This window comes from Centropristis striata, chromosome 13 (genome assembly GCF_030273125.1).
Source record: "Centropristis striata isolate RG_2023a ecotype Rhode Island chromosome 13, C.striata_1.0, whole genome shotgun sequence".
Lineage (NCBI taxonomy): Eukaryota > Metazoa > Chordata > Actinopteri > Perciformes > Serranidae > Centropristis > Centropristis striata.
This window is the reverse complement of record NC_081529.1, coordinates 1,020,032-1,090,177: the sequence shown is the minus strand read 5'-3', so window position 1 is coordinate 1,090,177 and position 70,146 is coordinate 1,020,032. Positions and strand designations below refer to the sequence as shown.

The following is a 70,146-nucleotide window of genomic DNA, read 5'->3' as shown; positions in this document are numbered from 1 at the left end:
AAACTTTTGACCAGTAGTGTATATATATATATACATATATTGGCTTTTCACAAACAAACATGTGATTTCTCTGTGTTTTACCTTTTACCTGAGCCATAAAGCCAGAAAATATTTAATATTTCACCGGGCCTGTGGTAAAGGTCGTGGCACATTGTCAACAGGATTTATAAATGTTTTTCATAATTTGTTTTATGACATCACCAGTCTATAAAGCTTGTTTTATAAGGCAGCAGAGAGCGGAGTGTGTTTGCTGTGTGACAATACGTGAGTAATTTCATGTGTCAGAGGAATGTTGTTGACCTGCTGCAGCACCAACAACACACTCAGCTCCTCATAATAAACCGGGTTATACAGCAACGCTTTCATTAAAACGCAGCATGTATACAGGAAAAATCAGCTGCCCTTTATGACTGAAATGTAATATCCTTATATGCAAATTCCTGCACTTTCCAATGTGCAAGTGACTCAGATATTAACAGAATTGAATGTAGTGTGCAGAGGTAATGGGCAAATGAATCGGAAGTCATTCCTCTTTGTGGATTGATAAAATATACTAGAGGTGGGAAAAAAAGAAAAAAATGGGCAATATTTAGCACCATCGGGCCGTCGGAGGAGAAGGAGAAGGAGAAGGAGAAGGAGAAGGAGAAGGAGAAGGAGAAGAAGAAGAAGAAGAAGAAGAAGAAGAAGAAGAAGAAGAAGAAGAAGAAGAAGAAGTTCATTCTGTGTGTAATGGGATCTATACAGTATATATATATATATATATATATATATATATATGTTACAATATGTGGGGAATCCAGGTTATTCTCAGCAGCACATGGTTCTACCTCTTTTATTTTCTAGTACGGCTTCAGGAAGTCAGATATCTGGTATTGTCTCTGTCACGTTGCTTTGATTTAGCTCCTTTATTTCCTGTAAGTCACTGAAACTCATTTAGAATCAGAAAGTCTTTGATCCATTGATCCCTTTTACTGGATAAACAGACAACAGCTGCTCAAAGGGAAAAAGGAAAAGATCCACAAGCTCAAATGCTAAGCTAAAGGTTTTGAGAGACGTCCACTGTGTGTGTGTCCACTGTGTGTGTGTGTGTGTATGTGTGTGTGTGTGTGTGGTTAGGTGTGTGTGTGTGTTAGTTGGAGAGATGCCAGAGAGCATCCTGTACTGTATAATTCACAGCTGTTGCATATAAACAAGGTCTCTGGTAGATTATATGACGACATATATACAGTTACAGTCACACAACCTATAGAAAGTAGGTCAACATATAATCTGTCAGGTTATTATATAACCTATATTTCTCGCTTCCCACAGCTTTATTCTCACAACTGCTTGTGCATGATTGTGTGTGTGTGTGTGTGTATTACTGAATGAAAGAGGACTGAAAAAGACAGAGATGTACATGTCTAATGACTAACTAAACTAATGAAGTTCTTCTCCGGGACACCACCAGGATAACGGGGACATTTGCATGTGTGTTTATAACTCACAACAACGGAGTAAATCTTCTCATCCTGTGTAAGGTATGTATATATATATAATATATATATATATATCACACACACACACACACACACACACACACACACACACACACACACAGGTGCTGGTCATATAATTACAATATCATGAAAAAGTTGATTTATTTCAGTAATTCCATTCAAAAAGTGAAACTTGTATAATGTATACATTCATTCCACACCGACTGATACATTTCAAGTGTTTATTTCTTTTAATTTGGATTATTTGATTATTATTATAACTGACAACTAATGAAAATCCCAAATTCAGAATCTCAGAAAATTAGAATAGTACTTAAGACCAATACAAAAAAAGGATTTTTAGAAATGTTGGCCAACTGAAAAGTATGAACATGAAAAGTATGAGCATGTACAGCACTCAATGGAATGAATGTATATAGTATACAAGTTTCACTTTTTGAATGGAATTACTGAAATAAATTATCTTTTTCATGATATTCTAATTATATGACCAGCACCTGTATATATACTGCCCTACAAAGCAAATAGGCAGTAAGTAGGCAGAGTGCAGAACTGAGAAAATGACTTTAAAGTTCTCCTGTAATCCAGCTGTTTAGTTACTGTACAAACCATTTTTCTCCAAAACGTCACATTTGAGATAAGATGTTTTGTCACATAACAAAGGATGCTTTAAGGGACTTTGAACATGGCATGGTTTTTGGTCATTTAATGTATTTTTTGGTCATTTTGTGTCTTTTTTAGTCATTTGTGTCTGTTTTGGTCAATTTGTGTCTTTTTGTGGTCAATTTGAGTCCTTTTTTGCTTAATTTTATGTAATTTTGTGGTCAATTTGATTCTTTTTTGGGTAATTTTGTGTCTTTTCTGACAGTTTCCTGCAAGTTGTTACTTTCCAAGGAGTCTCTGGCTTGAAGCTGACTGTTACACACTCAGGAGGTCAGAATGGACCTTTAAACTGATAGCAAGGGACTTAGATTAAAAGGAACAATAAAATATAAAAATATATATATAAATACACAGACAGAGAGATGATTTAGCTGTTGTCTGCTTCATTATTTGTCCAAAATTCGTCGTATCAACTGAGTTTGTCTGATCTGAACTGTGAGATTCTGTTCAGTGAGTGAACAGACGGACAACATCCATGTTAAATTGGGGGTTGCAACTCAAAAAGTGTTTCACAAACTGCTGATCTACTGGGATTTTCACACACAACCATCTCTAATTTACAGAGAATGGTCAGAAAAAGAGAAAATATCCAGAGAGCCTTGATGCTTGTTGATGCCAGAGGTCAGAGGTCAGAGGAAAACAGCCAGATTGGTTTAACAGTAACTCAAATAATCACTCCTTACTACTAAGATATGCAAAAACAGTGGCTGGTGAGTGTGTGTGTGAGTGTGTGTGTGTGTGTGTTTAGCTCTATAACTCATGTGATAACAATGAAGGAGAGGCACAAACTGGAGCTAATCCAAACATGATTGTTGCCGTGGTTACAGTTCATTATTTTGTCTCCAAGGAGAAGTTGATATCTGGGACCAAACACAACAGGTTTAGACCAGATCAGGGGTCAGACACCTTTTTGATACTGAGTGCCATTTTTACATTTTCTTGTCATCAGTGTGCCATATATCAACATTAAGGAGAACAATTTAATTATTTAAATCTCCAACAGAGCTTTACTGGAGGTCAAGATTCTTCTTGATTTAATTTAAAGCTGAATTTTGACCAAAAAGTAGCAGGTAGGTAATGAGACCATCAGGTACTTTTGAAGGTGCTAAAAAGGTTATGAAACCATATCAGACCAACCTTTCAGTAGTTTTCAGTAATAAATTTAACAAATAGTTAACTTTTTTTACCTGCTGTGGTTACAAATTACATGCACAGTTCCCATTCAGCTGCTTTAAATGACATTCCCTCATTTACAAATGGTGCAACAGCAGCAAATGTCAAAAAAAGGAGAATTAAATGTAACAAACAGAAATTTGAGCACGATACAATATTGCTGCCCTCCTTCTCCCAGAGGTCATTTGGCATGCAGATGAGAGGGCACTTCAACATTTAAAAACAAAACTCAGTTATGGATAATGTGTCATTAGTTATGCCAGCTATTCTCAACCAATTGGGGTTTTTTTGGTCACTGTGGGTTTTTTGTCATTTTGTGTCCTTTTAGGTCATTTTGTGTCTTTTTTTTATCCATTTTGTTTCTTTTTTGAGACATTTTGTTTCTTTTTTTGAGACATTTTGTTTCTTTTTTTGAGACATTTTGTGTCTTTTTTAGTCATTTTGTGTCTTTTTTGGTCATTTTGTGTCTTTTTTTGATTATTTTGTGGTCCATTCGTGTCTTTTTTGGTCAATTTGTGCCTCTTTTGGGAATTTTGTGTCCTTTTTTGGTCATTTTGTTTCCTTTATTTGGTCATTTTGTTTCTTTTTTGGGTGATCTGAACTGTGCGTGTGAGATTGTGTTCAGTGAGTGGGGGTCACGGACAACATGCATGTTAAATTGGGGGTCGCGACTCAAAAAGGTTGAGAACTACTGAGTTAAGCCACCAAGCCAGTTGTGGCAGCAGAGCCTAAGATTGCAGATCCCTGGACTAGATAGACACAAAACCCAGCAGTGAGCTGGTATCACTCAAAAAAAAAAAAAAAAACTGGTTACACTTTCAACCTGTTTAAACTTTAACTCTCTACTTTGGAAAATTATTACCATCTGTTTTTGCTGAGACATAGTGAGTAGGCAAAATAAGCTTGTAAGTGAATATAAACAGGTGTCAAACATCACTGTGGCTTAAATGCAACAATAATTAATTAGTACAGTGATTTCCAAAGTTTTTCTACTGGGCCCCCTTTCTATCTAAATTGGGGTCGCAAGATGATTTCTGGGGGTCGCCAAATCATTTAGGAAGTCAGCTCTGTCTCCACTGTGTTAAAGTGTTCATGTGTTTTAGTCTTTTTGGTCATTTAATGACTTTTTTTTGTCATATTGTGTCTTTTTTGTCATTTTGTGTCTTTTTGTGGTCATTTTTTGGTCAATTTTGAGTCCTTTTTTGCTTAATTTTATGTAATTTTTTGGCCATTGTGTTTTATTTTTTGTCATTTTGTGTCTTTTCCGGTGAATTTGTCTTTTATGGTCATTTTGTTTCTTTTTCTGGGCTATTTTGTGTCTTTTTTTGGTCATTTTGTGGTAAATTTTGAGTCCTTTTTTGCTTAATTTTATGTAAATTTTTAGCCATTTTGTGGTCAATTTGATTCTTTTTTGGGTAATTTAGTGTCTTTTCTGACAAATCCCAAAGTAGCAAGTTATTACTTTTCTAAAAGGTTGAGAACTACTGCTCTAAATGACAGTTTTTGCTGATATTTACATTTAAATTTACAATAGAAAACCCACTGGTGAAGTTCTGGCAACCACAGCTGCCGGTATTTTACGGCAAATTAAACAGATTTTTTTTTTTTTTTACAGTGCAGCATTGGAGAACAATGCAATTAATTCAATTTAGCCCCTTTTGTAACCCTGGGGCCCCCCTAGGGGACACGCCCCCCAGTTTGGAAACCACTGATTCATTGATGTAAGGGTTTTCATTCTGCTCAAACACTTAAGGAGGAAAAAAATAGGTCGTCTGATCTGGTAAAGATAGTATTGAGCGACAGGTTTTACCTGCCGGAGCTGACAGGTAGGAGGCCCGGCAGGAATTCACTCCGTCAAACCGGCTCAGCGTGCACACGATCACACAGTAAATCAGCCTCGGTCACGTTATTCACATGTTAGTGACTCGCTAACTGCAAGATCAAGAGAAACGGAGAACAAATAGTCTGCAGCATAGACATATATACATATGTCTATGGTCTGCAGGCTGTTTATTCATGCTCCAAGACGGTTCAACAACTAAACAGCCTCAGGTTTATTTATTTACTAGTTCTACTGGTTTGTTTTGCTTTGTTTGTTTTCTCTCTTTTGCACAGATACCAAAAAAATAGCTTCCATATAATCACCCTGTTAAAATAATAGTCCAACTTGTTTTTTCAAGTTTTGCAGGAAACACAAAAACTTCACCTAAAGTGCAACATATGACATTTATTATTGATCATTTCATTAAAAAAGGATCTAACAAAGGATGTAAAAAATGTTTACAGAAATGACAGTAAAACACTGTCAAATACATTAGAAATAGGGCGTAAAATTATAAATTGTATATCACCGTATTAGACACTTTTAATTACCGTAAATCAAAGAATAGCACAAAAATTTTACTTTTACTGTCATAAACTGGAAGAAACACAGTTTTGCTGTCTTTTTGTGGTCAATTTTGAGTCTTTTTTGCTTGATTTTATGTAATTTTTTGGTCATTTTGTTTCCTTTGTTGGTGATTTTTTCTTTTTCTGTGCTATTTTGTGTCTTTTTTGGTGAATTTGTCTTTTATGGTCATTTTGTTTCTTTTTCTGGGCTATTTTGTGTATTTTTTTTGGTCATTTGGACACTTTTAATTACCGTAAATCAAAGAATAGCACAAAACTTTTACTTTTACTGTCATAAACTGGAAGAAACACAGTTTTGCTGTAAAAAAAAATATTACATTTGCATGCAAAATTTATGGAGAAATACCATGTGTGAATGAATGACACAATAACCCTAAAAACAACAGTCAGTCTAAATCAGCTATTCTTAACCTTTCAACCTTGAAACTTCACCAAAAGTGTAACATATGACATTTATTATTGATCATTTCATTAAAAAAGGATCTAACAAAGGATGTAATAACACTGTGTGTAAATTATGTAACTTAAGAGAAATAAATGACTTAGGCATTTATTTGAACATGTCTTTGTGACTTAAGCAAAATATGGTAACACTTTATTTTGAAGGGGCCTACATAAGAGTGACACAAGCCTGTCAGAAACATGACATGACAACTATCATGAGCATTAATGTTACTTCAAAGTGTCATTAATGTTCATGACACATCCCATGTCATGTTTAAGACACGCTCATGTCACTCTTATGTAGACACCTTCAAAATAAAGTGTTACCAATATTAGAGTCAACAATAAAACACTGATAACTAAACAATCTCCCTCTAGCTCTTCTTTGCTGGGTTCTTATCTGATATATATGAATGTGGTTTGTTAAAGAAGTGATCTGATCAACTGAGGATGTAGGGGATTTTTTTTATTTATTTTAGGCAAAAAAAAAATCTATTTTGACAAAAAATGACTTAGGCGATTATTTTAACAGTGCCATAATTAGCTAAAGTGACAAACTGCTTCCTATATATCCCTCCGTGTTCGAGAAATATTTTTATTTTAATTCATAGGCCTGTATGTAAATAAGTTACATATTTGCCTTTGCATTTAACTTTCAACTTTAGAGTTTTTTTGGAGATAAACTGCACTGAGGACCAGTGGTGGAATGTAACTAAGTACATTTACTCAAGTACTGTACTTAACCCTTTGATGCGCAACATGGGTCTAAAGTGACCCGACTGAGGTTTTAATTTTCTATATTTTTGCAATAAATAAATTTTATCATTCAGTATTCCAGGTTTTCCTCAATCAATTTGTTTTTGATCATCATACATCCTAATATTTTTGTTTTTCATTTCTTACTTTTTGAATAAAAACCCTTTCATTATCACTACGCTTCTAATGCACAACATGGGTCAAAAAATTTAATTATGGGGGTATTGTGTGTATAATTTTAAGGAAAAATGAATTTAATCAATTTTGGAATAAGGCTGAAACATAAAAAAATGTGGAAAAAGTGAAGCTCTGTGAAAACCTTCCAGATACACTGTATGTGTGACAAAATGATACATAAACATGTTAAATATATTAAATATATGAGTGTGGAAAGTAACTATTTGAAACAAATTATTATTATTATTATAGTATTAGGTCATTTCATTTTAAATCAAATTTGGATGAATGAGTCATTTCTGACCCATGTTGTGCATTAGAAGTGTTGTCCATATGTTGTGCATCAAAGGGTTAAGTACGATTTTGAGATATTTGTACTTTACTTGAGTATTTCCATTTTATGTTACTTTATACTTCTACTTCACTACATTTTGAGGCAAATATTGTAGTTTTTACTCCACTATATTTAGCTGCCAGTTTTAGTTACTTTTCAGTTCAAGATTTAACATAAAAACATAATTAATATGAAATGTTTGTGAACATGTTAACATGTTTTAAATTGAACATCATAAGAGTATATTTAGTAAAAATGAGCCCTACCTTGGGAAAATTAAAAGAGTTATTTATAATAACCCAACAATATATATTTAGAATATATAAAACAATCTGAGTGGGTCCATTCTGCATAAAAAGTACTTTTACTTTTGATACTTTAAGTACATTTTGATGCTGATACTTTTGTTCTTTTACTTCAGTAAGTTTTGAATGCAGGACTTTTACTTGTAGTGGAGTAATTTCACAGTGTGTATTAGTACTTTTACTGAAGTAAGGGCTCTGAATACTTTTCCCACCACTGGTTGTATGTACCGACATGTTTGTGCATGGTGGGAAATAATGAAAAAACTGAGCTGGATAAAAGCATCAATACAAACAGTCTTTATAATAAATAATCTTAATATATTTCAAAAATATTTAACAATCTGAGTGGGTCCATTCTGCATAACAAGTACTTTTACTTTTGATACTTTAACCCATTGAGGCCTAAAACGCCTGTAAAACCTCTGGGCGATTTTAAAATCAGCCCCTAAAACCTGAAGTTTTTCTGGAAATTCAACAGAAGTGTTCATGTGTTTTAGTCTTTTTGGTCATTTAATGTCTTTTTTGTCATCTACTGTACTGTAGTGGAGTGATTTCACAGTGTTGTATCAGTACTTTTACTTAAGTAAGAGATCTGAATACTTTTTCCACCACTGCTGAGGACTGTAGCGTTAGCTTACAGGCTGTGGATTCAATAGGTTGGGCCTATTTAGCTATAGTAGGCTAGTAAGTAACACCATTAATAAAAAGGGACCAGTGGCGGTTCTAGACCAGTTTTACTGTGAGGGCCAAGGATGGGCCAGTGTTTAATCAGAGGGACACATTAACACATGAAAAAATGGCAAAGATGATATTTAAGCATTCAAAATCTTTGAGTGTCTTGAACAAGATACAAAATGAAACGACAGAATAACCAAAAAAAACCCACAGAAGACATAAAAATGACCAAAAAAAAGACACAAAATGACCAAAAAAAGACACAAAATAACTAAAACAGACACATAAATGACACCAATGACAAAAAAGACACAAAATGACAAAAAAAGACACAACAAACAGACACAAAATTACAAAAAAAAGACACAAATGACCAAAAAAAGACACAACAACAGACACAAAATGACAAAAAAAAGACACAAATGACCAAAAAAGACACAAAATAACTAAAACAGACACATAAATGACAAAAAAAGACACAAAATGACCAAAAAAAAGACACAACAAACAGACACAAAATGACCAAAAAAGACACGAAATTACTTACAAAGACACGTAAAGACATGAAAAGGATTCAACATTCAACATTAATAAAATGGGACGTTAGCAGGTAGATTTCTCAGCTCATAGCTGGGAGTTGTTTTTAACATGTGGCTGAAAAACCAGTTCCCTTTAAGGAAATAGTTTTAGTGTGCAGCCATGCTCTCCATCACTGCATCATCAGTTACTGTGTGTGTGTGTGTGTGTGTGTGTGTGTGTGTGTGGGTGGAAACAAACACCCACAGCTGCCAAATCAACAAATACACAGCAGAATATAATACTTCAGTGGAAGCACCGTGGTTTTTTTCAGCATGCTCTGCAGCCCAGAGTAACACCACAGTTATCCAACAGACAGGAGTCCATTCATGCTGGAACATCTCCCTCCCAGTACGACACACAAAAGCCAACAAACAGAAGCTAAAAACATTAAATAAAGAGAAAGAGCGACAGCAGCTCGACGCGGGATGATAAAATAAGATTAAAATGTACCTGAAGTGAAGCTTGAGGAGGTTTTTGTGTGAAAGTGTTGATCCAGAAGCTTCTTTATTTGCACCACTCCCTTCTTCTTCTCCAGGCGGAGGGCTCTGAGCTTTAGACTAGACCCGCTGACTGACTGCTGCCGGCAGAGGTGATCTATGAGGGAGAGGAGGAGTCACTCCGAGGAGAAACACGGGCCCAACTGGCGCTGGGTAAATAGGCGTTCACTTTGACGCATGCGCTGTAGCTGTGGCCATTTAGATGATAGATAGATAGATAGATAGATAGATAGATAGGTAGATAGATAGATAGATAGATAGATAGATAGATAGATAGATAGATAGATAGATAGATAGATAGATAGATAGATAGATAGATAGATAGATAGATAGATAGATAGATAGATAGATAGATAGAATAACCAAAAAAAAACCCACAGAAGACATAAAAATGACAAAATAAAAACAAAATGACCATAAAAAGACACAAAAAAGACACATAAATGACACCAATGACAAAAAAGACACAAAATAACAAAAAAAAGACACAAAATAAATAAAAAAGACACAACAACAGACACAAAATTACTCAAAAAAGACACAAATGACCAAAAAAGAAACAAAATGACTTACAAAGACACGTAAAGACATGAAAAGGATTCAAAAATGGACAAAAGACTCCAGATAGATAGATAGATAGATAGATAGATAGATAGATAGATTTCTAACAATATCTCATTGTACACAAAATAAACCCAGAATGTTACATTGTATAATAGTTTAACTCTATGGAGTCTTATAGGGATATTTTGTCCATTTTTTAATCCTTTTCATGTCTTTGTAAGTCATTTTTGTCTTTTTTGTGTCTTTTTTTGGTAATTTTGTGTCTGTTGGTGTGTCATTTTTAGTTATTTTGTGTCTTTTTTTGGTCATTTTGTGTCTTTTTTTGGTCATTTTTATGTCTTCTGTGGGGTTTTTTTTTTGGTTATTCTGTCTTCTCATTTTGTGTATTTTTTTGGTCATTTTGTGTTTTTTTCAAGACATTTCAAATATCATCTTTGCCATTCTTTCATGTGCTAATGTGCCCCTCATACTTCAAGCAATTAAATATAAAAATACAATAAAATACAATAAAATGTAATGTAAAAATACAAATAAAGTGTCTAAAGAAGGAGTATGTATTAAGGAGTAGAATTCCAGTGCAGAATAAATATGAATATGCAGTATAAAAATGTTGGTGCTGTGAAACAAATAAGGTGCAATGAACATTAAAAAAACACACACACAAAAAAATTGATAAGCTCAGTAGTTTTCAACCTTGCTCCTTTTTTTATCATTGAGTAAACTGACAAAGTGCGATATTGTATTGATATTTTATATTCAATGTATGCATAAACAGATTGCAGAACAACATATAAAGTGTAAATAATCCCAAAAGTGAACACAATAACTGCAGTTTGTGTCAAAAGAGACGTTTTGGTGAATTTCGAGGGGGAAAAGCATCAGAAGTGAGTTTATTTTTATTTTTTAGGATTTTTTATATTCCTGTTTGTATTATGTTTTTTTCTTTATACATACAATAATACAACAATTTAAAAAGGAAATTCTGCATAATGAGTGTTTTTTACTTTTAATGCTTTAGCTTTTAGTTTGCTTCAGTTTGTTCCAGTGAACTTTCACACCTTTCTTTGTGCGAATGAAAAGTCTGGACACGTTTTCAGCGTCAGAGTGAGACCTCCTCTCATTCCGTCTCTGTGTGCAGGAAGCTGCTGCAGCCCCACCCACTCCTCACACATGGGCATACTTTTCTTTTTCTTTTTTTTTTGTTAAATAAGAGGAACTTACAGGATATAGGTCGTATGCCAGTCCTCATGCAACCTTTACAAACAAGGTCTGCTCAGCAAATGTAGACAACAACAATACCTTTGTCCCCTACAAGGTTATAATAGTTTTGGATTTTTCATTAGTTTTAGTTTCAATTTCGTTGTGAATTTTTGTTTTCAAATTCAGTTAGTTTTAGTTAGTTTTTAGAGTGAGTTTTCTAGTTTTAGTTTAGTTTTTATTTTTTGAAAATGCTTAGTTTTAGTTTAGTTTTCATTAGTTTTAGTGTTAGTTTTAGTTTTTTTGTAATGGGCTATGTGTTGGTGCCAAATTCAAAGAGGTCATAATAAATGTTTCCTTTATTTCCTTTGGTTTATCATCTCAGCCCCAATAAGGTTATTAACTGTTTTGTATTTTGGTTCTAGTGTAAACATCCCAGTCTCAGTAAACATATTCACCATGTGTTGCATGTTCAAATAGAAACACTGAATTATGAATGAAAAAAGTTGACAAAAACGAAAACTAAGGACATTTCCACTATAATTTTAGTTAGTTTTAGTTAGTTTTGTAACCACAAAATACAGTTTCAGTTAGTTATCGTTTTTTAAAAACTCTAGTTTTTATTTTTATTTCAGTTAACGAAAATGTTTTTTCAATTCTAGTTTTCGTTATTTCGTTAGTTTTCGTTAACTATAATAACCTTGGTCCCCCAACCCTCCATTACAACTTAATTTCTCATCTGTAATAGTTCTTTGCCATGAAAATGGTCATTACTATTATTATTAGTACATTTTTCAGACACCACGTTGATACAATTTTAATGTTTGCCATTCTATTGACTGATTTCACTGTGAATGTGATATATTCTGTGCTATGGTGCTATTAGCTGCTAGCTTGGTTTGCAAGTTGCAAAAATCAACAGCCTACACCAGGGATTCCCAAAGTGTGGTGCGTGGACCCCTGGGGGTGCGCGAGATGAAACTTGTAATGGCGGTCTGATAATTACACAATTACATTTTTTTCCCCCCACACAATAAAGACGTGTTATTAATTAATTAATAAATACAGGCTATTCAATTTTGTGTCATTTTTTGTTCATTTTTGCATCTATTTTGGTCATTTTGCATCTATTTTTTGGTTGTTAGGTCAATTTGTGTCTATTTTGGTCATTTTGTGTCATCTTTGGTCATTTTTGCATCTATTTTTTGGTTGTTTTGTGTATTTTTCTGTCATTTTTACATGTATTTTTGGTCAATTTCAAAATGTACTTCATCTTATAATGAAGCGTTGAAGAAGTTATCTTCTTCCATTTCCTCTGAAAAGTGGAAACTTGCACATAACTTTGTTGCATTATATTGAAACTGTGTTTCAGATTAATTCAAATAAGAGAGCGCATTGTTGTGGTGGTGATTATTTTATTATATGTGTGTTCTGGACATTTGAGCATGATTAAACATGCCTCCTTTAATATGGCTATAAAAAATCTTATTGCATTTTGTTTTTTTTGAAGGTGTGGGGGATTGGGGGTGCGTCAACCTGGTGGGGACATAGAAGGGGGAGCACGGCTAAAAAAGTTTGGGAACCGCTGGCCTACACTAAGAGTGTGTACCTCCAATTGAATGCTGAACAAAACATTTTATAGCCTCTAAAAAGTTACATTTTATGAACTGAAATCACACTTTAAAAGGGTCAAAGTTCTAAAACGAAGACACAGACAACACCCAAACCAGAGACAGTTTAAAAAACATGGATATATAAAGAGAACTGGACTCAACTTTGGAGCTGGGGTCAACTGTATTGATTTATAAAAGGGGAAGTCCAGTCTGAAAACAGGAGATACGGTCTCCTGTATTGTTCTAATCAAGACACAATCAAAACCAATCAGGGGTAATCCAATGGTAATCAAATGTGTGGGCTGGGTCTCTTCTCATAGAGAGAATTAAAAGGGCACACCTCCTTTTGTGTCTCATCATTTGCAACATTTAAAATTCTTTATTGAGCATGATAGTGTTTTGAAAGTAAAAAAAAGGTTCAAAATCACATTTTATGTTGGATTAAAGGACTAAAAAAAGACACAAAATGACCAAAAAAAGACACAAAATGACAAAAAAAGACACCAAAAGACACAAAATGACTAAAAAAAGACACAAAATGACCAAAAAAAGACACAAAATGACTTACAAAGACATGAAAAGAATTCAAAAATGGACAAAATAGCCCAAGACTCCATAGAGTTAAGTTGTTAACCCATTTCTTGTTCCCTGAAAAAGGCCTACTTGTATAATTCTGAAATGTACATTATTTTTCAGTTTTGGTTAAGCTTACCTTTTTTTATTTACCTCTGGCAGTTCACCACTTACCTTTGGACCCTTTCAAGCTGTTCATTTGACTTGAACTGCTTGAATTTCAATAAAAAACTGGAAAAATTGGGGTGTTTTAAAACTTTTGACCGGTAGTGTATATGTGAACATATTTTTGATAAAAATGGCAACATCGCTACTCGTAAACTTCGGACAGTTATGGTCTGAGGTTACTAGTGTTTTACTGGCAGGCATAAAGCCAAAAGAACAAGAAAAGAAAAGGGCAACTTGTTTGCTACGAACTGTATTTAATTTAAAAATAATAAAGATCTATGTAAGGTTTGCAACTAGGAAGAGACAGAGAGGAGCCAAGGCCAGAGATAAGGAGAGAGACATAGAGGGAGACAGCCTGGTGTTGTCTCAACAACTTCCATTGTTATTTATTGTTTTACTGGACACAGCATTGGAGGTGGAGCTCTGTTCATTCCTGTGAAAGTTGCTCAGTGGTGCAAAGAGCCACTAATAAATTGACTTACATGCATAAAAATACCTGAATCTTCTATGCCTATACTAATTTCATAATTCAACTCGATAAAATAAACATTATGCTGTATTGAAGAAGACCTAATCTAGCCATTGACACCATAAAGTCCTTAAAAAAATGTTTACAGAGGTGATAAATCAATTGAAAAGTAGTGTAATTTTCTCATAGATTTCTATACAATCGGACAGCCAGTTGAGCCCCCCTGCTGGCCATTAGAAAGAATGCAGTTTTAATGCCCTATTCTTTATATATGTCATTTTTTATGACTGTAAAATGAAACTTTTTTTCGAGCTTGCAGAAAGTGTCTGTTTTTTTTTCAATTTTTTTTTGCTTTTTTGTTTTGTTTTTTATTTATTCATCTATTAATATTTAAACTTGTTTTTTTTATTGCCTGCATGTTCGAAATAAAGACAATCAATCAAAAAAAGTCAAACACCCAAATATATTTCCATTGTTGTTTATTGGGCAGTATTTCTCACAGGCATTAATAATCATTGTCATAATAGTGCACTTTTCCTTTTTTTGTAATTATACTACAGACATATCTCTTCTTCTTCTTCTTCGTTGTCGTCATCATCATTAATTGTGTTAGCTGTTTTCTCGACCCACCCTCCCCCACACACCTCCCTCTCGTTTTTTTTAATTTGTCATCAGAAAGTCCTCCTCCTTGGGGGGGAGGGGGGGGCTGGTGGTCTATGGGCGGGGCGTGGCATGGCAGGAGTGGCGTGGAGGGGAATAAGGGCGGGAAACAAGAGATTATAGTGGTACAATTGTAACTGCAGAGGAAGAATGAGCGATAATGATGAGAGGAAGAGTGGTACGGTGACTACAGTGTCGATAAAAGATAGTGAACGCTACATAGATATGGATACAATGGAGACAGAGACATATACAATGTATACAAATGTATACAGCATCTGCTTTGAAGTATACAGTGTATAAAATGTATGCAAGAGGAGGGAAGATTATATAATAAGGGCTGAGATATGTGCAGCTGGGACGAGAACGGGCATGGAGCTGATTCAAGAGATACAAAGAGGAGGAATGGGGGGGGGGGGTAGAAAATGAGAATGAGGAAAGGAGAAAAGAGGGAAAGAGGGAGAGAGGGAAAGAGGGAAAGAGGGAGGGGTGAGGTTGATTTTCAATAGGAGAGTTCTGCAGGGAGGGGCCGAGGGTCCCGTTGTGTCTTTGAATGAATTTTGATGCAAAGTTTTTGCTCAAATTAGAGCAAAATCTGGAGCACTTTTTGCCTTTCTTTCTTTCTTTCTTTCTTTCTTTCTCTTTCTTTCTTTCTGTCTCTTTCTTTCTTTCTATTTATATCCTTTAACAATGTCTTTCTTTCTTTCAGTCTTTCTTTCTATTTATATCCTTTAACAATGTCTTTCTTTCTTTCTTTCTTCCAGTCTTTCTTTCTATTTATATCCTTTAACAATGTTTTTCTTTCTTTCTTTCTTTCTTTCAGTCTTTCTTTCTTTCTTTCTTTCTTCCAGTCTTTCTGTCTTTCTTTCTATCTATATCCTTTAACAATGTTTTTTTCTTTCTTTCTTTCTTTCTTTCTTTCTTTCAGTCTTTCTGTATTTCTTTCAGTCTTTCTGTCTTTCTTTCTTCCAGTCTTTCTTTCTATTTATATCCTTTAACAATGTTTTTCTTTCTTTCTTTCTTTCTTTCTTTCAGTCTTTCTTTCTTTCTTCCAGTCTTTCTGTCTTTCTTTCTATTTATATCCTTTAACAATGTTTTTTTCTTTCTTTCTTTCTTTCTTTCTTTCTTTCAGTCTTTCTGTATTTCTTCCAGTCTTTCTGTCTTTCTTTCTATTTATATCCTTTAACAATGTTTTTTTCTTTCTTTCTTTCTTTCTTTCTTTCTTTCAGTATTTCTGTATTTCTTCCAGTCTTTCTTTCTATTTATATCCTTTAACAATGTTTTTCTTTCTTTCTTTCTTTCAGTCTTTCAGTCTTTCTTTCTTTCTATTTATATCCTTTCACTATTTCTTTCTTCCTAAAAGTGGATGTGAGGTGAACTTGACTCTGACCTTCAAAAAGGAAAAAAAAAAAGAAAAAGAAGAAGACCATGATATAACGCCTCTCTTTCACATGTGTGGTGTGACATTTTAAACCTCTCTGACCTTTGACCTTTCAGATGTGTGTGTGGCCTCACTGCTGGATTCTAGCAGGGGGCCCACTTAGAGCAGCAAGATTGGGGAGGGGGTGTCAGTTTGCATTTGGATGCTAATGTGTGTATAATGAAAAAAATGACAGAAACTGGTTGTTAAAACTACAAATGGAGGTTGTTTTTTCTGTTAGTCATCAGTTTCAGTTGAGTGTGTAAAGAGGTCTTTAAAAGTCAAACAGGAGTGTGTAATAGCTTTAGTGGAGTGAATGAATAACTCGTGTTTCAAAGGGACTGAATATGACCATGTACTAGTCACTGTTTATGAATTATCTCATATTCTAAACTAGACTACGAGGCTAACAGCCATGCTAACAGCTCTGTGATGTTGTACGTAGGCACAGCAGTGCTTGGAGCTAAATGCTAACTGATATTTAGCAGTTATCAGGGTTAGCCTGTTACCTTTTAAGCAAGTTTTATGTAAAGGTTGCAACCCTCCCCTCCCATTCCAGCAACATGGGACCTTAATGCAGAAAAAAACATGTCACCTACGTCAGTCAATGTCCAGGGACAACAATTTGAATTGTGGCATTAATTACACATAGGATGTTTGTCAATTTATAGTATAAGACTGTGAAGAAGATTCATTTTTAAGACTACAAACTCAAACCTATGACAAGCTGTGACCTTCTTGACTTACAAGACTCTTAAGATGACAAACATAGTATTGATAATTCTTGACACAATTCAGTTGGGATCTAAAAATAACTTGTCTCTCGCCACTCGCCATTTTTCCGAGGTAAGTTCCCATGCAGGACATCGGAAGGGGAGGGACTTCACCTCTCTATACTTCCTGACTCTCTGAGTCTGAGGGTCCACTTTGTATAAACCATCATCTACTCCTATGCAGGTGTATGGCTGCAGCCTAGAGAAAGGGATCACACGGATAGCCAGTTCCACACTCTCACTCCTGGTGATAAATTGCACAAAAGCTTTGGCAAGCACACTGCAAAAAAAGCCGACTTGTATTTTTTGGCCTAAAACAGTGATTTAAGTTGGTAAAACTTGGAAATATAAATTATTGACATTTAGGGCAATAATGTAAGTTAGCACAACAAAGGAAGCCAGTTGTCTGCTCAAAAACAAGTTGGTGAGTTGTTGTTACTTATATCTTTAAGTTGGGGTTCACAACAAGGGACAATAGTTCTGATAACTCTTATTTCTTTGTTGGGAAATTCGGTCATTAGCGAAAGCTAATGGCTAACTGATGCTAGCGGCTAACTGATGCTAGCGGCCAACTGATGCTAGCAGCTAACTGATGCTAGCGGCTAACTGATGCTAGCAGCTAACTGATGCTAGCGGCTAACTGATGCTAGCTGCGCTGCTTGTTACAGCCACAAGAGTAGCCATTAGCGTATCAATGCTAACTCAAAATTGTGGTCACAACATTAGCTGACATTCATAGCGGCGTTACAATCGTGCCAGAGAAATTCAGAGTTGAGCAAACTCAAAAACAAAACTTAAAATATTTAGTTTAATTGTCCAACTTAAAATTTTATCGAAGTTTGTTGCCTTGAAATTTTGAGTTCACCCAACTTTTCTTTTTTTGCAGTGCAGCAACCTCTAGGCCTGAATGTGAGGCCATTGTGGAAAATGCCTTAACGCTGTATTCTTTCTCATGGCCAGCAGGGGGCGACTCAATTAGTTGCAAAAAGAAGTTGTACATGCCAGTAGGAAAAGGCCCCAATTCTATCTTGATTTATAAGTAAACATTCTCCTTGTTTTTCAGTCGCTAGTTCCAATACATCCATTATTTTTTTTAACAGTTTATGTGCTTACGAGAGAGGAAAATTACCAGCTGGAATAGAGTGTGGAGTGTGGAACAAGCCATACGTATGCATAGAATGACGATGGAGACCCTTAATTGTAGTATAAATGGCGTCACATGCTTGTTAGCATCATAACATTTGTAAGTTACCTCAAACACGTTCCCCAGTCGTACAGCTAGGTCTGATGGCAATGTTAGTTTTGCAGTTATTTCGCCAGTATTGGAAAATTTTGACCTGATAATTGTGCTAGATGAAAATTCAGAGGATCATCAAGTTATAAGGGTACATTCTCTGGGGATCATGAATTTAGATATTTCTGTTTGCATTAAACTGGTGGACCCATACATGTATTTGATCTAATGCTGTACCAACTTTAGCAGCTTAGCATCCTGCTCTCTTTAGCCAAAGGTGTGACTGAATAAAATGAACTAAACAAATATAAGTGAGTAACTCAGCACTGATAAATATTTAGTGTCCGGCTGTGTGTGTGTGTAATGTTTGTCTAGCATCGTAAAATGTGAACAATTATGGCTGGCAACAAATGAACAGAAAAACAACTGAAACACAATGTAAAGCTGGAAGGTATTTTTTGCAGAACATTTTCAGAATGTGAAAGAAAAAGGAGAGGAGTTGTTTTTTTGAGGTTTTTCTCAGGGAAAGCTGGTTTGTTCGAAATCTTGAAAGTGACATTTCCCTTTCTTTACCCATCTCCCTTTCTTTTCCATTCATGATAAACAAATCACACTTTCAACAAACACATAGCAAATAAATAAATAAATAAATAGATAAATAAATAAATACATTTTCAATAAATATGCGGACCAAAATATGTTAACACTTTTGCATTAATTTCAAAAGAGTTTCTGACATTCACATGGTTGGCGCCACCTTCTATTTTGCTGGCGGTGAACACAAAAACATTAGAAAAACACATTACTGCAGGAGCAGAGTAGAAAATAAGGTGTGGAATGTAAAAAAACAAAAAAAACAAGCTTTACTTCATTCTTTATGTGTGGCTTCATTTTCCCTCTCCACCCTCCAGGCAGTATGTAGGTATGCAGTGTTTTTAGGACAACCGACACTCAAAAGTTCTTTTTCTTTCTTGCTTTCTCTTTTTCCCTCTTGTGAAAAGTATGTAGTTTTTCTCCACCTGCCTCTCTCTTCCCTCCCTCAATCTCTCCTTTCAGAGAGGCAGAAAAGGCTGAGGCTTTAGTTGCAGCTTTGGCATCAACCTGCGTCCTTCTGCATCTATTGTCAAATAAAAAGGAACATAGGAAGGGTTTTGGTTGCCTAATTGTGGGTTTAAAAGCCTGGTTGTCCTGTTTGACCAGCCTCTTTTCTCTTTTCTTCCACTCTCCACCATCTTCTATTACAGTCATTCTAATGCTAACACGGCCTTTAATTCTCAGTTAGGATAAGTGTGGATTTTTAAAGTACTTCATACAATGTTCACATGTGTACAATGAAGGAATTATTGGTCACTGTAATAATTTATCTTCTCCATGCTGGTTGTGAAGTGGTCCCTTCCTAAACTGACTCCACAATGAGATCAAATCAATCCAAAACACATTCTTAAATTCAGCTGAAGCTAAAATGAGGATGAATCAGTGTGATTTAACCAAATTGGATTGGAGCTACACTGCAAAAAAGCCAACTTTTATTTTTTGGCCTACAACAGTGATTTAAGTTGGTAAAACTTGGAAATATAAATTATTGACATTTAGGGCAATAATGTAAGTTAGCACAACAAAGGAAGCCAGTTGTCTGCTCAAAAACAAGTTGGTGAGTTGTTGTTACTTATATCTTTAAGTTGGGGTTCACAACAAGGGACAATAGTTCTGATAACTCTTATTTCTTTGTTTTGAAATGCGGGAAAGCGGTGAAATTCATTAGCGAAAGCTAGCGGCTAACTGATGCTAGCGGTTAACTGATGCTAGCGGTTAACTGATGCTAGCGGCTAACTGATGCTAGCGGCTAACTGATGCTAGCGGTTAACTGATGCTAGCGGCTAACTGATGCTAGCGGCTAACTGACGCTAGCGGCTAACTGATGCTAGCGGCGCTGCTTGTTACAACTACAAGAGTAGCCATTAGCATATCAATGCTAACTCAAAATTGTGATCGCAACATTAGCTGACATTTCATAGCGCCGTTACAATCGCGCCAATTCAGCACATTGCAGAAGTTAGCAGAAGTAAGGATTAAAAGTTATCATAATGTAAAATTATAAGTTGGTACAACTTACAGTTGGGTTGACAAAAATCTGAATTCAGAGTTGAGCAAACTCAAAAAAACAAAACTTAAAATATTTAGTTTAATTGTCCAACTTAAAATGTTATCGAAGTTTGTTGCCTTGAAATTTTGAGTTTACCCAACTTTTCTTTTTTTGCAGTGTACTGCTAACATTTAAAAGCAAAACAAATTTTTTTCAATATCTGTATTGAATAACTGTCTTGTTGTCACTTGTTAACAAACCTCTCCGAATATGTAGTGATGGCTTAAAGAAGCTTCATGAATCATTTATTTTCTGAGGCCACTAGATGGCACTCTGTTCCACAAATTGTTGACAGCACACTGACTTATCATACCTTTAGCCTTTTTCTAGCTAAACTAGCCTGTTTTAGTTATGTGACCAACCTACATCTGGCTGCCAGTAGCTAATTACAACCTAAAATAGTTTTTGACGCAGTGGTTTGATTAGATAAAGGCACAGTAAACTTATTGTTTTCTAACGGGCGACTGTTGATTTTGCCAATTGACTGTTTGCAAAAGCTCTGCCCCCTTAGTTACTGTTGCTATGCCCGTCAAGCTTGTCAAGACTCTGGTAAACCCAAGGCTAACATACACGGTTTGAAAGATAAGATGTTAGAATAGTTTCACACCACTTAATTAATTGGAAACATAACATGACCATTTATATTAGTAGTTAATGGGAAATTTTGAGAGAATTTTAGCCAAAAGCCGGCCGATGTGGGGTTCAGTGACGCTAGCTATTAGCACTGTACAGCCCTGTATTATGTTAAGCTCCTAGCAACATTGCCAGCTAGCTTAGTGTGCTAATTTTACAGACGGTGTCATTAACATTAGTTTGTTGGACTAGTTCTGCACTAGACCAGGTAAGAAGGAACCATAACTGTTAAATCTGGTTTGGGTTATCTCATCTAACAGTTAGACAATCGTTAGTTAGCTCATGTTTGCTAGCTAGCAGGTTAACTTGAAGCAGACATGTCTCTTTTGATCTTGGAGATATTAAATTGGGAGTGGGGTCTCCCACGCTCCTGGTAAACTCTTAGCGTACCTGGTGTCAGAACTCGATGGACTTTCTTCTCTTAGTAACGGTTGCTAAGGTATGATTGGACAACTTCTCTGGGGAGGAGTTTTGCAAACGGTCAATTGCTAATATGACTCTTTTTAAAATCAGAACCTTTAAAGAGGTCTTATATGCTTGATAGCTATAGTCATAGTATTGTGCTAAAAGTACAGAACAAAGGCAAACACACGTCAGTATGTTGAGAAATGTCTGGGATTAATTAGCTAAAGTTTGCTAAGCTTTGATTGGACAACTGGTTGTTCGGTTTAGCTAACATTAGCCAGGCTAACTCAGACTGTGACTGCTTCACATTAGCTTTGGCGGTCATTAGAATGCACAGACTGTGAATTTTGTCCCATATATTTCACACTGGAGTAGCTCTTGGAAGGGATTGCTTCATAGTCAGAAAGTACAGGAGAAATAACTACAGCAAACGATAATTCTTTCAAAAGACATATGGCTAAGTTATCTTAAAAGTTTGGCTGCTAGTTTTTCTTTTGTCCTTCCTTTGCTACCAAATGGAGCTATCCTGCTAGCTATCCTCTTTTTTATTCATTTACTCCATCTCCTCCACTGAAAAGTTTTAACTTGTGAGACATTCTACCTGTGGGGTGACTAGTGTCCTCAAAATGTGGCTAAATCATACTAGCTATCCACTTTTTCTCCTCCATTAAAGGCAATACGGTATCATAGCTTCATCAGTGTAATTCAGAAATAGTTGTGGGAATTAATGCTTCTCAAAACTCAAGGAAACGTTGCTATGTTTGTCTTAATTGATATTGACCGAGCTGTAGGGTTACATTACCTAGACCAGGGGTGTCAAACTCTGGCCCGCGGGCCAAATTTGGCCCGCAGTGTAATTTTATTTGGCCCGCGAGGCAATACCAAATTATTATATTATTGAAAACCCGCCGGTATTATATGGCGCATTTACCGCTAATACTAGATTTATTATTGTTATTTTATTTTTAAATGTATTAACCTGTTGGAAAAACTTTATTTTGATATTTAAATCAGAAGGATGCAAATAGAAAAGAGGCATACGATTTTTATTTAATAAATTAATGACATTGATGTGTTTTTTATTTGAAATTTGATTTTGCATGTCTGCACTATTTAGTTATATATTGTATGTTTATAAGCGTTGCTGGTTCCATATTTAATGTTAAAGCAAAACATGTTTGGTATATATTAAAAGGTTTATTTGTTCAATGTTGGCCCGCGATTTTATTCAAGTTTTAAATTTTGGCCCATTGTGTATTTGAGTTTGACACCCCTGACCTAGACCATGTCAAATCCATTCTCCATCATATCTTTCTCTTTCGCTACCAGACTCAAGACTCTTCCTTTAACTCTTTTTCAAAAGACATCCCCATGTTGTTGCTTTGCTTGGAAACACACATTTGTCGTCGGAAAGTGAGGAGAAGAGAGGAATTTCCTGTCACATGACTTACAACATGTTGGGTCAGGTGGTGTTGAGTAGACTTGATGATCCAGGTGACAGTTGGCTGGTCAGAAAAAGATGAAAAGTGACTGAAGGGGCCCTCTGATTGGCCAGTATCTTCCTGTGCCATTTTGAGTGACTGGTGTTGATTTCCTGTTGGATTTGAACCATGTGTTGCATGTGATTGGTTGGTGCGAAGGTCATGTGCTTTCTTGATTCGTCAAACCGGATGAACAATACGTTTCCCTGGCTGTGACCTTTCCTGTATTTTTCTGGCAAAGTGGGACTTTTTTCGGACATCCTGTCTTCGGGCTCATCCCTTCGGGGTGAAGCTGCCCCTTGAAGGCTGATCAGAGATCAGCTCAATTCGCCTCCGCCACCCCTTACGAGTATACATTTTCTGCTAGAATTAGCCATTTGTGGGGAATTTTCCGTCATATCCCAAGATCAGCTTCAAGGAAAAACTTCTCCCATCCCATTGCTTTGGAATAATGGTAGGAAGCAAGGCAGGAAGTAGGGAAATAGGGAAGGAAAGAATGTGGGAAGGATTGAGGGAAGGAAGAGAAAAAAGGCCAGGCAGATGACCCTCGCCTCTCTTCCACAACATTCTTTTTAGGGATGAGACTGCGTCCCATTGGACGACGAGAGGAGTCTGGTCTTGTCTTTTCCCGAGCCTCGCCTTTGTAAGGTGGTCCCGCTGCAGCTCCCGCCGCTCCCGCCGTCCGCCGACCGCTCCTTCTCTCCCCGATCCCGTTCGGACCCGCTTTCGGAACGCCGGGAGTTCTGACGCGAAGGAGTGCTGGGCTGGCGGGAAAGCTGGCCGTTCTTCTCATCTACGGGGCCAGAGGTAACATCAGGGAGAAGTAAAACAAACAACCAAACCACTGGGACATTAGTAGTTTAACTGTGTTACAGCGTCTGTGCAACTCACCAGCCAGTGCCTGCACAGAAGGCTGATCATGAGTACTCAGGAGCTGAGCCTGAATTGTTTCCACCACTCTCTTAAATCTGCGACTGGGACCTGAGAGGAGAGACAAACAACTTGTTACCGTATTTTCCGGACTATAAGTCGCTCCGGAGTACAAGTCGCACCAGCCATAAAATGCATAATAAAGAAGGAAAAAACATATATAAGTCGCACTGGAGTATAAGTCGCATTTTTGGGGGAAATTTATTTGATAAAATCCAACACCAAGAACAGACATGTCATCTTGAAAGGCAATTTAAAATAAAAATAGAATAGAGGCAACAACAGGCTGAATAATTGTACGGTATGCTTACGTTACATGACACAACTGAGAACGTGCCTGGTATGTTCACATAACATATTAAGAGTTATTCAGATAACTATAGCATAAATAACATGCTAAGAAGTTTACCAAACCATCCGTGTCACTCCAAATAAGTAAAATCCAATGAAATCTTCATCCTCGGTGTCACTTTTAAACAACTCCGCTAACTCCGGAGTAGAAGATGCGGCGCTTCTTCTTCTACGTTGCTTACGTCAGACTCATCCTCATACTCGGCCTAGAGCGCCCTCTGGAGGTTTAGTGTGAATATAACATGTGAAATGATATACCGGTAATAATGTGTTAATAATTTCACACATAAGTCGCTCCAGAGTATAAGTCGCACCCCCGGCCAAACTATGAAAAAAACTGCGACTTATATTCCGGAAAATACGGTACTCACTCCAGGTTGCCCTGGCTGAGAGAGCTTTCTTTGTTTAGGATCTGTGAAAAAACTAAATTCTAATTTTACAATCCAACCTACAATAACTGATTTCTTTGGGCACTTTAGGACACTCAGAAACAATTACATATTAGCATAATTTCTCAAGGAATAACCAGAAGCCGTGACATTTATTAAGGAGTCCTGAGACCAGGCGGCAACCTCCGTGTCTGAGCATGGAGGCCAACCAGGAAGTGCCTTAAGCCTGCAATCCACCGAAAATTCCAGTAGAGGGTGCTAAGTTTGGCTGCAAAAAAATCTGCCCATTCATTTCAGTGCAAAATTTGAAAACTTCTCACTTGATTTATTACCTCAGAAAAAAATTTCAGGACAACACTATGGTCTCAATCACTAGTAAAAAATCATCTTCAAGACAATTTGATGTCAATAGTTCTAATAATGGCCCCATTTAGAAGAACATAGAAGATAAAGAATCGTATGATTTGGGGGCGGGGCTACCTTTGATTGACAGGTGGCTAACAAGGCTAGTTGTCACCAGGAGAGAAGCAGAGCAATGCGTATCCACGGCAACGAGTCAATAAAGTTATATATAACGTTATATAGATAGAAAAGAGGACGTTTAGCAGTTTGGTCTCATAGCTTTGACCCTTTCACTGTATTTTCACTTAATGACAGTTTATTTGAACGTTTTGTTCAGTAAATGTCTTGTTCAGTGTTTGGTTGGACTAACAGACACTCCAAGGAGTCGCTGCTCAGTTTTCTGAGGTAAGAAAGATACATTTTGTTTTTGTTTTATTGCTAGCCAAAGCTAACATCCGAGTTAATGCTCCAGTTAATGCTAACATGAATTAGCAGCAGTTTCTCTCAGTCAGGTTGAGGTGTAGAGAGGCTGTAGTCAGTGATCAGATCCCTCTCCTCCTCCCATAAACACGTCCTCCTACCTGTTATTAAAGTGAAGGTGACGCTGAAGATTCCCATCTCTCGCCTTCCTTCCCTCTCTGCTCGTTCCCTCTCTCGCTCCCTCTCTCCCTCAGAGAAAGCGATGTCCACCTGCATGAGAGGGACCATGCATCCATCAGTTCATGGAGCTCACACACAAACAACAATAAATATATATTTATCAATAAATAATGAAATATATTCAGTCCTGGTGTGAGTTTTCACATGGAATCCTCTCTGTGATTATTATTAGATTCAGTCTTTATTTCATCATCATCTCAGTGTCCCTGGTTGGACCTGTTGGGCTTTTATACTACCACTAGGGGGCGCCAAAGACATTTTCTATTTCTACACATAGTGGCTTTAATGATTAAGAAGTGCAGTCTAACCCATTGCTTATGGTCCTGCAGGAATATACAATAGTTGTGGCACATGGTGGGGAGGGAGATTAATAGGATTTTATCTAATAATCTGCTATGTGACCCATTATGCATGTTGCTTGGGATATCAAATGGCTTTATTGTTGATAAGTATGAGAAGAAATTGTACAAAATGTTAACTTTCTGTGCTAGAAAATGTATTCTCTTAAACTGGATAACAGATAAAGCTCCCTCTAGAACACAATGGCATAATGTTATAATAGAATATATATCTCTTGACTATCTGACATGTATGCTGCGTGACAAAGATGACATATTTCATAGAATATGGGACCCTTTTATGTTATACATTGGTATGAATATTTCAACCATATTTACACAAGGATTTACATGGGACTGGAATATGTGGGTTGCTTAACTGTCATTTATTTTTGTATCTATATAATTTCTGAATCATCTGTCCATATGTATTTATTGATACTTTAAGTAAATTTTGATGCTGATACTTTTGTACTTTTAATTCAGTAAGTTTTGAATGCAGGACTTTTACTGTAGTGGAGTAATTTAACAGTGTGGTATTTGTACTTGTACTGAAGTAAAGGATCTGAATAATTTTCCCACAACTGGTAAAGATGGACTTGTTGGGTCTCAGGATTAAAGAAGTAAAAAATGTAATAATACTTGGAACTTGACAGGCTTCTGGAAGACAGAGGGGCCACCGGAGGACTTGTACTCTGCCCGGAAACTGTTTTGAGACACCACACTGTGGCTGAGGGACGGGATCTGGAGAGGTGGAAGAAAAAAAAAAGATCAAATATTCAATCTGTGCCTTTAGCGCGGCGGTATCAAACTCAAATACACAATGGGCCAAAATGTAAAACTTGAATAAAACCGCGGGCCAACATTGAACAAATAAACCTTTTAATATATACCAAACATGTTTTGCTTTAACATTAAATATGGAACCAGCAACGCTTATAAACATACAATATATAACTAAATAGTGCAGACATGCAAAATCAAATTTCAAATAAAAAACACATCAGTGTCATTAATTTATTAAATAAAAATTAAATAAAAATCTTATGCCTCTTTTCTATTTGCATCCTTCTGATTTAAATATCAAAATAAAGTTTTTCAACAGGTTAATACATTTAAAAATAAAATAACAATAATAAATCTAGTATTAGCGGTAAATGCGCCGTATAATACCGGCGGGTTTTCAATAATATAATAATTTGGTATTGCCTCGCGGGCCAAATAAAATTACACTGCGGGCCAAATTTGGCCCGTGGGCCAGAGTTTGACACCCCTGGTCTAGGTAATGTAACCCTACAGCTCGGTCAGTATCAATTAAGACAAACATAGCAACTTTTCCTTGAGTTTTGAGAAGCATTAATTCCCACAACAATTTCTGAATTACACTGATGAAGCTATGATACCGTATTGCCTTTAATGGAGGAGAAAAAGTGGATAGCTAGTATGATTTAGCCACATTTTGAGGACACTAGTCACCCCACAGGTAGAATGTCTCACAAGTTAAAACTTTTCAGTGGAGGAGATGGAGTAAATGAATAAAAAAGAGGATAGCTAGCAGGATAGCTCCATTTGGTAGCAAAGGAAGGACAAAAGCAAAACTAGCAGCCAACATTTTAAGATAACTTAGCCATATGTCTTTTGAAAGAATTATCGTTTGCTGTAGTTATTTCTCCTGTACTTTCTGACTATGAAGCAATCCCTTCCAAGAGCTACTCCAGTGTGAAATATATGGGACAAAATTCAAAATCTGTGCATTTTAATGACCGCCAAAGCTAATGTGAAGCAGTCACAGTCTGAGTTAGCATGGCTAATATTAGCTAAACCGAACAACCAGTTGTCCAATCAAAGCTTAGCAAACTTTAGCTAATTAATCCCAGACATTTCTCAACGTGCTGACGTGTGTACCAAGGTTATTATAGTTAACGAAAACTAGAATTGAAAAAACATTTTCGTTAACTGAAATAAAAATAAAAACATGAGTTTTTTCAAAAACGATAACTAACTGAAACTGTATTGTGAGGTTACAAAACTAACTAAAATTATAGTGAAAATGTCCTTAGTTTTCGTCTTTGTCAACTTTTTTCATACATAATTCAGTGTTTCTATTTCAACATGCAGGAACACATGGTGAATATGTTTACTGAGACTGGGATGTTTACACTAGAACCAAAATACAAAACACCCAGAACTGTAAGAGTTAATAACCTTATTGGTGCTAAGATGGATAAACCAAAGGAAATTAAGGCACATACCCATTACAAAAAAACTAAAACTAAAACTAATAAAAACTAGAGGCCAGAGTTTGACACCCCTGCTTTAGCAGCTGATGGTACTTACTGAGAGAAAGGCATGGACGATGTCAGCCTTGATGGAGCTGAGTGGCTTGTCTCGAATTATAACAAAGATCTGCTCCTCTTTCTCCAGACTGATGAAGTTACCGAACCACGACTTCTTAGCCAGTCTGCAAATGAACAACATTAGTTTTATTGACACCATTCACTCAGCACAATGAGCACAAATTAACTGGTATATTTATTGTTAAATGGCCTCTAATAACTGAGTGTTGTCCCTGTAGTGTTCAGTCAAAGACTCTGACAACAAAGTGACTATTTATAGCATTTTGGTTTTACAGTTAAATTTAGAAAGAAATCAGAGCAGCACGAAGAATTCTGCCACATGGGATAACAAACACATATGGATCAGTTCTTCTTGTCTTGTCTTCAGGTTTTTATCTTACATAAAGTCTCTCTCGCTCCCTCTAAGTTATGTTACGACTGTTAATTTATTTATTTTTGTTTATTTAAATAATGTTAATAAGTAAATACTCCAATCACTAACATTTATTTTAAACTCAACTGTAAATGACATTTAGCAAGGTTCCTATAGGTGTTTTTGTGTTATATAGCTTGTTTTTCATGATTGTACATTTTCTAGGTGTTTTACAATGTTGTGATGCTTTTATTTTGAAAGGTAGTGACAGGAAATAACAAGTGGAACGGTTAAATGAAAAACGAACTGTAAATAATAACGAGTGCGTAGTAATTCATATAAAGTTGATATAAAGTATCAAAAGGCTTCTATAGTGGCTGACTGACAGGACACAAGGTTTGTTAAAGTTTATTTTCTTCTGTCATATATATTAGTGGCTATATCTGTTGTCTTAACTATAGTAAAAGTGCTTGTTAGCTCTAGTGCTAATGCTAATGTTTGTTATTGTTTTCCACCTCGTAGCTCTTACGGTGGATTCACAAGGTGACCAAGGAATTTATTAACTTGTTAATTGTTAATTTATTAACTTTATGCAAAAAGCAATAGGTGTTTTTGACTAAAGGTACCTCGGGTAACTCAGTTATACGGAAATTTCCTTCAAAATAAAAGCACTGCGGTTGTATTTATTTGTAATTTCTGGGTAATCTCACACAGGTTACCGCTCATCTTGATCACTATGGACGCTGAATACATTCCTATTTACACTGACCGTAAGATGTTAATGTTGGACTTTGTTGTAAGCTAATGTTAGCGGACTAGCGTTAGCTTACAGCAAAGTGAGCTTACAACAAAGTAAGCTAATGCCCGCTAATGTTAGCGCGATAGCTCACCCGTATCAATCACATTGCTGTTAAAAAAATCAAATAAATGAATGATCCACGTTTTAGTTGGTCTCTGTAGCGGCACTGAGTTGGTCTTACTGGTCCGATAGCCTAGCTCCCAGCCCCTAACGTAGCGGCAAGGAGTTTGTACTGCTGTTGAATCAGTTTTCCCGGTTTGAGACCCGGCTCTTTGGCGGTGGAAAACCAAAGAACTGCTTGCAATTTGGTACTGGCCGGGAACCGGCTGGGAACCGGCTCTGGTCGAAAAGCCGTATATGTCTACCAGGAGGGACAAATTAGCTGTTACCAAGCTAAGGTTAGCTACATGTTAGCAAGCTGATCTTACCTATAAGTTAGCAAGTTGATTAAATCAAATCAAATAGTCTTTATTGTCATTATATAGTTCACTATACAAGGAAATTGAAAGTGCCACTGCATAAGGTGCATAGTTATGACAATCATAACACAAAACAACATGAGTAAAAACATTTTAAAAAATACCGAGCTAAACAAGGACAAAAACAAGAACAAGGACATGTGATGTAATAAATAAGTATAAAAATAAGTAAATGGCTACTTAAAATGCTATAATTTATACATGAGGTAAATTGAGTGTTTTGCACATATCAATTGTATTGCACATGTCCGTTTTATTGCACATTTTAATTAATTTATCCTGTGTGGGTGTTGAGAGATCTGAGTGTTAAGAGTTCTGACAGCCCAGGGAAAGAATGTCAGCTATATGTTAGCAAGCTAATGTTAGCTACATGTTAGCAAGCTGATCTTACCTATATGTTAGCAAACTAATGTTAGCTACATGTTAGCAAGCTGATCTTACCTATATGTTAGCAAGTTGATGTCAGCTATATGTTAGCAAACTAATGTTAGATATGTGTTAGCAAGCTAAGGCACTTAATACTGCATATGTTTCTGAGTTATCCACATTTTGTGTCAGTTTAGTGTCAGTTGTTTGCTAACAGACATAATTGTCAAGGAGGCTCCTTCATTCAATCAAAGTCAATGGAGAGCGATTTTTCCCTCCGGTGGGGGGCGGGGCTTAGCTTAAGTGCTCTATTATATATCTAAGTACTGAGCTAGGGGCTAAAAATAAAAATGTATCTTCTTTCAACAGTTCAGTTTTTTGTTTCTTAAATTTGGAAACAGTAATTGAAAGAAAATCTCTGTTCTGGGCCTCGACCCTATGGTGTGATTCTTCTGTTGATTAACAATTAGATATGCAATTTATTTTGTTTTCTTATTTTATTTCTTATTCTCTCTATTATTTCTATATCTGTAGCCGGATGATTCTTCCTTTTAAATGTTCTCTAATGAAATGATAAATTATAAGTGTATACAGCTGATATTGACACTATAGACATCTGAATTAATGATTTTTGCAGTATAACATTTGTCGGGTAAATATGAATGTTGAATTTTTTTTGACAGTATTGCATGTATGTATTAATTGAGTTTGTTATTGTTTTTCTTGTATGTACTGTTTTTGTTTATGTTGTTTGTATGTTATGTTATATGTCTTTTTAGGGACCCCAGGAAGACTAGCAGTCGCCAAGGCGTCAGCTAATGGGGATCCAGTCAATAAACAAAAAAACAAACTGTTAAAATGTTGTCTTGCATTTAGATGGAAAGTAGAACATTTGTGGACTTACTCTGGACTCGACTCTGGAGTCAAACTGGACATGTCCTCTGATGTGGGGACTAAAAACAAAGAGAGAGAGAGAGAGAGAGAGAGAGAGAGAGAGAGAGAGAGAGAGAGAAAGGGAAAAGGGCAGTGAATCTTGATGACAGGCCCTAATCTAATTGCCCTAATTACAAATTATCACAGACATTAGTCAACACAGCTGCAGGCTGCAGGCTGGGCCACATGGTAATTTCTTGGTAATAATAGATTCTATCTTGATGTGGATGCAGAGTAATAGGAGTCTGATTGTTTAAACTGTAAGAAGAGCATCAAGGTCACACTGATAGATATACACGTCACATCCTGCAGACGCAAAACAAGTTTTTAGAACATATTAGGCCCTCCAGAAAAACGCGATTTTGAGATCGCTGATTTTATTGCAAAATCAGCCAAATACCGCTGATTAATGCGGGGGTCAATATTTTTAAAAAAGGCCGCATATTCACCGCAATAATCGCATTTTCCGCGCAAATATGCGGGACTGGCTTGATTACACAATCTCCGCACTTTTCTGCATAAAGTTGGGAAGAGAAAAAAAAGTCTAAATGAACCAAATGAACTGGTGATGTAATTCATATGCGGCTCGCGGCGTCATCTCCGCATTAATGACTGGAGATAAATCCAGCGACTCCGTCTTAACGAGCGCTAACAAGGTCGGCCGACTTATTAACTTGTTAACAAGCCGGCCGACCTCGTTAGCGGCAGTTAGCTACAGTTAGCTCTGTAGCAGTACAGTGTGTATGTGCTGCAGGAGTTGTTGTTTGTTTACAACAAGCAGCGGAGTGAGCGGTGTCAGTGGGGTGAAAAGACGAGTGAAAACCTCTAACCTGTTGACTTCAGGTCTGTCCCCGCCCATCATCACGTCTTCAAGTTGTGAAATACGATCCGCCGTTAACCTGAGGTACTTTATTTTGAAAATATACCGGATGTTTTATTTTGTTTAAACCTTCTGTGAAGTAACTTGGTTCTAGTATGCTTGTTTATCATAGGAAGTCTTTAAAGTGGCTCTTTTTCATTCAGTAGCAGCATATTTTGTAACTTTGCATAATTCACAACTTTTTGCATAATTCGCAAGTTTCCGCAACTTCTCGCAACTTCTCGCAATTTCACTGCATAAAATAATTTAAAAACCCTGCATATTCAATCGCAAAATCCAGGATTTTAGCCTGCGTTTTTCTGGAGGGTCTAACATATTGTCTCAACCAATCAGTGTTGAGGATTCACAGCATCCTCATCCACCTTCACTCACCTTGCAGTTTGCGCCGGTGGAACCGTGGCGAGCCCAGGAGGTTGTTTTTGAACGAGTTGAGTCTTGTTCTCCAGTGGGCGGAGCTCGAGGCGGCCATGCCCCCGCTGCCCCCCGGGCTGGAGGGCGGCGTCAGCGACAGCGAGGCGCCGCCAGCTCCGTCCGCTCTGGAAGAAGAAGACGAGGAGGAAGAGGAGGGAGGGGTGGTGGAGGAAGGGTGTTGGATTTGGTGCACAGGCGTGCCCAGAGGGGTGGGCAGCGGTGAGCCCTGCGGCGTGACCTGCGACACAGGGGGAGGGGTGGCAGAGGAGTTAGAGGACGAGTGGACGTTCTTGGACTTGAAGACAGACGGAGAAGGGAAGTTGAAGAAGCGTGAGGGGGAGAGGAGTGGGGAGGGGGACGGGGAGGGGGAGCGAGGAGTCTGGAGGGGGAGGGACTTCATGGAGTGGAGGTGGGGCCGGTCGGTTTGGCCCTTTGAGGGCAGGGTCTGTGTTTTGGGGTCGGGTGGTGGTCGGGTGGGCCGGGAGGTGGTGGTGGTACTTCCTGCTTTGGGGTCTTTGGAGGAGGAAGCGGAGGTGACTTCTGAATGGCTGAAAGTGAAGACCGGGCTCTGATGGGCAGACACAGAGATGGGGAGAAGGAGGGAAAGAGGGATGGACAGATGAGAGAGAGAGAGAGAGAGAGAGAGAGCAATGGTCATGAATTATGGTTCATGGAAAGATTCTTGAACATGATCAGATGCACTGAAGGGAAGATGGAATCGGTGATCTTTGGTCTTGGGCAGGCATGTCCAAACTATTCCACAAAGGGCCAAAAAAGACACAAATTGACCACAAAATGATCAAAAAAGACACAAAATGACCAGAAAAGACACAAAACGACAAAAAAAGACACAAAACGGCAAAAAAAAAGACACAAAATGACCAAAAAAGACAGAATGGCTGCCATATGGGATACAGATAGCACGCGGCTAATTCACCGGCATTAGCGCCCTATTGTGGCTGCAGGTTTTCGTTCTAACCAAGCAGCAGCACACCAGACTTGACTCACTTAATCAACTGATCTCAGTCTTCAGACAGTTGATTGGTCAAACTGTGTGCTTTTGCTTGGTTGAAATGAAAAACCTGCAGCCACACCGCCCTTTGTGGAATAGTTTGGACATGCCTGGTCTTGGCTATAGTTATGTGTTTGTTTTAGTCCCTTTTGTCCATGTCAGCATGTACACACAGACTTTAGTATGAGTCAGCATGTCTATGAAATGGGAATGTGTATGACAGAATGTGATAGTATGATGGAAAGGCAACGACAGCAGCAATAGTCTGATAATACGTATACGCTCACTATAGTCTAGACGAATTTCAGAAAAAGGCCTCCTATAAGAAGTGAGGAGCATTTATGGGTACAAGTCAGGAACCGGCCTACCTTACAGATCTCAAGGGTGCTGAGTCCAAAAAAAATGGTTCCCAAGCGAAATTTTGAGTTTTTGACCTTCTAATTTGTATCAAATGGCCACCAAATTGCCCATCTTGCTCAGTCGTTGGACCATTTCCCCTTAGTTTTTTTGTAAGTAGAAAATCAAAGATGAGGAAATTAAGTTTCTGGATCTATAGTCTAGAGTCAGAGCAAGAATATAGTGGAGGCTCAGTGTCTTTTTTATGTATATATATATATATATATATATATATATATATATATATATGCAAAATACCAACTGGAACATTTAAAAGTGATATTGATTGAATATTTATGTCGGCCTTAAAAAATGACACAAATAATGCTTAATTTCACCTTAAAAGTTGATATTTTGCATACACATACAAAGAGATGTAGAAATACTTATAATTACTATGACTATGAATACTCAAACAGGTCAGAGGCAATGAACATTTCTATACCACAGTTAAACAAAGAATAAATAGGGTAGAATGAGGTTTTTACCCTGGGACTGCTGAGAGGACTGGAGGACAGACCCGTGGACGCTCCACTGACCGAACGAGACCTTTGGAACAAACAACAAACAACAACAAGAGTCATCCAGGTGAATCATATCCAACAATCAAAAGATATAGTTTGTAATTCTAATCTGCTCTAAAGTCGAGCTTGTTATTCCCCTTGGATCTTACCTCTGGCTGTGTGCATTGGTGTCCAGGGCCCTGCGAGGTGGGGTGGGAGACCCCTGGTCTGTGACACTGAGGACCTCCAGGCTCTTCCTCTCTGGACGACATCGGCCGTGACGCGTGAGCATCGGGGAGTCCACGCGCTTTCTGGGAGGGTCTTGGCAGATTAAAAAAAAACAAAAACTAGTGATTTTGGTGACATTTTAGAAGACATTTGCTTTCATAATCAAGCCCTTGTTATGTTGTTCTTGGTGTCATTGTCCTAAAGGTAAAGAGCAAGTGATGTCACAAATTTATGTAAAATGACAACGACTTCCTAACACAGAAATCTGTGCTGTAATGTGTGAAAAGTAAGTGAAACAGCGGAGCGTTCTAAAAATAGTACACACGTCATTATCTCTGTGTCTGAGCATGGAGGTCAACCAGGAAGTGCTTTAAGCCTGCAATCCACCAAAAATTCCAGCAGGGGGCGCTAAGTTTGGCTGCAGAAAAAATCTGCCCATTCATTTCAGTGCAAAATTTGAAAACTTCTCACTTGATTTATTACCTCAGAATTTTTTCAGGACAACATTATGGTCTCAATCACTAGTAAAAAATCATCTTCAAGACAATTTGATGTCAATAGTTCTAATAATGGCCCCATTTAGAAGAAAATAGAAGATGAAGAATCGTATGATTTGGGGCGGGGCTAGCTTTGATTGACAGGTCACTGACAAGGCGAGCCGTCACCAGGAGAGAAGCAGAACAATGCGTATCCACGGCAACGTGTCAATAAAGTTATATATAAAGTTATATAGATAGAAAAGAGGACGTTTACCGGTTTGGTCTCATAACTTTGACCCTTTCACTGTATTTTACCTTAATGACAGTTTATTTGAACGTTTTGTTCAGTAAATGTCTTGTTCAGTGTTTGGTTGGACTAACAGACACTCCAAGGAGTTGCTCATTGGGATCCCCATTGGTTTTACATTGGTATTGTTTCTGTGCTGGTTGTTTTCATACATTACATGCCGTGAGTAGCTAAGAGGTCGAGGTCATTTCACGAAATTTGGTGAGATCAGGCTGGTTCTCACCTAGGTCGTTTCTGGGCGGCAAATCCTCATCTTCACAGCTGGGGTACCGCTCCTTCCTGTCCAACAGGAGGTAGTAGATCATCTTTTCCTGGTTCTCCCTGCAGAACAAGATGCAATACAGGAAAAGACTCGTCAGATATACAAATCTGACAACTACAGCTGGCTTGGCACCATGCTACACTGCAAAAAAGCCAACTTGTATTTTTTGGCCTAAAACAGTGATTTAAGTTGGTAAAACTTGGAAATATAAATTATTGACATTTAGGGCAATAATGTAAGTTAGCACAACAAAGGAAGCCAGTTGTCTGCTCAAAAACAAGTTGGTGAGTTGTTGTTACTTATATCTTTAAGTTGGGGTTCACAACAAGGGACAATAGTTCTGATAACTCTTATTTCTTTGTTGGGAAATTCAGTCATTAGCGAAAGCTAGCGGCTAACTGATGCTAGCGGCGCTGCTTGTTACAGCTACAAGAGTAGCCATTAGCGTATCATTGCTAACTCAAAATTGTGGTCGCAACATTAGCTGACATTCATTGCGGCTACAACAAAACTTAAAATATTTAGTTTAATTGTCCAACTTAAAATTTTATCGAAGTTTGTTGCATTGAAATTTTGAGTTCACCCAACTTTTCTTTTTTTGCAGTGTAGAAGTTCACATATAGATCATGACCCAAAAAAAAGTGGTCAAGTCAGGTCATATAGTAAGTAATGTTTGATGAATTGTTTCTAAATTCAGTAAATGTGACACATTAAACTTGTTTCAAGGCATTCAAAGTTGCAGCTTATATCAAAAAATCAGCTCAGTTGACATTTTTGGACCCTAGTCACAAGGACCTGTCCTGTCAAGGGAGCGTCCTTGTCTTTTGGTGAGGGAAACTCACTGTCCTTTTAGCTCTGATTTTAGTTTCCACTAATTCTTAAAGGAATTATCTATGTTTAGTAATAGTTGCTAAGTCTTTCTGTCTACTGTTTGGGGCTAGTAAAGCCTGGGGAAGGGCATGATGAGACCTGTGAGAAAACAGTAAAACCAAGTTCACTGCAAAAAAAGAAAAGTTGGGTGAACTCAAAATTTCAAGGCAACAAACTTCGATAACATTTTAAGTTGGACAATTAAACTAAATATTTTAAGTTTTGTTTTTGAGTTTGCTCAACTCTGAATTCAGATTTTTGTCAACTCAACTGTAAGTTGTACAAACTTATAATTTTACATTGTAATAACTTTTAATCCTTACTTCTGCTAACTTCTGCAATGTGCTGAATTGGCACGATTGTAACGCCGCTATGAAATGTCAGCTAATGTTGCGACCACAATTTTGAGTTAGCATTGATACGCTAATGGCTACTCTTGTAGCTGTAACAAGCAGCGCCGCTAGCATAAGTTAGCCGCTAGCATCAGTTAGCCGCCAGCATCAGTTAGCCGCCAGCATCAGTTAGCCGCTAGCTTTCGCTAATGACCGCATTTCCCAACAAAGAAATAAGAGTTATCAGAACTATTGTCCCTTGTTGTGAACCCCAACTTAAAGATATAAGTAACAACAACTCACCAACTTGTTTTTGAGCAGACAACTGGCTTCCTTTGTTGTGCTAACTTACATTATTGCCCTAAATGTCAATCATTTATATTTCCAAGTTTTACCAAATTAAATCACTGTTTTAGGCCAAAAAATACAAGTTGGCTTTTTTTGCAGTGTTGAAATATGCTAAGAGGCCAATGCTACTGCTGTTCTGGAAATTGAGAAACCTCATCAGTTTGTCAAAGAAGAGGACATAATGGATTTGAGGAGAGAGGGACAAAAAGAGCCACTGTTGATATTGCTGCTCTTGTTCCTGCCAGGCCAGGCAGAATAATATTGTAAGTAATTGACTGACCACAATCAGACAAAAAAAGACAATTAGAGAAAGAGACAGAGAGATAGTGTGAGAGAAATTCAATTCACTACACACACAAATATGCATTTTGTTTTCTTCATGCATGCAAATTGAACATTGGCCTCTGAGAGACTTGATATATCTGTTTTCTGATATACACTACCGGTCAAAAGTTTTAGAACACCCCAATTTTTCCAGTTTTTTATTGAAATTCAAGCAGTTCAAGTCAAATGAACAGCTTGAAAGGGTCCAAAGGTAAGTGGTGAACTGCCAGAGGTAAATAAAAAAAGGTAAGCTTAACCAAAACTGGAAAATAATGTACATTTCAGAATTATACAAGTAGGCCTTTTTCAGGGAACAAGAAATGGGTTAACAACTTAACTCTATGGAGTCTCGGGCTATTTTGTCCATTTTTGAATTCTTTTCATGTCTTTGTAAGTCATTTTGTGTCTTTTTTTGGTCATTTTGTGTCTTTTTTGGGTCATTTTGTGTCTTTTTTTGGTCATTTTGTGTCTTTTTTTAGTCATGTTGTGTCTTTTTTTGTCATTTTGTGTCTTTTTTTGGTCATTTTGTGTCTATTTTTAGTCATTTTGTGTCTTTTTTTGTCATTTTGTGTCTTTTTTTGGTCATTTTGTGTCTTTTTTAGTCATTTTGTGTCTTTTTTGGTCATTTTGTGTCTTTTTATAGTCATTTTGTGTCTTTTTTTGGTCATTTTTTGTCTTTTTTTTTGTCCTTTAGTCCATCATAAAATGTGATTTTGAATCTTTTTTTACTTTCAAAACACTATCATGCTCAATAAAGAATTTTAAATGTTGCAAATGTGCATTAATTTCAGATTACACTGAGACATTAAACTGCATAATTTTCAATTAAATTCTGGAAAAGTTGGTGTGTTCTAAAACTTTTGACCAGTAGTGTATATATATATATATATATATATATATATATATATATATATATATGTAATCTTTAAATATTATGCAGTTAGAAATAAAGCAGATTTACTAAACTCTTTGACTGATGTTGTTCCTGTTATGTTTTCTCACAAACAACACTGATGTATTGCCATTTATTCAAAGTGCAAATGTTTGATGGGTAATATTTACTCACTCCTCACTTGTAAGGTCCTGTGTGAGTTTGACCCGGTCTCTGAAGCACCCTAAGGAGTACATGCTCTCCAGGACATCAGGATCCAGGTCTGTTAGGGACAGGATCCTCTTCACACACACCCGACGAGGAGGAGGCTGCTCTGGGCAAGGCTCGTTACGACCACCCCTGATAGGAGAAAATCAGTGTTTATAATCAATTACAAATGTTAAAAACATCTCAAAGTTTACAATGACTTCCACTGAGAAAATTACTTTTCACAGGCTGATAAAAATATAAAAGAAAAGTTAATCTCTGGAAACAGATATCTGCATAAAAAGGCAGAATCTCTACACAACAGGACAGAATTGAATGATTGATTGATTGATTGTCTTTATTTCAAACATGCAAGCAAATAAAAAAAAAAACAAGTTTAAATATTAATAGATGAATAAATAAAAAACAAAACAAAAAAGCAAAAAAAATTGAGGAAACAGACACTTTCTGCGAGCTCGAAAGGGAGTAGGAAGAAGTAAAAAAACGTATCGAGTCCTACCCCTTAACAGGTCTCTATATCTATATACATATAAAGAAAATGTTGGTATTAGATCTGGTTTCCATAGTCCGTTTGTAGCCAAAGTAATAATGACCAATCTCGTTTGAGCGGGTTTTGGTTGAATAAAAACAGGATGGTAAACAGTGAGTGTGAATAGCAAATGAGGCGTATTACAACCTTGGAGCAAGGTTATAATAGTTTTGGATTTTTCATTAGTTTTAGTTTTAATTTCGTTGTCAATTTTTGTTTTCAAATTCAGTTAGTTTTAGTTCGTTTTTAGAGTGAGTTTTCTAGTTTTGATTAGTTTTATTTTTTGGAAAATGCTTAGTTTTAGTGTTAGTTTTAGTTTTTTTGTAATGGGGTATTTTTTGGGTGCCAGATTCAATAAGGTCACAATAAATGTTGCCTTTATTTCCTTTGTCTGATCCATCTCAGCCCCAATAAGTTTATTAAGTCATAAAACCAGATAGATGAAATAGATTTCATATCAACCAAAAAGGTTTATGTATGAAAAAAGTTGTCAAAGACGAAAACGAAGGACATTTTCACTATAATTTTAGTTAGTTTTAGTCAGTTTTGTAACCACAAAATACAGTTTCAGTTAGTTACAGTTTTTTAAAAAACTCCCACTTAACGAAAATGTTTTTTTCAATTCTAGTTTTCGTTATTTCATTAACTGACGTTAACTATAATAACCTTGGTTGTAATGTCACATAGCAATTCAGATAGTTTTGTGGCTTAACCAAGGGCTAAATGTATATAACTGTAAACATAACATATAACGTAATGTTTCCCATAATGTCGCATATAATGGATATATCAATTTTACTTGTTTTTTGACATACAACAAGGACTTTCTCAAGTACTTTCAATGAGAGCAGTGTGGTAAAGGGGAAGCAGCAGTTACCGTCCACATAAACATTTAAACAGATTTATCTCTGCTACAGAGTTCACCTTGCTGAGCTGCTGGTGGCAGACGCCTGGCGGGAGGAACTGCTTTTATAAACGCTTTGTTATTTTGGGGAATGCTCTTGCAGGTTGGCGGTTGTCAGGCAGGTTGCCACCAGACGGTGTGAAAGCAGCTTAATAAGGGGGATGTGGGTGGTGCTTGCTGAGGTGGAGAAGGGAATGTGCAAAATGCAGAGGAAGTAAGAAAAAAAGTAAGAGAAATGAATATTATACTTACTGGTACCAGGCGTGTTTCTGTATTGCTTCTAGCTGTAAACGACAAAAATAGAAGACAAGATTATAGAAGTTGTTTATTTTTTCCCCATTTCCACAGCCCTAAAATGACACCTCGACCAAGACGAAACATTCTGTGTAAATAAAATTTTTTTATGGAAGTCCATAGCTACCAAGTGGCTACACACTTAATGGTAATTTAGCTCTTTGCTGTGATGGCCGGAAATTAATAAATTAAATCTCAGAGTATTCCTACATACTTTCTTTATGGACCATGCACCCCAGCATGGCCCTATGGATGGTCCATCCATCTCTTTGTTGAAATATCTCAATACACAATAATAAAATAATTAACAGGCTCAGTTGGTAGAGTTGGTTGGCCCCCAACCGAAGGGTTGGTGGTTCGATCCCTGACCATGGCAGCCTACATGTCAAAGTGTCCTTGAGCAAGATACTGAACCCCAAATTGCTGGTGGCAATTTGGCAGGTGGGACCGTTTAGGGTAGCCTCTGCCACCAGTATGAATGTGTGTGTGAAAGGGTGAATGAGTCAGTCTGTAGTGTAAAGAGCTTTGAGTGGTTGCAAAGAGACTAGAAAAGCGATATATAAGTGCAGGTCCATTTACCATTTACCATTTAATTGGCATAAAAATTGGTGCAGACATTCATGGGCCCCCTTAGGATGAATTGTAATACTTTAACTCTTCATCTATCCATCATAAGGTATAAGTTAATTTAGTCTTATACTTTAGTTTGGTGTATGACCAAATACCCAACAGCTTCAGTTGTACTTAGTTGTACGAGTTAAGCTATGATTGGTGCTTTGCTATTGCTCTGACGTGTCATTGTTACAATGGCCCATTAGTCAGAAAAATGATCTTTCTCTGGAACATAATTATTTTTTAAGAAGCATTGGTAGTCACTGTACTCTAGTGTGGACTATTGGACCTTCGGACTCTCTTATTCCTATCCGTTGGACCGTTCGGTTGTCGAAAATTTCGCGAGAAACTATTTTGTTGAGTGAACATAGATAAATAACACAGATAAATGTCAACCCTATATAACCCCAGCTGGTGTCACGTTTAGAAAAGAAAAACACAAAGCAAATTGGGTTGTTTTAACATAAATCATTCTAATAAACTAAAATTTGTTGCATTTTATGCTTAAACTACATGTTTTAAAATTGTTCAACCACAAAACATAAATGTTTATAGTAGAAGCTACATGTTAGACTAAGGAGAAGATAACAGACAACCCTAACCCTAACCCTTGTTTGTAAAGAAAGGCGCACATGGCACTGGTGGGCAGAAGCATCATTTTCAGTTTAGCACTAGCAAAGCAGTGGTTGCAAAGCTATTCTCTCTGGATCCTCCAGCTTCCTCCCACAGTCCAAAACATGCAGCTTAGGTTGAATTGGTCACTCTGAATTGCCCATAGGAGTGAATGAGAGGGATGGTTGTCTGACTCTATGTCCAGGGTTTAGCCAGCCTCTTGCCCAGTGTTCATCATTGGCGCTGCCCAGTGGTGGAAAGTAACTAAGTACATTTACTCAAGTATTGTACTTGAGTACAGTTTTGAAGTATTTGTACTTTACTTGAGTATTTCCATTTTATGTAACTTTTTACTTCTACTTCACTACATTTGGAGGCAAATATTGTAATTTTTACTCCACTGTGTTTAGCTGCCAGCTTTAGTTACTTTTCACATCAAGATTTAACATAAAAAAACATGATACATTAAAAGTGATTAGGCTTTTTTTTTTTTTACTAAACCTCATAACAGTATATTTAATAGTAAAATGAAAAATACAAACAATCCAAAATTAAAGCTCTTACATTAATGCATCAATACAAATAATTTATAAAACAATGGGTGAGTGGGGTCATTCTGCATAACAAGTACTTCTACTTTTGATACTTTAAGTACATTTTGATGCTGATACCTTTCTACTTTTACTTCAGTAAGTTTTGAATGCAGGAATTTTACTTGTAGTGGAGTAATTTCACAGTGTGGTATTAGTACTTTTAGTTAAGTAAGAGATCTGAATGCTTTTTCCACCACTGGCCCACCAGCAACTACGTGTCATCACTCCGTGTTATCAGAGTGGTGACTCCTAAACTCTTTCTGCATTAGTTCTGCATACAGTGGCAGCCATCCCATCAGTGCTGCACCGTATCTCTTGGGGTTGGAGTAAGGGAGCAGCTGCAGTTTTGCAAGCATATAAAAAGTCAAAAGTGGGCCTGCTGTGAGCTCTGTATGCAGAGAGGAAACCAGCGAGCAGCTGTATGCAGCGAGAGCTTTGCATTTGTGAACGGCACAAATGCAACATATCCTGTATCCAAACTGATATTAATGTGAAATTTGGGTCCATTTCCTAACGTTCTGCTTCCTTGCTACAGATATACTTTTAAAATCTGTCTCCTTGTGTGGTGGTTTGTTGTTTGCATGGAGGCAGCTAGCAGACAGACAGACAGAGACAGAGAGAGACAGTCTGACCTGGTTTCAGGCTCCATTAATCAACAGCTCATCAGATGAAGCCACAGCTTTGATTAAATCTGCTCTGTTGTAGCTGAATGACTAACTGACCAGGCTTCCTCTCTGTCAGCAGTCTCTTCAGACCACATTATCACAGTTGTCTCCATTTATCTGCCTCTTGAGCATGAATTCATGTCCACTCCACATTCCTACTTTATACGAGCTTCTTTTGTAACCTGGCTGCAGTGGAATTTCTTCTAGCTACACTGTAAAAAAAATCTGTTTAATACCGGCAGCTGTGGTTGCCAGAATTTCACCGTAAAAAATACAGGGAGTCTTCTACTGTAAATAAATAAAAATCAGCAAAAACTGTAATTTAGACTGAGTAGTGCCTTTATTTTTAGGGTGATTGTGTCCTTGTGACATTATGGTATTTCTCCATTCAATTTTCCATGAAAAAACTGTGTTTTCTACAGTCTAAAAGTTTTGCATTATTCCTTGATTTACGGTAATTACAAGCATCTACTACGGTGATATTACATTTTTAATTTTACGGCCTATTTCTGATGCAATTTGACAGTGTTTTACTGTCATTTTTACAAACATTTTTTTACAGTGTAGCTGTCCATTCACTCAGTCATTCATTTATTCACTCACTCCCTTCTACCTCCCCCTGAACTGCCAGTTTCTTTTCAAGCCAAAGAGGGAAAGCTGGCATTTAGGCGAAAATGAAGAGAGGTCCTCGTCTCTTTCCCCCTCAGTGCCTCCATCTTTCTTTACAGCCACTGATTAAGCCACTTGATCCATCCATTCATTCATATGAACGTGCATGCATATATTTATGTTGCTCTTGCTTCCTAAATCTTGGTTTCCAGGAGTCTCATCCCAAAATAAACCCCAACTTGCCTTTGAGGACAGAAATAAAAATCCTGTCACGGCTGACTCCACTCTTGCCTTTTAGCGATACCTGAGGTCCTCTGCTCTGTTCTTTCCACCTTCCTCAAGTCCTTCCTCTTCCTTTTGTAAGGTCTTGTGTCAGGGTAAATTTCTGTTACATCTTGAAGCAAAGCCTGGGGGTTTTCTCTCCTCCCTCCCTCCTAAATGTATGCTTCATGCTTCATGTGCCATTGAAACTGATGGTGGTGCAGTAAGCCCTGCTCTTCTTATTTACTTTAGCTTTTCCATTCATATGCAGATTAAAAAGATAAAACAAGGCATATTTAACCCTCAACAATGCTAATAAAGTTTTGAAACAATGGTTCTTTCAATCTTCAACAGAGATGGAAAGGCAAAGCGAGATGGGTCACTCGTTAGCTACTTCTATCAACAGCTCCAGAGAAAACCACGTGTTTGATTTATTTTAGGTTTTAATGTCTTCTGGATGCAGTCTGATGAGGTATATAATATGAGTACCAAGCCACGCTAGCTAGTTTGCCATTCAACGTTAGCTAAGTTAGCTGGTTAACAAAAAAAGGCAAAAACTGAAGAATTAACTGTTAGCAAACTAGCTAATTTTGGTTAAGACTGAATCAAGAAGATGTGAAACACAGGTTTTAATGTCTTCTGGATGCAGTCTGATGAGGTATATAATATGAGTACCAAGCTAACGTTAGCTAGTTTGCCATCTAACGTTAGCTGGTTAACAAGAAAAGGCTAAAACTGAAGAATTAACTGTTAGCAAACTAGCTAATTTTGGTTAAGATTGAATCAAGAAGATGTGAAACACAGCAACTAGCTAAGTTAGCTGGTTAACTAATGTTAGCAAGAAAAGGCTAAAACTGAAGAATTATCTATTAGCAAACTAGCTACTGTTGGTTAAGACTGAATCAAGAAGATGTTAAAACATGTTTTTTTCCCCCAAGACTTTTTAAAAACAGGTTTTAATGTCTTCTGGATGCAGTCTGATGAGGTATATGATACGAGTACCAAGCCACGCTAGCTAGTTTGCCATCTAGCGTTAGCTAAGTTAGCTGGTTAACAAGAAAAGGTTAAAACTGAAGAATTAACTGTTAGCACACTAGCTAATGTTGGTTAAGACTGAATCAAGAAGATGTGAAACACAGGTTTTAATGTCTTCTGGATACAGTCTGATGAGGTATATGATACGAGTACCAAGCTAACGTTAGCTAGTTTGCCATCTAACATTAGCTAAGTTAGCTGGTTAACAAGAAAAGGCTAAAAGTTAAAATGAGAGAACTGTCCGCCATGTTTTTTGTTCTGACCGCCGGGACCTTGAAAGTCACGTGACTTTGAACAAACCAATAGGAACAAATATCCATGGAATAGCCACGGGATATGACTGTCATTAACTTGCATTGTAGCGAAATCCGTGTCAGTTTCACGGAAATTTGAGTGATTCCGTGGCTATTCCACGGATTTTGAGTTAAGCAAATCCGTAGCTATTTCACGGATTCCTGTGAGACCAGGTTCGCTAAAACACTGAGGCTAAACCTACATGTTCAAAATCCAACAGACAGACAGACAGACTGTGGTCCATCTATGCTCACCGTGAGTCTCTTATCAGAGTTGACTTCTATCATTCCTTTAAGCAAAGCTTGGCAGTCAGGAGGTATAAAGTGGGGCATGTGGAATACCCCACTCTTCACTTTTTCAAGAAGCTGCCGCAGGTTATCATGGTCAAAGGGCAAGGCACCCTGGGAAAGAATGGGAGAAGAAGGATAGAGAGACAGAAAGGAAAACTTAATAAGATGAGAATATGAGATGGGAGAGATACAATGAAATGGTTCCAGTTTTATGTCTCATTAATGCAAGAAGCACCATGTAACATCTGTGGTTGTTTGCATTTTACACAGCATAGTTAAATGAATAGTTTGGGTAATGCACAAATATATCATGGAAAAATATTATGCAGCCATTAAGCTAAGTTTAGCATAAATTCAGAAAACCTTTGCCCAAAGGTAACAAAATCTGCTGACCAGCACCTCTAAAGTTCAATAATTAACACATTCTACCTGGTTTGTTTAATTTGTATAATAATTTAAGTGGGAAATGACAATTCATTTTTTTCTCCTTGGGTTATTGTACTACATTTATGGATTAAACAAACAAGATATTGCATTTTAATTAGAAAGCTTTAAAAGTGCTGGTAGGTTGATTTTGTTTCCTTTCTCTGACTACACCCTGTGGAGTATGTCATTGTTTTATTTTCTCACAAAATGCATTGTATTTAAGGTTTCACAAATGTGTTATTTTACATCCCTGTCTTTTTCAGACTGTTTTTTTTTTTTTTTGCACATTTCTACGTTTCTTGGCTAGTTACAGACACCAACTGTCATTCAGTGGAAAAGTGGAAAGCCGTTATCGGCCATTTCACCAACACACTTGTGCATTTGAAGAAACTGCCTTGTTCGTCGACCACAAGATATAAAAAATGTTGACCCGGCTGCAAATAATAGTTGCAAGAATCTTCACAGAATATCTTTAACATTTAATATTTATAAGCCAAGTCTGGCTTGACAGAAGACGTTTTATTAGGGTTAATGGGATTATTGTTGTACATGATTTGAATATAGGGAATCAAAGGGGAAAGAGAAACACTCTACTGGAAGAAGAACATTTTTTTTTTGAGAAAGAGTTTTCTTACCACTAGAAGAGCAAAGAGAATGACTCCACAGCTCCAAACATCTGCTCTGCGACCATCGTACTTCTCCCCCTGACACACAAATGTGAGGACATGGTAGCATTAGACATGCTACAGGTTGATAGCATTCTCATTCTGTATCTGTACAATGAATATGAAGCTAGCAACCAAAGATTCAGGCTACGTTTACACGAGGACGGTCTGAACAGAAGACGCAAAAGTGGCGTCGCGTCTTCACTTTTTATTCCTCGTTTAGACGAGCGTTTTCAGGAGGAAATCTGCTGATACGGTGACGCAAAAGTGTGTGAAATTCGATTGTATGCAGCCAGGCGGCATCACTTAAAGCCATAAGAGCATCTTTGGGCATGCAGAAGTTTTCACGCCACACATTTTCATCAGCTACTCCTTCCACAAAGTTCTCCTCCATCACTAGATCTCCCAGGTCTCGTTCACAGCCGTCTGGCTCCTCCCACCAATTGCTGCATCCAGAATGTGATGGAGGTAATTCCAGATCCTTCTCTGTTCACTAATACTATCTGTACATATCCTGGACATTTGGTGGAAAGACTCCTGTAAGTTTATTAGAGCTGCCAGAGCAGCTTGAAGGTCCGACGCATGGAAATAATCCCACGTTTGTTTATTTTCCTTCAGATTTTTGCATTTTTAAGCCCCAAAAACACCGTCACCGTCTAAACGAAAGGCACTTCCGATAAAATATTTTGTCGTATTTACCCGCAAGCGTCCTCGTGTAAACGGGGCCTCAATTTAAAAAAATAACAACCAAAGACTGCGTATAAGAGAGTCACGTCATCCATTGCTGTGTAGAACATTTAAATTATTTGAGTTCAGAGTTTTGGCTGTCATCATCATGGTTTTTGGGCCATTGCCATATTGCTTTTGTCAGGGCAAGAAGTGACCATATATGGACAAGATGTCCAAGTCTGAAAATGAACAGTCCACTCCATACAGTGTCTTTTGTACAACAGAACACTGAACAAGACACTTTCAGGTTACAATTAACTGAAAACACATCATGAAAGGGTCAAAGTTCTAAGATGAACACGTACAACATCCAAACCGGACAACACCGTGTTACCATGGTAACTCACAGGGTACCCTCAGCGTAAAGCATACCCTGCTTTATCTATTTTACTCTAAATGGGTCCATAATTTAAAAACAAGACCATCATGTGGTATTAAAAAAAGACCTAACTTGACTTAACCCTCTATGGTACGCATTAAGATGGCAGTTAGGAAAAAAATGTGTTTTTTTGTCTTAATATAGGCAGTCTGAACTTCACTTTACTGCAACCAACATCAAATATATTTGGTAAATTGCAAAGATCAAAACAAAATTATGAATGGTATGCTTTTGAATATTACATATATATACCTAAACACACACCACCAACATTTCATGCTGCCATGCTGATTCCATAATGGTTCATTGTTGCCTCGAAGCAATAGTTGCATTTTAAGTTCCCATTATTTAATTAGAAAATAAATTGCATGAAACCATCAAAACTGAAGGTTTACTCACCTATTAGTAGGATTTTTTTTTTCCAGATGGAAAAGGGCCAGAAAATGACATTGGCACAAAATGGCAAAGCTTTTTACTTTGGAAAAGTCTGCAAGAAAGGGTTTCAATATGGCCACCTGGAGGTCATGTGACAAATTAAAGCATTGCTATTGGCTCCCTATACTCTTCCCTCTTTTTTAAAGTATTGCATCACTCAAAAAGATGCATTGTAGATATCTGACAGGTCAAAAATGGGTATGTTGCCTAAGGGCAACACCGTACCATAGAGGGTTAAACTAGTGACTCATGAGGCCAATTTTCTCAAACTTCTATACAGTTGGACTTCTGTTATTGGGCCGGGAGGTCCTAATAAATGAGAATAAAATGTATTATGGAATGTGTAGGGTATAAGATGTTTGGAGCCTAACCTATAATGGGGATTAAAAGTCCACCAAGGCCATGCCCAATTTCACAAAAGAACAAACAATGGGAGGGAAGTAACTTACCCTTATGACCTCTGGGCAAGCATAATGTGGAGATCTGTAAAGAACGAGGAGATTATTATTTGATTTAACCAAATTTAAAAAATAAAAAACCCTATTCAGACAGATAAAGGATGCCAGTGCTGAGTGCATAAGAACTGTCCCCACAAAGTGAATCAGTGCATCCAGGCAAAAGCTACAATCCTTTGCTAATTTTATCTGTTAAATCCCTGTTCCTACTGACGCTTTGAAAAAGTTAAAGCTTTTAATGAACGGAGCCATAAATGATGTAAAAGCATTGAGTGGATGTTCCTATTGTTCTGCACACTTTGAGTACTATACGTCACCAAATTTGATCTGTTTCAACCTTGAAATGATTCAGATTAGAACCAAACCATATGAGATTGTTGAGACCAACATCTGTACCAATTTAGGAGGGGAAAAATTCAGTTTTTCTAACCTGCTTCCTTCAGCAACTTTATTAAAGAAAATGTATTCATCAATAACATCAATTTATACACTGCAAAAAAAGAAAAGTTTGGGTGAACTCAAAATTTCAAGGCAACAAACTTCGATAAAATTTTAAGTTGGACAATTAAACTAAATATTTTAAGTTTTGTTTTTGAGTTTGCTCAACTCTGAATTTCTCTGGCACGATTGTAACGCCGCTATGAAATGTCAGCTAATGTTGCGACCACAATTTTGAGTTAGCATTGATACGCTAATGGCTACTCTTGTAGCTGTAACAAGCAGCGCCGCTAGCATTAGTTAGCCGCTAGCATCAGTTAGCCACTAGCATCAGTTAGCCGCTAGCTTTCGCTAATGACCGAATTTCCCAACAAAGAAATAAGAGTTATCAGAACTATTGTCCCTTGTTGTGAACCCCAACTTAAAGATATCATTAACAACAACTCACCAACTTGTTTTTGAGCAGACAACTGGCTTCCTTTGTTGTGCTAACTTACATTATTGCCCTAAATGTCAATAATTTATATTTCCAAGTTTTACCAACTCAAATCACTGTTTTAGGCCCAAAAAATACAAGTCGGCTTTTTTGCAGTGTAGACAAGCTAATCATAACCCAGTACTCACCCACAACTGGTTTCCAACAGGCTGTCTCCAACTTGTAGCGAGGCCATGCCGAAGTCTGCTATCCTGATGTTATTCTTCTCATCCAGGAGAAGATTCTCCGGCTTCAGGTCTCTGTGACTGCACACACACACACACACACACTCAATGGAAGTCTTTATCAAGACAAATCAAGCCTAACCTTGTTTATTCACTTGGTTGACTTCTACATAACATGTAAGGTCGTTGATCTGCAGAAAAATGTCTCAGGAACTACAGTTAGCTTAATGCTAATGCCATTATCACATTGGGACATGAGGTTATGTACAGGTTCTGTTTTTTTTTGTGGATGGTGGCTCTTTGCTCCACACACTGTCAGAAATGCTGTGCTGGATTTGTACCTTTAGGTACAGGAATCATACTCTTGACACTAGATTGGGAATATGTACGTAGAAGGGGATTATAATATACAAGAAAGGTCCCCAGTAGGATTTTATTTCATGCTACTTTAGCCCATTTTGTATTTAAGGCTGAATCCCATTACCAACCCTATAGTCTAGATGGAATTGTCCAAAAAGTGAAAGTGAGGAGCATTTATGGGTACAAGTCAGGAACCGGCCTGGTGCTGAATCCCAAAAAAAAATGGTTCCCACGCGAAATTTTGAGTTTTTGACCTTCTAATTTGCATATCAAAATGGCGGCCAAATTGCCCATCTTGCACAGTTGTTGGACTATTTTCCCCAAGTTTTTTGTGAGTAGGCAATCAAAGATGAGGAAATTAAGTTTCTGGATCTATAGTCTAGAGTCAGAGCAAGGATATAGTGGAGGCTCAGTGTCTTTTTTATGTATATTTATATATATGCAAAATTCCAACTGGAACATTTAAAAGTTATATTGATTGAATATTTATGTCGGCCTTAAAAAAACCACACAAATAATGCTTAATTTCACCTTAAAAGTTGGTATTTTGCATGTATAAATATACATAAAAAAGACACTGAGCCTCCACTATATCCTTGCTCTGACCCTAGACTATAGATCCAGAATTTTAATTTCCTCATCTTTGATTGGCTACTTACAAAAAAAATGGTCCAACGACTGAGCAAGATGGGCAATTTGGCCGCCATATTGATATGCAAATGAGAAGGTCAAAAACTCAAAATTTCGCTTGGGAACCATTTTTTTTTGATGCAGCACCCTTGGAATAAGTAAAGTAGGCCGGTTCCTGACTTGCACCCATAAATGCTCCTCACTTTCACTTTTTGGACAATTCCGTCTAGACTATAAGGGTGGCAATGAGATTCAGCCTAAGTGTGTTTCCCCCTCGTAAGGCATTTCCTATCCCAATTAAACATTGTTTCCCGCATCACCCACCTCCACAGTTGAGTTAAGGCTCAGGTTTGGTTATGGTTATGAGTTGCATACTGGGTTAGGGGGGTTAGGGTTAGGGTAAGGTTTGGGTTGAGGTTAAGCATCGACTGGTAAGGGTTAACACTAAATGTAGGCATTTAAGGGGAAACACAAATCAATCAAGGGACTTCAGACTTCATAGTTCGGACTTCGACACAACACCAGAAAAAAGTTCCAGAAGTTAAGAGACAAAACTTGTAATGGAACCAAACAAAGGGACAAGCCTTAAGGCTCAAATATAGTTGCTTTTTACTATGCATCTGCAAACACGTGACATCAGCCTTAAGTATCCTACGGTGGCTTGGATCATTGGTTGGGCGCAACCTTTGAAATGAACGCTACGTGCCTGTGAGATGCAATATGTATATAATTTTACTTCTCCTTCACTACATTTTTAGGCAAATATTGTACTTTTTACTCCACTACATTTAGCTGCCAACTTTAGTTACTTTTCAGGTCGAGATTTAACATAAAAACTTGGTCAATTTTAAGAGATTAGACTTTTTAAAATTTAATCTTATAACAGTATATTAAGTAGTTAAATGAGCCCTATCTTTGCTAAATTAAAACACTGCTTACATAAAAGCATCAATACAAATAGTCTTTATAATAAATAATCTTAATATGTTTCAAAAATATTTAACAATCTCAGTGGGTCCATTCTGCATAACAAGTACTTTTACTTTTGATACTTTAAGTACATTTTGTGCTGATACTTTTGTACTTTTAATTCAGTAAGTTTTGAATGCAGGACTTTTACTTGTCGTGGAGTAATTTCACAGTGTTGTATTAGTACTTTTACTGGGTTCTGAATACTTTTCGCGGTCTGATTTATGTGGTGCTCCTTCTAGAGCAGCTGTTCTCAACCTTGGGGTCGGGACCCCAATTGGGGTCGCGAGATGATTTCTGGGGGTCGCCAAATCATTTTGGAAGTCAGCTCTGTCTCCACTGTGTTAAAGTGTTCATGTGTTAATGTGTTTTAGTCTTTTTGGTCATTTTATGGGGTTTTTTTTGGTCATTTTATTTCTTTTTTGGGTCATTTTGTGTCTTTTTTTGTTCATTTTGTGTCTTTTTTTAGTCATTTTGTGTCTTTTTGGGGTCATTTTGTGTCTTTTTTGGTCATTTTGTGTCTTTTCTGGTCATTTTGTGTCTTTTCTGGTCATTTAGTGTCTTTTTTTAGTCAGTCTGTGTCTTTTTTAGTAATTTTGTGTCTTTTTTTGGTAATTTTGTTTCTTTTTGGGGTCATTTTGTGTCTTTTCTGGTCATTTTGTGGTCAATTTGTGTCTTTTTTGGTCATTTTGTTTCCTTTTTTTGGTCATTTTGTTTCTTTTTGGGTGATCTGAACTGTGCGTGTGAGATTGTGTTCAGTGAGCGGGGGTCGCAGACAACATGCATGTTAAATTGGGGGTCGCGACTCAAAAAGGTTGAGAACTACTGCTCTAGAGGAATCTTCCAATAACACGCATTTTACACATGCAAGTATGTAAACAAAGTCCAAGTCACAGCTGGTTGTCTATGTGTAAACGTGGTTCAAAAGCAACTATATTTGAGCCTTGAGGGTCAATAGCGTCTCACAGACCATATGGAGTGACTGTGGCAGAAGTCAAGGGCGGAGATGATTTGTCTAAAGAATTTCCTGGCCTCTTTGGGGGTCAGCCTGCCCTTCTTCACCAGGTAGTCAAATAACTCTCCGCCGGACACATGCTCCAAAACCAGGTACCTGGCAGACAAGAGGGTCAAAGAGATGAAGACAGGTGAGGAAACAGAAGGGTCCTTGATAACAGAAACATGCTTAAAGACAAATACCACCCATCAAATCCATGCACACAAGTCATGGATGCTTCTTGGATACATAAACAGTCAAATACACACACAACCCTCTATATCACCTATTTCAGGTGGCTATTTATCTCGGGTTTGTCTTACAGAACCTATTTCCCCGTTCAGATTCAAGGTTGTTTCAGGCTCTGGCAGAGTTCCAGAGGGTTTAAAAAAGATTTTAAAAAGTCAGCGGAAAGGAGGAAGATAAAGAGATACTCACAGGTATTTGTTATTCTCATAGACATCATGCAGCTTCAGAACGTGAGGGTGCTCTATTAGTTTAAGAATAGCTATTTCTCTCTCCACCTGGATAGACAAGAGGGTGGGAGAGATGTGGAGCAAGGCAGAGAAAGAGAAGAGGAAATGATGGAGATTGAAATATGAGGAGGAAGAGGAAGGTAAATATGATGTAAGGCAGAGAGAGAGAGAGGGAGAGAGCAAGTATAAAGGCAGAGTTAGGTCAAACGGCAGGCAGACGGAGACGAGACAGTATTAAATGTTACTGTCAAAGACAGAAAGGGAGAAACAAAGAAATTTAGAATCTATGATTGGCTCCGACGATGAACGACGTTTAGCTCCTAACACACTGATCAATATTTTTATATGAACAATAAATTAAATATATATATCATGTGAAATGTGTCACAGCCCCCTCAGCTTCATGCTTTCAGCAAAAATACCTTATTTAGGCTTCCTATTATGTGCTGTATTACTGGGGAACTTAGGACCCTGGGACATAGGACCCGTCATCCTGTACCCAATAATTGTCATAAATCTGGAGAACATAGGACCCTGGGAATATAGGACCCTTGGAATATAGGACCTTTAGAATATAGGACCTAAGGAATATATGACCCTAGGAATATAGGACCTTTAGAATATAGGACCTAAGGAATATAGGACCCTTGGAATATAGGACCTTTAGAATATAGGACCTAAGGAATATATGACCCTAGGAATATAGGACCCTGGAAACATGGGACCTTTAGAATATATGACCCTTGGAATATAGGACCTTTAGAATATAGGACCCTGGGAATATAGGACCTTTAGAATATAGGACCCTGGGAATATAGGACCTAAGGAATATATGACCTAAGGAATATAGGACCCTGGGAATATAGGACCTTTAGAATATAGGACCCTTGGAATATAGGACCCTGTGAAAATAGGACCCTGGGAATATAGGACCTTTAGAATATATGACCTAAGGAATATAGGACCCTGGGAATATAGGACCCTAGAAACATAGGACCTTTAGAATATATGACCCCAGGAATATAGGACCCTGGAAACATAGGACCTAAGGAATATAGGACCCTGGAAACATAGGACCTTTAGAATATAGGACCATGGGAATATAGGACCTTTAGAATATATGACCCCAGGAATAGGACCCTGGAAACATAGGACCTTTAGAATATAGGACCCTTGGAATATAGGACCCTGGAAACATAGGACCTAAGGAATATAGGACCCTAGGAATATAGGACCCTGGAAACATATGACCTAAGGAATATAGGACCCTGGGAATATAGGACCCTGGGAATATAGGACCCTTGGAATATAGGACCCTGGGAATATAGGACCTTTAGAATATATGACCCTTGGAATATAGGACCTTGGAAACATAGGATCCATAGGATTTATGGCTCTGAGAACATATGACGCTGGGAATATAAGAGTTTGGGAATAAAGGCACTTCTCAGCTGTTTACAGCAAAAAAAGCTCTAAAAATCCACTTCTGAGACACATCACACTTTAGCCCAACCCCACCAGAGAGAAAGACAATCCATTGCTCTCCATTGACTTTGTTGGTCAATTCTGTCCCATTCCGAACCCAAAACTAGGTTTTTAAAATCTGATGAACCAAAAAACTGAACTTTTAAAGGTTTCACAAAAGTGGATACAGATGTGTACAGACTTGATACATCAGCAGTTGAAATGGGGATAAAAACTCTGAAACTCAGTTTATTTAATGTTAACTCACATATGCAGTGCATTTTGTCAATAAGTCATATATACCAAAGTCAGTTTTAGACTCACAACATTTCTGTAAGTTATGCTAAAGCATAAAGCATTTGACACTATAACCCGTGTTGTAGTGGAATGTGCGCTAACAAGCTAACATTAGCTTGTCCTGTAACTGCCAACTTGTCCTTTCTGCTAATATAATCATATGCTATGCTAGATCTAAGCTAGAAACAGTCATTTTGTTGGCCTTGCGGAAATAAGTATCTTTTTTTTTTATAAAAGTGGACTCTGTGGCAGCAAAGTTGTATTGGATTGCATTAGACTGTACCTAATAAAGTGCACACATGACATTTTTATAACTCGTTATGTATTTTAATGTTGCAGCCCTAAAGCTAAAAGACACCTTTTAAGAGTCAACAGGAAAAAGCTACTTGTAGCAAAACATGCTGACCTTCGCAGCTACAGCTAGCAAACAGCAGCCCAGTAATGTGGTTACTGGCAGTTAGCATGCCAAGTAGGCAATGGGCAACTTTCCAAAGCAATACAAATGAGTAATACTGTATAAAACAGATGACTCGGGACTGGTGGCATTTTCAGGTGCTGAAGGGCTTTTTATCTTTGGTGCAAACACATTTATTTATACACTTGCCTTATTTATACACTATTTAGCATTTGGCTAACTAAATGGAAAATGTTCAAAAACAAACACGTTGCTCTACATTATATTTAATATTAGTATTATTGAGATGCATGCAGTGGTGGAAAAAGCATTCAGGTCCCTTATGTAAGTAAATATACTAATATATAATACTACAAGTAAAAGTCCTGCATTCAAAACTTACTGCAGTAAAAGTACAAAAGTATCAGCATCAAAATGTACTTAAAGTTTCAAAAGTAAAAGTCCTCTTTTTGCAGAATGGTGCCACTCAGATTGTTTTATTTATTTCAAATATATTAATAGATTATTTGTATTGATTCATTTATGTAAGTGCTTTAATTTTGGAAAGACAGGGCTCATTTTAACTACTTAATATACTGTTATGAGATTTTATGATTTTTTGTTTTTTATTGTATTCATGCATATTTTATTTTGTGCGGGCAGTACATTTTACATTTTATTTTATTTATTTTTATCCCATTTTAATTTATTTTATCTTATTGCATCTTACTGTTCTATTGTTTACTACATCTCTTTGTATTGTGTTATGTATTTATTGTTTGTGCAGCACTTTGGAAACCTTGTGTTTGCTAAAATTGTGCTCTATAAATAAAGGGGACTGGATTAAAAGTCTAATCACTTTACATTGATCATGTTTATATGTTAAATCTCGACCTATAAAGTAACTAAAGCTGTCAGCTAAATGTAGTGGAGTAAAAAGTACAATATTTGCCTCAAAATTTAGTGGAGTAGAAGTATAAAGTTACATAAAATGGAAATACTCAAGGAAAGTTGAACAAACAAAATTGTCCATAAGTACAGTACTTGAGTAAATGTTCCAGAACCTTATCATAAAAAACCCAGTGAGTGTGTTTTCTACTGTAATTTTTATATGTAAATATCAGCATAAAAACGTCATTAAGACTGTGTAGTCCCTTTATTTTTAGGGTAATTGTGTCCTTGTGACATTATGGTATTTCTCCTTTTTTTTAAATGAAAAAAAAAGTTTTCTACAGTTTGTACTATTCCTTAATTTACGGTAATTAAAAGCATCTACTAAGGTGATATTCAATTCTTAATTTTTATTTTTATTTCTGATGCAATTTGACAGAGTTTTACTGTAATTTGAGTAAATGTACTTAGTTAAATTCCACCACTGGTTCGTACTAAAACATAACAACACAACAGAGCACTTCCTTTTCTTCAGTGCAACCTGCTGTGCTTTAAAAAGAGAAAGCTGTAAGTAATCAGCCACATTAGAAACCAACATGAAAAAACTGTTTCAATGTTATTTCAGTCCAGTGTGTTTCAGCTGCAGTGGCTTTCATCAGAGTGCTTAATTAGCAGAATGAAATCATCTCTATTGTTCGGCATAAAGAAGCAGTGCCCACACACTCAGTAGCTCCAAGTTACAACACACAGACGGGCTTTTCTTGACTAAAATAAAGACTCCATTTCTGTTGCTATTTCTGCAGCCTGGAGACTGCAAGATGAAATCATTTCAGCTTTTTATAATGACAGTATGGCTGGGTGAGGATACGGCCAAAATATCCTATCCTGATATATGTCGATTCATATCTCAATGGCAATATATATCATGATATAGCATATTACTGGTAATTAAAACATTTTTTTAAGTATTTATTCAAATGTACTTCTAACTTTATGTTAGCTTTTTTTATGTTAGCTTCTTTCCCAGTAGATAATACCCTGACTATGGATAAGCATTTAGTACAACCCCATTTAAAAGATTGGTAACGCTTTATATTAAGGTCCTTGTAATAACCATTAATTAACAAGTAATAAGGCCCTTGTAAGTCCTTACAAGATGCTTATTAACATTATTGTGTGTTTATAAGCTTATATAAGTGTTAATAATGGCATTACAAACACCCATGACCCACCCATTATGTCTTTACCATGCCTTTATTAATCTTATTTTGTTTGCTTATTGATATTAAAATATACTTTATTGCTCATCTATTATAAGTTAACTATAAGTTAACTATGCTTTTTGCAACTACCGGATCTAAAGCGAGAACAATGGCTTATTACTTGTTAATTAATGGTTATTAAGGACCTTATTATAAAGCGTTACCAAAAAATCCAACTATGTCCTTAAATATCTGTAAAAAAAATACAAACCCAACAACATTAAAAAGCCAACAAAGCAGTATCGGTTAAATCGAAGGCAAATACTTTCTTTATTGGCAGTTAGCCACAGGGCTAGCTAGCGTACTGCTACTTCCGCTAGCACCCATAATCATTCCTACCAAGGTTATAATAGTTTTGGATTTTTCATTAGTTTTAGTTTTAATTTCGTTGTCAATTTTTGTTTTCAAATTCAGTTAGTTTTAGTTAGTTTTTAGAGTGAGTTTGCTAGTTTTGATTAGTTTTATTTTTTGGAAAATGCTTAGTTGTAGTTTAGTTTTTATTAGTTTTAGTGTTAGTTTTTTGTAATAGGGTATTTTTTGGGTGCCAGATTCAATAAGGTCACAATAAATGTTTCCTTTATTTCCTTTGTCTGATCCATCTCAGCCCCAATAAATTTACTAAGTCATAAAACCAGATTTCATATCAACCAAAAAGGTTTATGTATGAAAAAAGTTGTCAAAGACGAAAACTAAGGACATTTTCACTATAATTTTAGTTAGTTTTAGTTAGTTTTGTAACCACACAATACAGTTTCAGTTAGTTATCGTTTTTTTAAAAACTCTCGTTTTTTATTTTTATTTCAGTTAACGAAAATGTTTTTTCAATTCTAGTTTTCGTTATTTCGTTAGTTTTCGTTCACTATAATAACCTTGATTCCTACAGAAACCCCCGACAATAAGGTAGATAAGACAGATATTTCTATATTGTTTAGACATCATCATAGCATACCTTCATTAGAACGGATTCAGAGAGTTTCTCCCTGTTGACAATCTTTATGGCCACCTTCTGTCCTGTAATACAGTGGACACCCAGCTTCACCAGTCCTGAGAACAGACAGAGAGAAGAGAGAGAGAAACTGTTTGAATCTCACAAGTCATCATGCAGTGTGAAAACAGGAAGCAAGAGATGTCATAAATAATTAAAAAAGCTTTTCTGACATTGTCACAAACACTGACCAAAGTCAGCTCACAAAAGACTGAAAGGAATATTTATTGAGAGGCCTGCTGCGACGCCTGTCTGTGTTTTGGTAGATTATTAATAAAACCAGCAAGTAAAATACTCCACTAGTGAGGTGGGTCTGACGTTGTGGAATTATAATTTGTGGGTCTGTTACGTGATGCCAGTCGAGCCCAAAAATACTTTTTCCCACAGACTTATAATGGGAAAGAGAAGTCTCTAATTCAGCAGATACAATTTTTCTCCGATGAAATGACTCCTTTCACCAGATTAATTTGGTCCGCTAACATTTGAATTATTTTATCCCTATTCAAGTTTGTATATAGAGATACAATTTCTTATATATAGAGATACAATTTCTTATTTTTGAAGTGAAGTGTTGAGTACCAGGGGAGAGGCCTAGATAAGTATTTTATACTTCAGCCTACTCCATTTTTTTTTTCGAACCAAAATAATATAAGGAAATGCATATTGAATATTAAGTTAACTGGTTCTTATTTCTATCTTATTACTTAAACAGGGCAGATGCATGTATATGTATAGGGCTTTATATACTGTATGTGTGTAAATGTTTATATGTTTATGTACATCTGCTTAATGGTGCCTATGTGAGTATGTGTATATGCATCTAGCCTACGCTGTTGTAGTTTATTTTATTTTTTTTGTTTTTTTCGGTTCGAAAAGAAGAATTAATAAAATGAAAAATGAAATGAAAAAAGTTAGCTGAGTGCTGAACCAGAAGTAGCAGAAGTCTCTTTTTGCCCTTTTGGCCCTGATAGATGCAGAGAGCCATGGGAGATCTGGGTATTTTTATGAGGGAAAGTTGAACTTTTTGGGCTTGATGTGCCACTGAGTGATTCTGTCATAGGAATGAACAGGGCCCCACTACCAAAGCTGTAGCCATTCATTCATTCATTATCCTTAACTACGATCCCAGCTGACAATGGGCGAGAGGCGGGGTACACCCTGTACAGGTCTACAGACTATCACAGAACAGACACATAGAGACAGACAATCCTGCTCTCATTCACTCCTACGGGCAATTTAGAGTCAACAATTAAGTTTAAGTGCATGCTTTTGGACGCTGACATGTGGAGAACATGCAAACTCCACAAAGAAGAGCCGCAGACCGGACCAAGAGTGCTAACTACTACACCACCATGTAGCCCAAGCTGTGTCCAGTTCTCTTTAATAAAATATGGGCATATATCATAGACTGTATAAATAAGGGATATATCTGTCCATTTCTGAGATTCAACCGTACACAGGGCAAACTAGATTAACCCATTGAAGCCTGGAAAGCGGATACATCGTTTTGTAGTATTTGTATAAGCTCTCAAATACTTTTTGAATTTCATTTCTACCTGCTACAGAGGCTGAAAAATCTATTATTTAGTAGAAGAGTTGACACTTCTGTTGAATTTCCAGAAAAACTTCAGGTTTTAGGGGCTGATTTTAAAATTGCCCAGAGGTTTTACAGGCGTTTTAGGCGTCAATGGGTTAAGCCAGTAACACTTAGAAAAGCTGTTCTCCATGTAAGGAGCCTGAAACCTCCAGCCAGTGGACTTGAAACCACACTAACACTGTAGCAGATATTATTGTATGTTTCAAAACCATGTTTCAGCCACAGCCAGTTACATGCTAACAAACGTCAAGAAGCTAAAAGATGCTAAAGACATTTACCTTTCTGATACGTCTGCTAGCCACTGATTTTCATGCACAACCGACTGGTCATCTGAGTCTGGAGCTCACCATGTTTGCTCTAAAGTAGAGAACAGACCAGACGGCGACTCTACCACCACAGTCTGCAGACCGCCAGCCACTGAGCTACCGGCCTGATCACCACACTGCTCATCTCTGAGTCAACCTAGCACACCAAATGTAGCGTTGTGTATCAAGCAGACGCCAGATGCAGAATTTCTCAATGAGGGAGAAAGAACAGATGTGCTTCCAGCCCCTTTTAAAAGTTTTTTCTCTACTTTTTATGTGGGAAAACCATGTTAAAAATGTTTTAATCACAGCAGAGCATTAATGTATGGTTGTCTGAAGGGACACTTTAAATGACACTATAGCATTATGATTCTTTTTACTTCGTATCCTTGAAAAATGCTGGTTTCCCTTAAGAACGATGTCTGATTTCAGCAGATTTTTTTCTCCCACACTTTATCTGAATGAATGAAAATGTACTGAGAGAATCTTCTGATTATATTTAACATCCTGCAACAGTTTATGCTGTTATGCCCTCATCGTTTTAGCTGCAATGCTTCCTATCCAGTAGCCTTATTACAAAAAAGAGAAAATCAGCATCCCACATGTCTCAGGCCTACCATGAAAGTTCTTGCTAGTTGGATAACATGTGTAGCAGCAATGCAATGACATGTTTGCTGCCAATACTTGATTTCTTCACCGTAAAAATGACAGTGAGTGGATTTTCTACTGTAAATTTAAATGTAAATATCAGCAAAAACTGTCATTTAGACTGAATAGTCCTGTTATTTTTTAGGGTTAATGTGTCATGCGTTTACACATCATGGTATTTCTCCATAAATTTTGCATGAAAATGTTATATTTTTACAGCAAAACTGTGTGTTTCTTCCAGTCGATGACAGAAAAAAGTAAAGGTTTTGTGCTATTCTTTGATTTACGGTAATTAAAAGTGTCTAGTGTCTATTTACGCCCTATTTCTGATGTATTTGACAGAGTTTTACTGTTATTTCTACAAACATTTTTTTACACTGTACTACAAAAATGATATCCTGTAATGAATTTCACAAGATCCTTTAATAGGGTTGTAGCAGAATGAAAGCATGTGGTAAGAAGACTTAGAGCAGGATTAAAGCATGAGCTGTGTGGAATCAGCTGATGCATCACTCCTACCTGTCTGTCCCTTCCCGAGGGTCTTCTCCAGCCGGTAGGGGCCCACATACTGGCTGGACTGGCCCACCGTCAGCTCCTTGCTGCTCATCCTTCCCGAGGAGGTGATATTTGATTCCTGATATAAGGCAGATCAAGATACTGGTCGCTCCTGCTCCGTGCGTAATGCCGTAACGCACATCACAGGAGGAGAGGTGCGGAGGACTGGTCGTGATCTAAAGCCGGGCCCTGCAGGCTACTCCCATGCACTTACTGGTTTGTCATGCGGCCAGGTCCGTGCTGGGAGTGAGAACTCTACTCTAAGGCCTGGGATAAAGTAGATCCCAGTCTCGGTTTGTGTCTGTGTCACTGCAGCAGCATCATTATTTAGAGGGAAGGTAGAAAAGATGAGGAGGAGGAGGACGTGAGGTTTGACTGGTGCCAAAGCAGCCCCCTGCTATAAATAACAGTAGTTTAAAGCTGATTGATCCTATGGAGCTTATGCAGCTGGCCAAAAGTGGAGCAGAAAAGAAAGCTCTCATTCAGACCTGGACAGGAAGGCTACATTTGTCACAGATTGATTTCTATAAGAGCAATAAGAGTCTCAAATATCCCAAGTCAGAATGCCCTGATTGGATCCATGCTCTGATCGATATCAGGGACCCCCTCCTCGCTGCTGCTGCTGCTGCTGCTGCTGCTACCGTCCAAAAATGTTTTCATAATCCTTCCAAGCTCACACATTCCTCCTTTTTTCTTCTCAAACCAGGCCTCGTTTGGTTTCGGATGTGTGCAGATGCGGCGTGGTCCAGATAATAATCTATTATCACAACAGCATCAGCAAGAAGAATGGGTTTTCCAATATCCGGTGCACACTTTGGCTCACCCCTCCCCGGCCCTGCATCAGGAAATAGAGGAAGAGGGGGGAGAGCATGAAAAAAAAAAAAAAAGAAGCAGCCTCGGGTCCACCGGGCCAGACAGGAGGATGCGCCCCCCGGCCAGGACAGCTGCTGCAGCGGGGAGAGGAGCTCGATGCGCCGGGGGAAGATCAGCGCTCGGCCCGCTGATGGATCCTGCTTCTAGAAACAACAAGCATCCTCAGCTGGCCTGCTGCTAGCACACTCCCCGCCTCTCCTCCTCTTCCTCCCTCCCTCCTTCTCTCTCTGTCTCTCTGTCTCTCTCCCTGGCCGGCTATGCTCATGATATTACCGCATCTCCTCCCTCAGCCGGCCGCTTTGGATGCTGCTGCAAAAAAAAATGACAAAAAGAGGAAATAATCTTGCAGGAAAATAATCTTTCAGAAGTTGCCCGCACCCACAGGAGTGTCCACCAGCTCCGGGATGGTCTCTACCCGTAATACCCCCTGCTCCTCTTTCTCTTTTTTTCCCCACCTCTCACACTCTCACTCCTCCTCCTCCCTCTCTCTCTCTCTCTCTCTCTCTCTAGCTTCCTTCTCTTCATCGGTCAGCATCAGCATCCGGGTTCCGCTCTCCCATCCCCACCCCTCCTCTCCTCTCTCACTGTCTCTCTCGCCCCCACCCTATTTTGGCTGGACCGCAGCAAAGCGGGGACCAGCCCTTTAAACGCGAAAGTCTTTTCAGGGAGTGAGGGACTGATGAGGTGACGCCATTGGTCCAGAGACCTGCCCTCTCAAAGCCCTCTCCCTATTGGCTGCTGCTCCTTCAAAGAGAATAGGCGCGACTGTCGCTACATTTTATCTATTAATATGTTCCACAGCACCTTCAGGATCAAAGCCTGCAGCTAGACTCAAAATGACCAAAAAAAGACACAAATTATCAAAAAAGACTCTAAATGACCAAAAAATGACCAAAAAAGACACAAAATGACAAAAAAAGACTCAAAATGACCCAAAAAAGACACAAAATGACCAAAAAAAGACACAAAATGACCAGAAAAAGACACAAAATGACAAAAAAAGACTCAAAATGACCAAAAAAATACACAAAATGACCAGAAAAAGACACAAAATGACCAAAAAAGACTCAAAATGACCAAAAAAAGACTCAAAATGACCAGAAAAGACACAAAATGACCAAAAAAAGACTCAAAATGACCAGAAAAAGACACAAAATGACCAAAAAAGACTCAAAATGACCAAAAAAGACACAAAATGACCACAAAATGACCAAAAAAAGACACAAAATGACCAGAAAAGACACAAAAAGACCAAAAAAGACTCAAAATGACCAGAAAAAGACACAAAATGACCATAAAAGACTCAAAATGACCAAAAAATACTCAAAATGACCACAAAATGACCAGAAAAGACACAAAATGACCAAAAAAAGACTCAAAATTACCAGAAAAAGACACAAAATTACCAAAAAAGACTCAAAATGACCAAAAAAGACACAAAATGACCACAAAATGACCAAAAGACACAAAATGACCAGAAAAGACACAAAATGACCAAAAAAGACTCAAAATGACCAGAAAAAGACACAAAATGACCAAAAAAGACTCAAAATGACCAAAAAAAGACTCAAAATGACCACAAAATGACCAGAAAAGACACAAAATGACCAGAAAAGACAAAAAAATGACCAAAAAAGACTCAAAATGACCAGAAAAAGACACAAAATGACCAAAAAAGACACAAAATGACCAAAAAAAGACTCAAAATGACCAGAAAAAGACACAAAATGACCAAAAAAGACTCAAAATGACCAAAAAAAGACACAAAATTACCAAAAAAGACACAAAATGACCAAAAAAAGACTCAAAATGACCAAAAAAAGACACAAAATGACAACAAAAAAGACATTAATTGACCAAAAAGACTAAAACACATTAACACATGAACACTTTAACACAGTGGAGACAGAGCTGACTTCCAAAATGATTTGGCGACCCCCAGAAATCATCTCGCGACCCCATTTGGGGTCCCGACCCCAAGGTTGAGAATAGCTGCATTATAGTATACTAGTGCAGTGCTGTAGGAAGTATGTATCATATAGTGGGAGATGAAGTCGGTTTTTCAATTCTGGCCAAATGAGGTTGTGTGTGAAAGTGGATGTACAATGAGGGGTAATACTCTTAATCCGTAGTGTTAATATACAAGGCAAGGCAAGGCAAGTTTATTTGTATAGAACAATTCAACACAAGGTAATTCAAAGTGCTTTACATACACATTAAAAACAGCAAGACACAATTGAAAACAGTAAAAACAGTCAATTAAAACAGGGAAATGGAAATAAAAACACAAATAAGATAAAATAAGATACAGCAGGATAAGAAAAGAGATAAAATAATAAAAAGCACAAGTCAAACATTGCGTAGTTAAAAAGTAAGGGCAGTAGAGTAGAGCAGATAAGTGTTAAAGTTAAGATACGCTGCAGTAAACTAGAGTGTTTTTAGTCCTGATTTAAAGGAGCTGACCTCACATCTACAGCTAGATTGTTCCACAGGTGAGGAGCAGAAGAACTGAAAGCTGCCTCACCTGCTTAGTTCTTGTTCTTGGGACCGGTGTAATTGTAATTTTGTAGTCCAATTCCTTCTCTGCCTCCTCTTTACACTGCTACACTGTTTCCTAACTGAAATACAGCACAACCCTGCATCCTGTTCTTTTCATGCACACAACGCATTGTGAATTAAAATGTATGCAAAAACACCTTTAAAATACACTTTATCCAGTATTACTTAAATGGAAGCCAAGAGTGTCCATAGAGAGGAAAAATATAAAAATACAATTTAAAAATAGACATTTTTATGCATTGTATCCAGTGTGCACATTCATTCATGTAATAATAATAATAATAATGCATTTTATTTATAGGCGCCTTTCAGGACTCTCAAGGTCACCTTACAATAAACAATTAAAAACAAAACAATAATAATAAAACAGCAATGGCAGTAATAATAAACAACAATGAAACAGTACAGAGAAAAAATGTAATTTAAAAATAATGAATATATTGTGGATAGGCTAGTCTAAACAGGTGTGTTTTTAGATGTGATTTGAAAGTTGTACACAGGATATAATGCATGGCCTCAATTTACTCATTTTAATAATTTGTGTGCACAAGATAGTTATTCATGGCCTCAATAAAATGAAATGTTCACATGTTTTAGTTAAATTGTGCACACAAGTTAACTGTAGATACAGAAAGCCAGCATCATGCACCATGCTGAGCCTTCTGAAGTGATGTTGCATGCTGTTCAAGCCTCATTTACACAAGGCAGACTGCTGCTAACCAGCTCATTCATTCATTCATTCGCTCACTTTACCGCTTATCCACACGCTGGGCAAGAGGCGGGTCCACCTGGACAGAAAACCACGCTCTCATTCACTCCTACGGGCAATTTAGAGTCACCAGTTAAACCTAAGTGCATGTTTTTAGACTGTGGGAGTTAGCCGGAGTACCTGGTGAGAACCCACGCTGACACAGGGAGAACATGTAAACTCCACACAGAAGAGCTGCAGGCGGGAGTCGAACCGGCGACCCTCTTGCTCTAAAGGCAAAAGTTCAAGAGCCCGTTGTGTCGTAATCCATCCATGAGTGGAGCAGAGGAGAAATCAGCAGTAAAAATGACAAGTGGTAGTGGAAGCTACACTGCAAAAAAAGAAAAGTTGGGTGAACTCAAAATTTCAAGGCAACAAACTTCGATAAAATTTAAGTTGGACAATTAAACTAAATATTTTGAGTTTTGTTTTTGAGTTTGCTCAACTCTGAATTCAGATTTTTGTCAACTCAACTGTAAGTTGTACTAACTTATAATTTAACATTGTAATAACTTTTAATCCTTACTTCTGCTAACTTCTGCAATGTGCTGAATTGGCACGATTGTAACGCCGCTATGAAATGTCAGCTAATGTTGCGACCACAATGTTGAGTTAGCATTGATACGCTAATGGCTACTCTTGTAGCTGTAACAAGCAGCACCGCTAGCATCAGTTAGCCGCTAGCATCAGTTAGCTGCTAGCATCAGTTAGCTGCTAGCATCAGTTAGCCGCTAGCTTTCGCTAATGACCAAATTTCACCGCTTTCCCGCATTTCCCAACAAAGAAATAAGAGTTATCAGAACTATTGTCCCTTGTTGTGAACCCCAACTTAAAGATATAAGTAACAACAACTCACCAACTTGTTTTTGAGCAGACAACTGGCTTCCTTTGTTGTGCTAACCTACATTATTGCCCTAAATGTCAATCATTTATATTTCCAAGTTTTACCAACTTAAATCACTGTTTTAGGCCAAAAAATACAAGTTGGCTTTTTTGCAGTGTAAAGCATGAAAGTTATTGGTCTGTTTTTCATAAGACCAACATGAGAGGCTGTGGGCATGTTGTCATTACCATGGGGTGTAGTTTACGTCTGGTCTGTTTCACAAATTAACATTAATTACATCAAACTGTAGCTGAGTAAATGAAAGCTCAGTTATTCAAACTTAGCTTAACCATGTTGTGATGGCCACAGACATCTTAGAAAGTTGCATCAACACTTTTTCTTTTGTTCATGTAGTTTGTCTTCAGTCATTTTATATCATTTCTTGCACATATTATACATGAGTGGGTTCTGTTTCAAACATTTAGTTCAGTACAAATAGTTTACAGGACACATGTTTTGTTACATTTACACATTCATTTGACAGTGACCAGGTATCTTTTTGTAGTGTGCACATTAACTTACTTTTGTACAGTCTGGTCATAAACTTTTATTTCTTTTGGGCTCACCAGAGTCTGAGACTCCTCGATGGTTGCATCCTGTTTGCAGGATGAAACCTGCAGCTGGAGCAGTTTTATAGTTTTATAGGCTAGGGGCCAAATTGGACTCTACCACTTTTTGCCATGTCACGGGGGAGCTTCTTTTATTGTTTAGATATGTTTCTTGTTTCTTGATTCACATTATATGAAGTATTTTAATACTTTTTAAATGTTTAAATAAGCTAAACATGTGTTGGAGTAAGGAATTAGTTCTGATTGCTATTCATAGTTTAATTGGTAATGTTTGGCTGTTAGATGAATTAGAAGAATATTGGATTCATATAAACTATGACAAAACATGAAGAGGAATATTATAGAAATATGGGCAAACTTTAAGCCAGGAATTAAATGTGTAACCAATGTATGATTAACCCTTTATCAGGCAAAGAACTATATTTGGTAACTTCAGGTAATATTTCAAGAAAAAAGTTGCAAATTTACTAGATTAAAGTGGCAAATCTACAAGAAAAAAGTCGCAGATTTATGAGAATAAAGTGGGAAAAAGCAACTTTTTTCTCCCAGATTCACCACTTTAACCCTTAATACGGCACTCATTGAAATACTTGCAAATTCCAAAATTTAACCCTAGAGAATATTGGAGGATATTACATACTGCCAGAATGTGTAAACATTTTTTTTTCGAAAATAATATTTTGAGAAAAAAGTTTACGAAATTAAAGGGGCAAATCTACGAGAAAAAAAAGCGTAGATTTATGAGATTTTAAAGTGGTGAATCTGGGAGGATAAAAGTTGCTTTTTTCCCACTTTTTTCTCGTAAATCTGCGACTTTTTTCGCACAGATTTGCCACTTTAAATCTCTTAAATCTGCAACTTTTTTTCTTGTAGATTTGCCACTTTAATCTAGTAAATTTGCAACTTTTTTCTCAAAATATTACCTGAAGTTACCAGATATAGTTCTTTGCCTGATAAAGGGGTTAATGCATGTTAGGTAAGGGACCTGAATACTTCTTCCACCACTGATTATGAGTCATTTTTGCATGAATATTGGTAAAGTAGCACTATTGGCCCTTGTCTTATAAATTAACCCTTACCATAAAGTTACTATTACCCATTTGACATAACTTTGCTAACTAACCAACTGATCAACAACTATTCCCATTTTCTCAACAAACTAAACAAAACATACATTTCTCCACCACACAGCAGGGACTCAAACCCACAGCCTGATGCCAGGCAGTGGTGGAATGTAACCAAGTACATGTACTCAAGTACTTTACTTAAGTACAATTTTAAGGTGTTTTTACTTTACGTGAGTATTTTCACAACCACATAAAGTATATTAAATAGTTAAAATGAGCCCTACATTGGCAGCAGTAAAATTCTGCTTACTTAAATGCACCAACAATGATAATACTGTAATAATATATGTAGAACATATAAAACAATCTTAGTGGGTCCATTCTCCATAAAGAGTACTTTTACTTTTGATACTTTAAGTACATTTTGATGCTGATACTTTTACTTCAGTAAGTTTTGAATGCAGGACTTTTACTTGTATTGGAGTAACTTCACAGTGTGGTATTAGTACTTTTAGATATAGGTATAAATAAAGCTGTCATTGACATAATATAATTCATATCAAGCTACCACATGTGGCATTAATGACTTAATAGGTTATTCTGATCGTTTTTAATATGTAGAGCTAAAGTGTGCTGTATTTCATGGATCCAAGAGGAGGGAGCCAACTCGTAGGGATCTGCACCGCCAATAAACCGTCATTTCTTGAAATATTGAGCCTTTTCTTGTGGTCCAAGTCCTTCTCTATATGCCTTTGCATCTTGGACATGTTTTGATGAGCTTTTCTGTTGTTTAGACATAGCTACATTCACTTAAAATATCCAAAGCGCACAATTCCCCATTGTACTCCGTTCAGTTGTTAACACTGAGTGCCTCCAATATGGTTACCGGTCCACAATGTGACGTCAAAGAAAAATTCTCTCGTTATTTTTTTCTCCTACCTGGCCCCAATCCTCTTCCGTACCTGTGGCATTTTTGTAGTCCAATTCCTTACCTCTGCATCCTCTATACACTGCTACACTGTTTCCTAATACAGCACAACCCTGCATCCTGTTCTTTTCATGCACATAACACATTGTGAATTAAAATGTATGCTAAAACACCTTTAAAAATACACTTTATCCAGTATTACTTATATGGAAGCCAAGAGTGTCCATATAGAGGAAAAATATAAAAACACAATTTAAAAATAGACATTTTTATGCATTGTGTCCAGTGTGCACATTCATTCATGTACACAGGATATAATGCATGGCCTCAATTTACTCATTTTAATAATTTGTGTGCACAAGATAGTTATTCATGGCCTCAATAAAATGAAATGTTCACATGTTTTAGGTAAATTGTGCACACAAGTTAACTGTAGATACAGAGAGCCAGCATAGTGCATAGTGCATCAGTGAAAAGCCTCTACAGCCATGTGACTAAACTCACCAGGGTAGAAATAGACACTCGGTATTCAATATTTTCATGTCCTTTTTCTTAAACTTGACCGTGTTAACGAAGAGCCTAAACCTTACCAAGTTTATGTTCACCACTTGTTTAAACCGTTTCACATTTCAGATCCATATTTCGTAAGACGTCATACCACCATTCTATAAGGATAAGCTTCAATTTGACAAATTGTGCTTTTTACAGTGTATGCTTAATTCTCTTTAAACAAATTTCACGGAAAATACATAAAAACACTCAGCTGATGAACAGCCATTGTACACAGCTGATTCTGGACAAATCACAAACCCAGCAGCAGGCTGGATGACTGTAGCTGTGATTAAAGTTCACATTGTGATATCTGTATGACGCTCTCTCCCAAATCTTTATCCCTTTTAATCTTAATCTCTTGATGCAGCCAGGTTGATGTAGCTCAGATTATCTAATGGTGCCAAGTGTGAGTATGTAAACCCAATCCTGGGAGTTCAAACTAAAAAAAAAATACATGGTTATCCACATGAAAAAGCAACAATTGTAGTTATAAATACAATACTTATTCTCCAGTATGATGCACATTCAAAATCTCCATCCATACATGTATGCGCTACAATCAAAATGCCTATTTAAGCCTCACAGTATTAATAAAATATATCTGGTGATGATTTATATTCCTGCAGAATGAACTCAGAAATGTGCTCCTAACAAGAATAATATC

The 70,146-nt window shown here is 37.2% G+C and overlaps 2 protein-coding genes across 5 annotated transcripts in view; both read right to left on the bottom strand.

The window, feature by feature from the left end:
- cpt1a2b (carnitine palmitoyltransferase 1A2b) overlaps positions 1-9,636 on the bottom strand; it is a 59,504-nt gene extending 49,868 nt beyond the window's left edge. Inside the window, exon 1 of the mRNA XM_059348519.1 lies at positions 9,465-9,636. The gene's annotated coding sequence lies outside the window, so the exon portion shown is untranslated. The remainder of the gene's footprint in view (positions 1-9,464) is intronic.
- Positions 9,637-16,471: 6,835 nt separating this feature from the next.
- On the bottom strand, positions 16,472-62,588 carry LOC131983731 (serine/threonine-protein kinase BRSK2-like). Of its 4 annotated transcripts, none has more exons than XM_059348515.1 (21): positions 61,268-62,588; positions 58,163-58,257; positions 52,868-52,953; positions 52,406-52,546; positions 49,441-49,557; positions 48,373-48,406; positions 46,351-46,419; positions 45,254-45,400; positions 40,277-40,308; positions 38,559-38,723; positions 35,580-35,677; positions 34,513-34,663; positions 34,328-34,388; positions 32,393-32,999; positions 31,112-31,160; positions 28,192-28,315; positions 26,497-26,598; positions 25,438-25,546; positions 23,736-23,825; positions 22,815-23,637; positions 16,472-19,299 (listed from the first exon to the last, which is right to left on the bottom strand). In XM_059348515.1, the coding sequence occupies exons 1-20, from the start codon at positions 61,353-61,355 to the stop codon at positions 23,417-23,419; spliced, it is 2,586 nt and encodes an 861-aa protein (XP_059204498.1). In that variant the 5' UTR covers positions 61,356-62,588; the 3' UTR covers positions 16,472-19,299; positions 22,815-23,416. The 4 variants fall into 4 exon arrangements, with proteins under 4 accessions (XP_059204498.1, XP_059204497.1, XP_059204501.1 ...); XM_059348514.1 differs by having other exon boundaries at positions 22,815-23,649; positions 23,739-23,825; XM_059348518.1 differs by having other exon boundaries at positions 32,393-32,669.
- Between the last annotated feature and the right edge of the window lie 7,558 nt (positions 62,589-70,146).

Bases quoted from the DNA above. Each gene is read 5' to 3' on its own strand.
- LOC131983731 (XM_059348514.1), bottom strand. From the start codon at position 61,355: ATGAGCAGCAAGGAGCTGACGGTGGGCCAGTCCAGCCAGTATGTGGGC. The intron at 52,547-52,867 runs GTGAGTATCTCT...CTTGTCTGCCAG, and splicing joins TATGAGAATAACAAATACCT to GTACCTGGTTTTGGAGCATG. The intron at 26,599-28,191 runs GTAAGTACCATC...CCACCTCTCCAG, and splicing joins TCGTCCATGCCTTTCTCTCA to ATCCCGTCCCTCAGCCACAG.